The sequence below is a fragment of the Crocodylus siamensis genome, chromosome 3 (assembly GCF_052110815.1).
Source record: "Crocodylus siamensis isolate JL-2025a chromosome 3, ASM5211081v1, whole genome shotgun sequence".
Lineage (NCBI taxonomy): Eukaryota > Metazoa > Chordata > Crocodylia > Crocodylidae > Crocodylus > Crocodylus siamensis.
This window is the reverse complement of record NC_143397.1, coordinates 49,515,948-49,588,036: the sequence shown is the minus strand read 5'-3', so window position 1 is coordinate 49,588,036 and position 72,089 is coordinate 49,515,948. Positions and strand designations below refer to the sequence as shown.

Sequence of the window (72,089 nt, the reverse complement as noted above, 5' to 3'; positions counted from 1 at the left end):
AAAGAAAGATGAATCCAAACTAGAACAGGTACAGAGAAGATCTTTTATAATGATCAAGGGAATAGGCCCTGTTTTTTTTTAGAAGAAACTAAAAGAGATTGAATAGCCTGTTTGAAAATAGCGAACGTGACTTCTGCCTTTAAATATAATGGAGGGGTAAATAGCAGAGAGGGAGCAGATCTATTTAAGCTAAATGACAATGTTGGCCAAGAAAAATGGGCGCAAACTGCCCACAAATAAATTTAAGAGATTGAAAAAGGTTTTTAGCCATCAGCATAAGAAAGCTATAGAACAGCCTTTCATAGGGGTGGTGGAACAAGAAACCTAACTTGTATCAAGAAAGAGATTGGTACATTTGTGAAAGAGATCACATGGTGTTACGGGCACAGGAGAGGATGGGACATGCCTTACAATCTGTGGACATCTAAACATGTGTTCTGGGGTGTGGGGGAGAGCCACTCTAATTAAAACACCCTCAACATCTCATGTATTCAGCGTCCCATGCTTCAAAATGGCAGTGGGGGTGCTTTAACTAAAGCTGGTTCAACAAGCTTTAGTTAAAGTGCCCCTACCACCATTTTGAAACATGGGGACACTGAATCATCAGTTATTCCTTGATATAAGAATGATTTCTGCCAGAGGGGGTGGATTACCGGTGAGTACAAGACTCCAGACGACATAGCTCTGAGAATCACTGGAACACACAAGCCTCTCCACCATGACAAGGTTACGGTCTAAAGAGAGGGGACAGTGAGTACATGTGACAGCAAGGCTACTGGAGCACTAATTAGAATGCTCCAGGAGTTTTGAGTCTGCTTTGATTCATTATAATTAAAATGCATAAAAGCAGGCATCCCGCACATGTACAGGCACCCTATGTACCAATGCAAATCATATTTGTCAGTTTGTCAGACTTCACTCATATCTTAGATTCCATTTGCCTGAGACATAAAGATACTAAATAACCTCCCAAAAGTCAAACTCTTTTCAGTTTTGAACCCCAGATTGCACTTTCTAATTCTTAATTCTTCATTTATTGGCACATACATTCACATACCCTGCCTTTGCTACACCAAAGTAAAGCCCTTAAAATTATACAGTGATAAATGTTCTCTATAGAATCAATGAAAATTCAAAAACCAATTCTCTATCTCTTAAAGCAGAGGTTTCCAAACTTTTTTTAAATTGCATATTCTCTTCCAGCTTTACCAGCTGCCTGCATGCCCCTACAAGCATACATTTTATATTTTAACCCCTTAAATGCCAATTATTATTATTATAATGAAAAGTAAATCTACCATTACACAATTTCTTCTGCATGTCTCCAGAGGTCTTGCATACCCCCAGAAGTATGTACACCACCGTTTAGGAACCCGTCTCTTAAGGGAATCTTCAAGAAGAACAAGCATTTTCATATCTGTGTATTTACCTCCTCAGCTCTCTGTAGTGAATTTGTGTAAGCCTGTACTACTTCTGGAAGATAGCATTAGCAGGAAGAGAATTACACTTCAAAAAGAATTCATTCAGTAAATCTGTGATTTTTTTCTCAAAAGTAGTCTTGGAGGCTCTTCTACAAATCAAAACACACATTGACAAGTTTTGATGTGAGTGTAGCTAGTTTAATATCTACATATTTACATAAGTGTGTCTATCATTCATACTTTCTGCTGAAATTTTGTTGAGTTGCTTACATACTGGTATAAATACAACACAGTAGGATCTTTTTTAAAGGCACACTGGCAACTTGATTTTTTTTTAAGTGTCTAAACACCAAAAGCAATTTTATTGTAACACATACTTTTAAATAATATGTCCTGATTTTTTAAAAAGTTTTTTTAACTGTTTTTTTTAGTAATACATTCCTGGGTCTTTGGGGTGGGTATCAAGCAATAATAGCAATGCCAAGTATATCCCTCCTTTTTTCTATGCACCCATCTACCTGCTATTGCTTCAGTTTCACTTTTGAAGCTGCCCTTACTACTAAGTACCTTCTTTCTGGGCCTAAGGAGAGGGTTCTTCTTCTCATTTCTTTATACCACATTTGACCATTTTGCTACACATGCTTGTGCTCATTTATTGTAGTTTGCAAGGTCTTTCATTGTACATGTGCCTTCAAGGTGTTGCATAGTCTGAGGCTCTGTGCCACAGGCACAGGCGGTTGAACCAATGGTGTAGCCCCACTTCTTCACTGGCTTCTTGGAGTGTCCAACTCCAGTATATAGGCAGTTGAGACATTGCTGTCTTTGCCATGGTTTGTCAGAGGGAGAGGAGTGACTGATGTGATTCTGCTGTGTATGACAGGAAATGCAGCCCCACATTTCACTGTTCACAAAATCTTAATGTTTCTACAGTTAGTAGAGCTATTCCTTTAGTTAAAGCCCTTAATAAATAAAATTCCAACCTGAGGAAAAAAAATTCTTCTTTATTTCTTCAGTTGTAGTAAATCTATGCTATCTTTCCACTGGCAATTGGTATATCACTTTTAGGTGACACCACAATTTTCAAAATAATGTTTTACTTTATGTGACTACATACATTACAGAAATTGGTTGTTTAGTGGAAGGAGGCCTCTACTAAAGGCGCAGGACAGTATGATCACTATAATTGGGGATAGCCACTTAATCATGGAGATCATGAATGCTGCATGCCCCTGGAGGCTGAGGGGGCACAATGAGCTCCTGCAGGTGGCAGCAGCGCTGTCGGCGGTGGGAGCATGGTGGTGGTAAGTGGGAAGCTCCCACAGAAAAACGCAGTGCAGTCAATGGCAGGGTGGGAGTGGCAAGTGCCAACCAGTAGTTGGTGACCACCCTCAGATACCCCTGGCAGTGTTGGCAGCAGCCAACGGCAATCATGGACCACCTGTAAACGCCACTGGTGGTGTCAGCAGTGAGGTGGGGAGGTGGAAAGCGGCGACCGCCTGCAGTGTCAGCAGCACCTTTTTGCAGGGGGTGCATTGCCACATTCAGGTGGTGGGCATGCACCCATGTGCACTCCCTACATGTCGCCAATGATGGAGATAGCACATACAGGATTCACCACGGTGGTATATTTCACCCAAATAATGTAAACTTAGATGTATTATATAATGGAAATACCTGCAGAATATGATGTGTTGTAAATAATACCAAATAATACCAATTGCTATGCTTACATTCTAATAGGAGAAAGAGCCTTTAAAAACAGAGACAGAGAAAGTGAATGCTCACAGAAATTCAGAAATAGGCTGATGTGGCTTGACTTCTGTATTGATTTTTCTTTCTGCCTAGCAACATGACTTCATGCTGATTTTATACACACACACACCCCCCAAGGAACCTGCAAACCACTATATTGCTCTTATTGGCAAACAAAAACAAAAAACCCAAGAAAATTATTCAGGATGACCTGAGTGGAGATGTTGCCAATATAATTAAGATGAAAAGGTTGTCATTAAACTGGAAAATCTGGATATTAAACTGAAAAAACTAGACTCTGCAACCAGTAAGGGGCTGAGTAGAAGTACCTTCTTGTATTTGAAATCAGCTTCACTCTGAAATTTAACTAAATAAATCTGTATATGAAGCCTTGTTCAAACATGTGACACACAGCAAACATTCTCTTTTTGTTTAACAAAAGACAAAAGAGATGGTGGATGGAAATCAGCCTAGAAAAACACACTGTCCATAATAGCCTGTTTCAGAAAGGAAAGAGTTTATTAAACCGCTATATATTTATATACTTTGAAGGGAAAGGGGAAACTTTAAACATTTATGTCCAGACACTGCAGCAACATTATCATTATCATATCCTCTGGAAGAGACTAGTCCCTGGATAGTTACTAAGCATGATGACTGGCTATTGTTGACAGAATTCTAACAAGATTATTCATTCACTTTTATTTTAGATTTTAAATTTATTTGCCTTGTCTCTGTTTATTTGCCTTGTCTGATTTCCATGGATATTTCAGTTAACAAATTTCCTGGCAGGTATAATTTTGCCAAGGGTGATGCCTCATCATCCTGGAAGATGTTGAGTGCTTTCAGCTCCCACTGGAATTACAAAGATTGCGCCTGTAGGGAACTGTATTGAAACTTGTTCTATCTCAGAGGTTAAGTCCTTCAGAAAATTGTGCTCAGATTTGTTTTGCTTATCTCAGAAAAGATCATAGATAGATAAGATTGCTCTTTGGACCCCTTTCATAGATAAAGCTAGAGGCACTGTAGTGCTTTGCATATAGGAGAGAGAAATATCTTGGATAATTTAATATGAAAAAGAGGATTTAGAGGGAGCTTAATGGGGATACTTTATTTAATCTTATAAAGAAACTACTCCTTCTCTTTCATTCTTGGCTACCCCCTGATGCAGTATGAGAATGAGTCATTTGGTGACATTTAAAGCAGATACATTTATAACTAATAAAAGGAAATGCTTCTTCAAACCATCTGCAGTCACTGAGTAGAATTTATCTGAAGAAGTTATGGAGTTTAATGGTCGATTTTAAAACCAGCCCCTGCCTACATGGGGCATATACTTCCTCCTAGAGACTTCCTGAATCTATGCTATGGGTATCTCTTGCCACGCCAGCACCTGCATTGCAGGTGTTCTCTTCCATACCCAGTCAGCCCTTCTCCTGCACCTTTTTAGAGAACTAGTGCTTATGGAGCTACTTTCCCAGGAACAGAAGGTTCCTTGCATCATCTTTTAACCCACTTTGTGACTTTACACGTACCTGAGTTGAAGTAAGGCCAGGCATTTCAATGTAGAGAAAGGAATTTGGACGTGGCCTGTGCTTTATGACCAATGCTAATATTTTCAGAAATTCATGTTAATAATAATAAAATATTTAGACATCTATTTTACCAAGGATGAAGTCCTATCTCCATTGATATAAGTCAAGGACTTTCAAAACCTCTTAGTATTGCTTTAAATCTGCCCATATAAAAGTCAGTGGGAAGGTTAACGTTTGACTTCAGTGGGAGCACATTTAAGGCAATGCACAGAGCTTTTGCCCATAACCAGTTTCGGGGGAGGAATAGTCTTTTTATAATATATTTGTACAGCATCTAGCACACTGGGGAACAGATCCCTGACTGAGGTCTCTAGACAAAACTGTAACGCATATATTAAGCCACAGTGATTAAATACTTAAAAACATATATAACACCACTTCTCACAGGGGTGAGAGAGACCCTTGCACCTTCAGTATTTCACAATTGACTAGCTTCACTTCAGGATTTTTTCTTTTTTTTTGCCCCTGACATATCAGTTACAGGTCACTGCTGGAGACATCATACCAGTTTCAGTGTACTGTTCTTCTGATCTGCTATGGAAAATTCTGTAGTTGAATGCCATATCTAGGAAATGTATTCCACAATGTCAAAATACTCCTTATTCACTTTGGGTAATATGAAACAAACAAACCCCAGTAAAGATATTTCCTAGTCGCATAGATCATCAGAAGTCAGTGACGTAACTAAGGGGGTGATAGGAAGGGTGACCATATGGGACAATGTGAAATCCAAGACATTGTCCCCCTCCCTCCTCCTGGGCTGCTATAGGCAGAAGCAGAGGCAGAGCACCACTGGTATTACCATTACAGCAGTTAAGGAGTCAGTGGCCCGTTAATGACCCCTTGTTTTCTTCACAGGTGTTAACAATCCCCTTTTTAATGGTCATTCCATTAATCAAGCAAGCCTATTAGGGCAATTTTGCTGTCTGCTGGGGCTTGCTATTTCACAGCTCATGATGCTCTGCCTCCTTACTCCATGCCTGAGCTGCTCATTTTAATTTTCCCCAGCCAGCTGGGACCAGCCTCTGAAAACTAGGACTGTCCCGGCCAGTCCAAGACATATGGTTACCCTAGTGGTAGGGGCAGCTGTCCCAGATGCCAACTTGGAGGGGGAAAAAAAAAGCAGCTGTTGCTGGCAGCCACACTTTCATGTTTGCGATTGCAACAGCAGCCAGAAGTCACCACTTCCACTTTAGCCCAAGCACCTGGCTGTGTGCCTATGCTGCTACCAGAGGTGTTTGTGAAGAACTACATATGCACTGGGCTGGGATGTAAATAGCAAGCCTGGTTGTTGTAAATGCCTTCCTTAGTACTGTAATTGATTTTCTAATGCTGAACCTCATCTTCAAGAGTATTTAAAACCTGTGGTCTAGTTCAATCTTTTCATTTAAGATTTTAATAATTTGATATCAATCAACACTTGACTTACACTGTAGATAAAGGTATGCACGTCACCATTGAAAGGTTCAGAACACAGGATGTGGATTTCTAAGTGCTTCTTAATAATGCAGTTTGGATAATATGGGGAAGACTGAAGCTCCCATGCAGGCATATACACAAGCTGATGCTATTTTATTGTATTGGTACAAACTCCCATCTGGACATGCTTATTTCAGTTTGAGCAATTATTTTGGCTTCATTTAAATCTATGCCTAACTTAGGCTAAAGTTTGTTTTAAACCAAATGTGTTCCACAGTGGAATTTAATCTGGTTTAAGTTAATCTGTTTAAATTTACTCTTTTTAAATGCACAGTTAAATTGGTGCAACTTACCATGAACCTTAGAGACATTTAACTGGAGCCACCTGTGTAGCAGTTAGATCTCATGGTAATAGATATGATATAAGAGCGAGCTGGATGGACTGCACATCAACACCATTGAAAGTAGAAATGAAAAACACATGCCTGTATTTCAGTTTAGTGTAATGACAAAGTCTTAATGCATTGACAAATAAAACTTTCTGCTGTAGGAAAAAGAGTTCTCATACAACCTTAAATGCCCACAACTTCTAGGAGTCTTACACTAGTAAAAAAATTTGCACCAAATAATTTTATAGACTAGCAGACTGTTTTCAATCCTTGTGCCTTTTTCCTCAGACCTGAAGAAGAATGCACTGCATTCAAAAGCTTATCTAAGTCTATGCCAACCATTTATTTGGTCCAATAAAGTCTATCACCCACAAAAAGCTTTGCATAAGATAAGTCATTCAGATTCTATTAAAAGGTCACCTAAAACACTGTTTAATAAAATGTGTGATTATTGTATAATGCCCTTTTCTCCAAAATGAAAACTTTCAAGAAAATGGATTTTTTTAATTCTTTGCAAAATTTTCTCAAAATGTTATTGATTTTCTTTCATTTTTGTTGACAACATTCTTGAAAAGATTAATGATTGTTTTTTATTTCTGGGAAACTAGTAAATATATATATTTTTTCATTTCTTTCCACCTTTCTCACAAATGTGTAGTTTTCCCAGCTAATTCTGTTTTCTTCACCATTTTTGTCTTTCTCTTCCTTTCCTTTTCCCTCTCCATTACTGATTGACCACTCTGCATGTAGACTATGAAAAAATGTATCTACTAAATCTATGGATAAAAAGCACTATGTAAGAGGTATGTCTGTGTTTGGGTTTCTCAAAGCTTTTTGCATTGAATGTTCTTGTTTTAAATTAGATTAATCATGAAATGGTTGTTTTGATTTCATCTTTCTGCACCATTTAATCAAAGTTTAAAATGTTCAAGGCTGTTTACATTCTTACTAGAACCATTATGAGCTGTACTGAAATGCAACAATTTGAAACTGAGGTATATAAAAACTCATCGAGTTTTGATTAAAACTGTATAAAATATTAACAAAAAATGTAAGATCCTAAACTATTAATTTCAAATCTTGTCAGTGGAAACAACTTTTAAAAGTTCCCATATAATTATTTCACTATTTTTAACCGGTTATAACTACTGTTAATATTGTTACATTTTATATTAAGTGGCAGAAGACTAATCTTTTTTCTTACTTTTACCGAATGTCTAAAATTCAAATTGTACCATTTTTATGCTTTGCTCCCTTCTCACAATACCATTCCTCCTGTTTGTCAATTTCTTTTGCATTTTACATAGCCTTGCCTGTGCATTTTCCATGACTTTTGGTTGAATTAATTTGAGACTTTAAGTAAACAAAAGTAGACAGGTTGCTACGAATGGAAAGATTAAGTTTGTTCACCAACTGCTTCCTGCTCGCACACAGTGCGTGCAATGTGTAATGTGTGGTGTCATTAGGCCCATATTCAATTGCATGTATGACTGGGAGGGCATGTTTGTGTTTCATTTATTCAGATACTATTAGCTATTCTCAGTGTTCATCTGCAGTAAACCTGAAAATGTGTCATGCACTATTACACAAGCAAATTTAATGCCCCCAAAATAAACATGCGCTATTAGTTTGCAGGCAGTAATTGAAGTAAAAACAGGTGTTTCCTATATTCTTTGTGATTGCCTACACATATGGCTTCTTTTATATTATCTTTCAATTACTTTGTAGTGTCAGCTCCAGCAGAAAAAGAAACAGTGCTGGTAAAAAGAATGTTTTTTAGAAGTGTGCTTTGGTATAATGCCAAATTAAATCTAGGCAGGACAGCTCTTTTCGTATTTAAATAATTATGCCACATGGACCACTACAGACAACTTTTCAGTTACCAAATTAAATTTTTTGGCCACTGCATTTATTTAATCCCTTGATCTGATTTAGCAAATTAAGAGTAAATGTAACATTTAGTACAAAAAAAATTCTGCCATTTGTTAATTGGTATTAACTTATATTAAAGCTGTGACATAAAACTGATTCTGACACCAGTGAGCATGATCATTTTTAACCTTTACAACATAACATCTTGCTTTTAATTAGAAACCATTTAACTCCTCTAAATACTTCTTTTACAAAATCAGTGACTAAAACAGAGGTGAGGTGAACTTGGCAATAGTAGCTTTCACTTTCTATAACATTTTCACAGCAAATCCTTCATCTGTTCTAATACATTGAAATCAGACAGCTTGAGAGAAAAATAAAAAGGAGTTATTTTAAGGCTCTACCTTTATTGGACTACCCCCTCCCCACCCACACACATACATGCACCCTTTATGCTTTCAGAGTCCTCAGACTGAGTCGGAGGCATAGTGCAAAATTGATACAAGATTCCCTTGACCAACAGGTTGTACTTCTATGTATCATTTCCACTGTGTGCTGAGTTAGAACAGCATGCATGCTGCTGTAAATTAAGGGGAGGGATTTGATAACAGTGTTCAAATACCTGAATGCTAGTTATAAAGTGGAAGGAAATGGATTATTCTCTGGCGTCACAAGGGACAAGACAGTAGTCTTAAATTGCAGCAAGAGAAATTTAGGTTTGATATTAAGAAGATCTTTCTCACTGGGGTGGGGGTTAAGCATTGGAACAGGCTAGGCAGGGAGGATGTGTAATCTCCATCCTTGGACATTTTAAGAGCAGATTAGATGAGCACTTGCATAGGATTGTTTAGAAAAAGATGATCCTGCCTGGAGTAGGGTATTGGATTGGGTGGCTTCCTGAGGTCCCTTCTAGTCCTATTTTTTATGATTCTATGATTACGAGTGTGCAATGGCTACAGTGTTAGAAGCTCTTATATGAGGAGCTATGTAACATTTATCTTTGGACAAAAAGGGGGGGTTCTTAGCTCTGGCCCCACCCTGCTGCACTGAGAACAAGGCTTATAGTGTATAAACCTCTATATTGGCTGTATAACATGGCAGCTGCATGCTTGCAGTGACCCAGCTACTAGGCATTTGATACCAACAACAAAAAGCAAAAGAATACCAATTAACCTATCAATTTTTCTCCATTGTCCTTATAAATAAAGTTTTTCTTACTTATCACCTAAGCTAGTAGCAATTTGCCCACGAAGAAAGAAGACTATTTTAATCTTGTGAGCCTTTGTACATGCCACAAAATTGGGCTTTAAAGTGGCCTTAATGCCCTTTTGCACTGCTTTAATGGTGTTGCTGTTTATATTGTGGGTGCCATATTGCGCTTTAAATGACTTTGGGAAGTAGCAAAATAAAACACCTCCAAGGTGTTTTAGTTTGCTACCTAAAAAAGTGCAACAGCCACAGAGGGAAGCACCAGGCCCTGTGCAGCTTAGGGGCTATGCAGGCAGCTCATGCAGGCAACCCAGCGGCAGCCTGTGCAGGCAGGCTAGACTGAGGAAAAAAACCAAACCCATGAGCGTGATTTTTTTTTTTTTCCGTCCCCAGAGCCTGCCTGAGCTGCTTGGGGGCCCAGGGCTTACCTCCACAGCTGCAGGGGGGCTGGTGCTGCACTCCATGTCTCCAGTGCCCTGTAAGACCACCCAGGCCAGGAGCCTGCGGGCAGATGCCATCTGGGGAGCACTGCCACCACTGCTGTAGAGGGAAGCACCAGCTCCCCCAGCAGCTCAGGGACTGCTCAGCCTGCTGGCAGCTCCCACCTCCCAACCCCCCACCACCGCCAGAGAGGCAGGTAAGGATCTGGCCCAACCCTTGTGTACACACCATGGGGGTTTACTCCAGTTTAATACTCCCTAAATTGAAATGGTGTTTCTAAAAACCCACTGCTTCAATTTAGGGAGAATTAAACTGAAGTAAACTCCCGTGGCGTGTACAAGTAGCCATGGAGCCTAATTAATGAAAGAATGCCCACAGTAAGCAGGTAAAAATAAACAGTTTTGTTCCATGTGTGAAGTTACACCAATTAATTTGACCTGTGTGTTTCACTTTGTGATTGTTTCCCAGAGATGTCTTGGATACCTATAATTGTCGTTTATAAATAATATTTCTTTCACACAAAATGATGATAAAATGCTGGTGTTTGTGAACCTTTTGGCAAACCTGACTGGATTTTGAAGTTCTTATTGACATCAGAAATAAAGCAATTTTTTGCCTGCCCTTTGTCTTTATTATAAAAGTTTCTGTCATTGACCCACACTATATTCTTCTCCAAGATATGCAAAGATCAGGACATATTATTTTACCTTTGGAGCTTCTTTTGTAGTGTTTTGATTTTGATGATTTTGATGATTGAGGAACAGAACAGTGAGACCTCACTTTGCCAGGTCTCACTGTTCTATTCCTGTGCATTTTGATTATGTTCTTGTAACTAATACTTTTAAATTATAGGCTGCCATTCAGAGATGTTGGTAGGCTTCTCACTTTGCCAGATGTATTGCCTCTATCGGGTTGTAACTCATAGTGTATGTTGAGGGATACCTTGTATGGAAATCGTATGGATCAAATGTGTTGTTGGTGTAAATGGGCACAGTTCTTGGGATATCAATGGAATTGCACCTGATGATACCAGCAATGGATCTGGCCTTACAAGTTTACTGGGCTATAACAGTTTACTGGTCTATAACAGTCCATACCAAAAACAGAGAATAAAGTGCATCAATATATTAAATATATTACTGATCTTGTGTCAAATTCACCCCAGTACTGAGATTCTACAGAAGGTCAAAGCCAAATAACTCAGGTGTGTAAATTGTCCACGTGATGTCTTGTTTCGGCATCTGCAAAAAAGGGATGAGTTTCACCCACACAATATAAAGCTCATGTGTTTGGAGATGTGTTGGAGATTAACTCAATATAGCAGTTAATAATAAATTTCCTTTATAAAACAAATAGCAATTTCTTTTCTACTTCAGTTGGTTGAACTATGACTTTATCATTTAGTAAATTCATTTCTGTTCAAAGAGAGGCACAGAACCAATGACATCAGCTTTCATTCACTGTTTCAACATTTTATTTTTCCTCAGATAATACTCAGGAAAATATAACTTATTTCAAGCAACATATCCATGCATGAATGTTAGAGGTATAATTTATGCAGTGACGGAAAGTATAGCTGGTGAGGGGAGATTTTAGGTCTCTGGATACTGAGAAAGATATCAATACGTGTTTCCACTTCTAACTCTTAAGTTTTTGGAAGAAAAAAATCAATATAGAAAAAGACCGATCTACGTTCCTGTGAACTAGATTTAATATTTCACCATGGCAGCTTAGAATAATACTGTTTCTTCAGGTGATTGTGTTAAAGACATGTACTCCATTATAACATTAATCAAGTGCAATACATAGATCAGATCTTCTACATAAGGTCCTTAAGAATTAACAAATAAACTGACCTGATCCTGAGCAATGTTAAGCACCTGCAATTCTCAGTAAAGTCAATGGAAGCTGCAGATGTTTGGGAGGATCATGGCTACTATACAGTTATTAAAAATATCTAGGCCAGTTCACTCAGTCCTTAGTAGTATCAGTACTTACTGCATCTATTAGAAAATGATTTCTTCAGTTTCCCAGATGGCTATTTTGAAGTCTTTTTTCTTCACTTACAACTCAAACTGTCTGTATGTTTCTTGATTGTGATAGCTACCCAGAGTAATTCCTAAGACTATCCAGATATATATTGGTTGTTCCATATTTCTCAATATTACAGTATTTAAAGTTCACTCCTATTGCTCACCAATTTAAATGTTATTTAGGGCCAGTTTTTCATTCAATTTTTAAACAATTTGATAGAGGCAATTTCTGTTTATGATGGTTTAGTCAATCCTGCATGAGGATGATCCTAATTGATGATACAGTACCTCAGCTGCAGCTTGCATTTAAACCATAGAATCATGAATGGAGCTCTGAAAATCAAGCTGCTGATTTTAAAACAGTTAATATTATCTTTACCACAACTAATGTGCACGGACATATGACAGTGTGTTCTGGATTTCAAAATGGCCTCTTTCTTAAGGAGCATTTATTTTGTATCTTCAGAAATTAATGTGCAAAAATATAGCTCCAGCTGCAGATATATAGGCAAAGGCATGCAAAAAACAATAAAAATCAGCCAGGTATAATCCTGGCCCCATTGAAGTTAGTGGTAGTTGTCCCCATTACAGAAAATAGCAAAAAAATTCATCAACAGGGTATAATGACTTTTTTAAACATGGCATTCAGCTGAGGATCTTAGAGTAATTTAATAAATGTTAATGAAATATTTCTTTAAACATCCCTGTGAGGGAGGTATTCTACAGTAGGAATTCAAAAGGATAAGGAACTAACCAAGGTTGCTCAACTAATTAGCATGCAAAATGAGAAAAGGATATAGGCTCTTATAGCGAGGTATCTAATTTTGAACAGTTACTTTTGATTTGCACCAACATTAGACCAAAATCAGGATCCAAGAAATATAATGCTGGCCCCAATGAAGTCACTGGTAAAATTACCAATGACTTCAGTGGGTTAGGATTTCACCTTAAGTATTCAGATACTACAATGATAGACATATTACAAATGCACTGATAAACAGATTCCCCCTTGTGCACCTGCATGATAAAATCCATCTTCCCTTCAAGGGATATAATGATTTTTCTTTTCTTACTGACTAAAAAATAGTCTTTTCAGTAATATTTGTCTGCCAAGAGGTCCATATCTATGCACATCTACTTATGTCCTTCAAGAAGCAAATCTTTGTTGAAGACAAAAAATAGGATCTAAGACAATCAGTTTGTCTTTATGTTAAATTGAAGTGGTACATTAAGAAATTTTGTCTGTGATTTGTTGCAGTGTTTGTACACTGGCATATATTTAGCCACCTTACCCCTGGGTATCCATAAATAAATAAATCTGTCACTCGTAAACAACAGCACACGGCCAAGGTGTTTATGGAGCATGAAGCAATTATTCGTGAATTCACTTGATGCTGTCAGGCAGGCTGCTCCTTTCACATTGCAGTTTTATTAGATAGGAGTATAATGGGCTGAACAACATCCTTCCTTAGCTACATGGTCACATAACGGTGTGCACACAGTCCATTTGCTAGCACAGTTCAGGATTTCTTTTTCTACAGGGAATTTAATTGAAATCCCAAACAAAATTATATCCAGTAGGCTTAGCATATTCAAATATGTCAGTATTTTGCAAATCAGTGCAAACAATCCAGGAGATATAGCTATCCATCCCCATATTTTTCATGGAAGTTCTATCATTAATTTGAGTCACTCTTATCCAGCTTTGACTTAATATCTTATACATACGCACTCTCTATTGAGCTATTTAAATTTTGTATGAAAAAATATCTCAAGTTGCAGTCAAATTTGATGTGAATTCAGGAACAAAGAGCAATTTGGGTTTGCAATGTTTTAATATTGATACTAATAAAATAAGAAATATCTGGGTAAACCAAAGTGGTGACTGGGGTGATTACAACAATTAGGAAAGGCCTTAGCAATGTAGTAGAACAGAGCAAAGCAATCAGACAAAGAATCCTTGAAGAAGGATTCTTCAGTTCAGGAACCTGAAGAAATCCTATGCTTGGTTTAACTGGTGCTTCAAATGAATGCAAATTAATACATACATATATCCTACTCCCCTATTCAGCTTTGACAATCTCAGCCTACATTACCCTAATGAACAGGAGTATAAAAAATACCCCTTCCAAATATCAGTATGAATACCAATGTATTATTTGACTGGGTATTATAGTTTATTAATTGCATCATCTGCCTTGGCCCCTCTAAACCTCTTACAGCTTTCTTGTAAATATAACCCCCCTTACCAAAGTCTTTTTTTTTTTTTACTTTCACCAACCTCAATAGTTTTCCATTTCTTTGTGCCTTATTTGTTCAGCATGTCAACCTCAGTTCACCAGGCACTCCACATGTCTGGGCACCTGTGTTCAGGTGAAGGCCTGCTGAAATCACTGGGACCCTCCAAGCAAGGGATATCAGTTCCAGCATTGGGACCATAGATACCAAAGTAAATAAGCACTTTATATTTATTGTTTTTTCACTCCTCTTTTCATCTTTTGCTTTTCTTCCTCAGTACCATTCCCATGCTGAGGAGCTCAGTTGAATAACTAGAGGTATCACAAGCCATTCAAACATGGTGGTAGTTTAAGGAGCTTAGTTGAAGAATACAAAACCACTCTCCCAAGTTTCCTCTCTGAAATTTATAAGCTACTTTCTTTTCCTTTGAAAAGTGTTCTAGTAATTATAGGCTTGTCCAATATTACAAGTTGTTCCTCCACATAAGTGGATATATTACTATTGTCAGTTATATTTTATAATAAGCATCTAAGAACACAATTCTGTTTTTAGATACGTATGGCAAAATACCACTTCCAAGACTATCTGTATACTGCATATTATTCTAGCTACTCATTCTGAGCTCATTGCTGTGAATGCTGAGCACCTCAGTATCTGATTCATTAGGTAGTGGAAGAACCATATATCAAATGAGAGGTTTGCTTCTGGATCTGAGAGAGATTTTGCTGTAAGCTTGCTATTGCTGTCATGTTTCATGGTCCAATAAAATAGACAATAAATGCAATGATCAAGAGTAGTGCTAAGAAAACAGCCATTTTAACATTTAAGAGCAACTTTTTTTAGTTCTTGCACCATATTGCTTTGACAGTGACTCACTCACTTAACATCAGTGAGCTCACACAACTGTATTAGAGGGCAAAATTTGACCTTTCTACTGTAGCAGCTCTCTGACATTTCATAGGCCATGTGTGCTTCAACATGTAAGATAAACGTTTCTTATGACACTGTAGAACTTTCTAGTTATAAAGTTAATAAAATGTCTTTGAAAAGAATATCTATCATTTAATTTTGTGTAATAGCAGGTCTAGACTGAAACCTAATGGGTAGTGTGCTTTTGAGGTAGACAGATGGACAGTCAGTAAGTAAATGCGTGTACAAATGTCATATTCAGCTATATCCCTAAAGTACCCAGTTCTTCTGTCTGTATTTTGTGGCATTATACAAATAAATTGGGAGTGTGAAGCAGTCCTAAATGTAGTTGTTCACCTATAACATGGAGTTGACAGATGGTTCATGCTTGGTGGGTAAGGTGAGGGCAAAACAACTAGTTTTAGGGAAAGATTCTGAGCTGTGAAGAGAGGAAAGAAAATGACACCAGCAACAGGGGTAGGAGAGGGGAAATGATGAACAGAGAGTAAAAGGATGAAATTAAATTTACAGACAACAATTTTCAATATTTACCAAAGGAGCAGCATCATGTGGAGTATTTGATATGGTACAATCGCCATTCAATTATTTTAAAAATTAGCAATTGTCCCTTTAAAGATACCTTTATTTTAAAGATAAGCAGGCTGGGTAGGGGTGCAGATTAATGCATACCTATGGTGCGTTGGAGGTGTCAGGGGATGATGTGTATTAATCAAGCATTACTGCACAGTAGGTCCTGTCTTATTAGCTTAATTGAAAAATGTTTTGTTCTCCCAGCTTTTCTCTTTTATTGATGCTTTGATTTGAGCACAGCTCCTCCCAACGATGGCTGGGAGCTTAAAAAATAAAAATAAAACCATGCCGGGAAGATTTTGTTTCTAATGAGATGACAAAATCTTTACTCATTTCCAGTTTTTAGCACAGGATGACTCTTTAGGGTTTGCAAGACAAATAGCAGCCATATGTTCTCCTTGAGTAGGCGCTTGCTGGCGTCTGCCAACACACTCCCTCCCAGCTCGAGGACTGTTTTAGTATTTTAAAAAAATGCAACGAAAAGGAAAAGAAACCGGAAAAGACCCAAAGCAGCCCGCCTGGAGCCGGGATTCACCCGGCGGGGGCTGCGGCGCGCAGAGGTGCGGGGCTATGTGTCGCTGTCCAGCCTGGGGGTGCTGAAATGTGAGCCCCGCCTTGGGCTGCAGTGGAGTCAACCTGTGCTGAAGGCAGGTGGGATCCTGTAGTCTTCGGTGTCTTCCCCAACTAAGCCCGAGGGGGACTCTTCCTGACCCCGAATAAAATAGCAACAGAAACCCCCAAATAATCAGAGAGGAGTCGGGCTGGGAGGTACCTCCAGAGGCCAGCTGGTCCCTGAGGCAGGATCAGCCAAACCAGCTCATACAAACCCGTCATGTAAACTCTACCTACGTCCCTGAAGTCCCTGAAGATGTGGGTTTCTTTCTTTCCGGCTGCACTCTGTTCTTAGGAACTGCCCTTACCTCTTTAGTAGATATTAGCCGTGTATTAAAGATCAGGCTTTTTCCTATGTGATTGAAATGCCCCCTCCTCACCCTCAAGGAACAGCCACGGATGCCTAGGACGCCGGGCAAACTCATTGGGATGCCACGGGCTGCGAAGAGTTCTTCTTGGGAGGGAGAAAGCCTTCCAGCAGGTGCCTGGCGTCTGCTGGGTGCCCGGGACGATGTGGCACTAGCACAGGGACGCCCGGCCTGGCCCGCACCGCGCCGCTGCCTCCAGTGCAGCCGTGCGCGCGGGCTGTGCGCCGGGGCAGCGGGGAAGCGAACGAAGTTGGCGGGTTTGAAGCCTGGGGCTCTCCCGGTCGAGCTCCCCGCTGCCTTGTTTACCTCTGGGCTGCTGGCTCCTAGCAAGCGATCTGTGGCGGGGGCGGGGGGAGGCGCAGGCTGGGCTCTCCGGAGGGGAGATGAGATGGGATGAGAGCAAGGGGGAGCGGGCATCCACTTGGCCACAGCTTGTCCCCGCCGGGGCTGGGTTTGTGGGCGCGCGCAGGGCTCCAGCTCCCGGCAGCCGCCTGGGTGGGGACTGGCTGGTTGCCCCCGCCTTTCCCTCCCCCCCCCCTTCCCTTAGCACAGCCCCCGCTCCCCGGGGAGTAACCAGCCGGCTCGGGGCCAGGTAGGTCTGACGTCACGGTGGCTTTCGTAGTTTTGACGTGTCGGCGCTCCTTTTCCAGCCCGGCACTGGAGGCTCCGCTCAGCCCCGAGCCGGAGCCAGCGCCGCAGCCGCGTGTGTCCGCGCAGCCCCCGCCATGGCCCCGCCGCGCCCCGCCGCGATCGCCCCGCCGCTGCTGCCGCTGCTGCTCGTGCTGGCGCTGCCGGGCGCCGCCTGCCTGGCCGCGCGGGCCGGCGCCGACAAGCAGTTCCTCAATGAATGGGCGGCCGAGATCCCCGGGGGGCCCGAGGCGGCGCGGGCCATCGCCGAGGAGCTGGAGTACGAGCTGCTGGGGCAGGTAGGCGCCCGCCCCCCCGCCCGGGGGCTGCCGGCAACTTTCCGCGGGCGCGGGGCGGCCGCGGGAAACTCGTGCCCAGCGCCGTCCTCCGGGACGCGGCGGGACAGGGGCCGGCGCCCGCTCCCCTCCCGCCCTCCCTGCCCCGACAGCCGGCCCCGCGCTGCCCCGCCCCGCCCGCCAGTCACCGGCGTGCCCTGACGTCAACGTTGTCAGGGCTGAGTATGTGCCCTGACGTCATAGCCCCGCGGCGGGTCCTTCCCCAGGCAGCCGGGCGGGGGCTCCCCGCCCCGCGGGGGGCGGCCTGCCCATGACAGGCCTGGGGTCCCCGCTTGCCCGTGCCCAGAGTGGAGAGTCCCCACGCCCAACTGTGTGGGGTGGGTGCAGCAGGGGCTGTTGCAGCCTGCCTCAGGGGGCTTGGAGGCACCACACAATGTTGGTCCCGCCGGGCGGGCAAGCACCCGTGCGCCCTTCGCAAGGCGAACCCCAAGATGCCCAAGAGGAATCCATGGGGCCAAAGACCTCTTGACCTGTTGCAGCTTTTCTGAGGCCTTTGCCAGGAAAGACTTGCTCTAGTATTTTTCCATAGCCAGAAAAAAAAAAAGTGAAAGCTAAGAACTGGCATTTTCCAAGGGTGCCTTGAGTCTAACAAGATTAAGAGCCACTGGTGTATAAACCAGACACACAGGCACACATACATTTAATTTGTGTGTGTATACATATATGCATACACACACACACACATATACCTACACACATACCTACATATCTATATATACATACATCTATACCTACACACACACACACACACACACACACACACACACACACACACACACGTGCGCGCATTGTATAGCTAGACAGATCTTTGCTTATGACCTGATCTTGCTACCCTCAGCCTCAATGGCATCATTTCCACAGACTTTCCTGTCAGCAGCAGCAAGTGTGTAGGGGAGGAACGCACCATCTAAATGGAAACAGTTAGCCAACATGTTCAAAACCGTTTCTTTCTCTCAGACAAGGTTATTTGGGTAAATGTATTATCTTTTATTAGACCAACTAGATAGTTGGAAAAATTGTTCTTTGCAAGCTTTCAGGCATAGGCACCCTTCCTCTGGCATAGGGAGAGTCTGCTGGTTTTTGTCATCCCTCTAAAGTCTGAATCGAAGCAGTAAATTACTATATATGAAAATATACACCCAAGAGCTGTAAGTGGAGCTGAAACAGGCCAGTGAAACCCTATCAGTTTAGTCTGTCTGTGCAAAGCAATGAATGCGGCTGGTTATATATTTGCATATGGAAAGAAAATAGATCCAATTATTCAGTCCCTCTGCACTACAGAGAAAGGAGGCAATACTGAGTGCTGTGGTCAGAAATTAAGTCTAGTCTCTAAATGTGTTACAGTCTTAAGCTGTGCAATTAAAGGATCAGGTTTTCCTTTTGTGTATGTTGGTGTAAATCAAAGGCAACTATTTGAAGTTGAGTGGAATTAGATTGCATCCTTGTTTTCCCAACATTCCTCCTATTAGTACACAGTTTTTTTCCAGTGAACATCAGCTCTCCTCAGAGAATATTTGATCCTGAATTAAAATTCTGAAGGAATAAGCACATTCAAATTTTCAGTCTTCATGTATGCTTTCTGGCGTTTGTTTGTGTTGAGATATATTTCAATATTTAAAATACTCATCTGTATTATAGATTGGATCACTCAAAAATCACTACTTATTCAGACATAAAAGCCATCCAAGAAGGTCTCGAAGAAGTGCTGTTCGTATCTCTAAGAGGCTTTCTGATGATGAGCGGGTAAGTTTTGCATTTACTCTCTTTCATTTACACTGTCCATGTTATCTGTTCAGATTCCTCATAGGGTTACAGGCATACTTAACACATTTTGTAAGCCCCTAATCATGTTGAATAAAACCTTGTTCAATGAATGAATTCTGCCATTGACTGGCAGGATCTGGCTCTAAGCTAACAAGAATTTCTTCTACATGTTGATTTTTTTTATAATAATTCCAACACTGCAATAATTCTGAATGGAGGTATTTGTGTGTGGCAGGGGACCGTACATGCAAAGAATTTTAGGGCAGGATTCCAAATCCAGTGAAGTAAATAAGGGCCTCCTCAATTATATGAATTGGTTTTAATCAGACCCTTTCTGAAGTCAAGGCTAAGTTTAAAGTGCTTCAATATTACACAAATGTTAGAAAAATGTGCTGGGATTCTGCTGCAGTATGCTGCTTCAGTGACTAGCATTCTAGCCAACATTTCTCATTTCACAGACCTTATTACAGGACCCGGTATTGCAGTCTTTGGCTCCTCACAAGCTCCCACTGAAGTCAAATGCAGCCCTGGGTCCTAACTAATCAGGAGAAACAGACAATATTGATACAGATCCCACTTACTTAGTTTTGTTGAAGATAAAGGTGGTATCTGCTTTTTAAACATACTGTATCACTTCATAGATTTTCAGTAATTCAGCAGCATATGAATAGCCTTGCTTAAAAGTTATTTCTAATAAATTTAATTAAAAATTAAGCTAGTATCTAGTAAACCAGCAATATTCTAAATTTAAGACAGGCATAATATTTAGAAATCCACTTGTGAACAAAAGAATAGCTGTTTGAGAAAAAAAATATTTAAGTGATCATCTGCTACTGAGAGATTAAGATTTAGGGCATGGATATAGATTAGAAGGAAATTTTCAGTATGAGAAGATTGATAGAGACGAGCAAAATAGGCGAGGTGGTGTTCTGTTTGTTTGTTTTAGAAACCCTCTTCTCTATCTAGTTTACTGTAACTATTTCCTTTAATGAAGGTAACAGGTTCACTCTGCACAATGTGAACACAGTAAATTGCAGCTGTTCTTATCCAAGATTTTGATTTAGCTGCTGTAAACAAAGGGACTGTTTTCAAATTTTCAGCTCTCCTATAACACTGAGCTTGAGTTATGGTTCAGTTCCTCTTCTGTTTGGGCTAATTCTATGTAATGTATCCACTATTGCAGGAAAATATTGCTATTGTTATGTATAGTATATGTCTATATTAAGGCACAGATAATGGGGAATTTCCATTACGGATATTAATGACCATTATTGTACATTTATTTACTTACATACAGAATGATGCTGCAAGTGACATTCCCAAGTCATCTCTAATTTGCCTCTTATTCCCCCTCTAGTATTTAAATAAGCTATATTTGAGATCTAATTATATAAGCATATGAGCACAAAGCAATATTGTAAGGCTATGCAATTATACATTAACCTCTGCTCTAAAAATCTATATTAATTCAGTAGCAAAAAGGTTTAAAAATTTAATTTTGAAAAAGGCAATGGATAGAATCTTGATTTTAGCTATGCTTGTACAATTGTATGATTTTTAATAGATTTGTATGAGTGCACGTGAGGGCAAAATTTGGCCCAGGGTATTTAGACTATTAATCTGGTTTATCTAAATGCAATATGACAAGTCCTGGATCTATGCTGCTTTGCAGCAGCTAAGGATCTGGCCCATTGTTTGCTGTAAAATGTACCAGTATAATGTGTTTGGTTTTTTTTAATGTATTAAATTAATGGTTTTTAATGTCAGTTTTTAAAACATTAGAACCAGTTTTGTAATCCACTCTCTACCAATAGCATTATATGAAATTAAAGGGATAATTTTAATTATCTCCTATATCAATGAATGGTTGGGTCCCAGTGGGCTGATACAGAGCACTGAGCCTCTATAATAGATTGACAGTTTGAATCGAGACCAACTACAGAGTGACAAACATTTGGCTTGTTTCACTGGTCTGTGTGTTCAGTGGTCTCAGCTCTCGTCCCAGAGGACAGTTGTTCACACACAGAAATGATGAGCACAGCTGATGCCACTTTTTAATTAGTGCTGACTGACAGAGAGGCCAAGCATTGACTGGGCCTGGGCAAGAAATAATAACCCTTGCATATAAATGGTGCCAATAGTACCTAAGACATTTTTAGGTTATTTCTTGCTCTAATACTATCCATGCTGACCCCGTTGTGTGGATGAAAGGAGATCTACAGTATCCCTGGCTATCAGTCAGCAGTATTTTTCTACCACTGAATTTATACAAACAAGGAAAAGCAATTTTATGTAGATTGCTTTCAAATGACACATTTGTAGTGACCTCAACATTCACATGCTGTTTTCTTATGTGGAGTTTCCATTAACTTTCCACAATGGTATTAGTCATTTTTTTAGTCCCAGTTGTGACTGACTCCATTCTGTAACAGATGCATAAAGATCTGGGATTATGACACAGAGAAACAAATAATGATCACAAAACAACTCAGGAGATTAGAACAAGGATTTAGAATCCAAAAGCATCTGGAGCTTAAAACTTGAAAATTTTTGCTTTACCCAGCTGGAAATTGGGGCCAAAAGCTTGTCTGTATTGTATTGTATTGTATTGTATTGTATTGTATTGTATTGGATGCAAGTTATGGACAAGGTTGACACCCCTACTCATGCTGAGTATCAGCTTACTCCCATGAGCAAACCCAATGAAATAAATAGGACTACTTGTAAAGTATCACTAAGATTTAGGGTTTCAAAATCTGGTATAATCACAGCTGCATTGTCTTGAGTAAGTAGCTAAAGCAGAAAAAACACTGCCAAAGAAATGAAACATAGGTAGACATATCTGTAACAGGCATGCCATTAAATATGTAGACAGATACACAAACCTAGCAGACTGCATTAATTCTGGTATAACTTCTACTGCCTTTAACAGAGCCTCACTAGTGTTGAATCTGACCTATTTTTCACAGCTTTCTGATTGTTGTTACCTTAGAGTGGAATGTGACCATAGGTGCCATTTGGAATGGGGCGTTGAGGGACAGACAGATTGTGAGTAACAATATCCCTGTGACTATGGCACAAGTGGCTTTTTTCCCTCACTGAAAATTCACTGTACACACAGAGAGAGATTAAATTACAGGCCGGTGAGAGAAGCAAATGGTATTTTTGCTAGTTTGAGTCACCCCCTCAGATTAGACAATCTTCTTACTGCAATATACTTTCATCACAAAAATGTTCATTATGTGGCATTCACAGATAAAAGACTTTCACTTTAAATATACTCTAAATGATTTTATAGTATCATGTTTTCACCAAAACCTCCTCTTTAAGGTGCATTCTGCTCTAATGCAGATAATGCACATCTCTGGAAAGAGCCCTCCACTTTTTTCATTTGATAGAATTTGTCTTACAATGAAACGCTCAAAGCCAATTAACCTCTGGAGGCTTACTTGCTGGTTTTGATTTAAAAAAATACTTGTAGGTGTCATGGGCAGAGCAGCAATACGAAAAAAAGAGAACTAAGCGTGCAGCCCAGAGAGACTCTGCAGAAAATCTTTTCAATGATCCTATGTGGAATCAGCAGTGGTACCTGGTAAGAGTTTATTTTTAAGTAATAATAGTGGGTGAGGAATGTGAGTTTTATTGATCAGCTGTGTTATTTCACTGATGTCTGAGAGGTTGCACAGGAGGGAGCAGGTTGCAGCCACTTTCATTAGCGTAGCCTATGGAAACTACAGACCTCAGCACTTGATATCCCTGAGCAACATTCTGTATTTTTTAACCACAATGCATGCAAAGACTATGAAAGCCAGTTCGAATTTCTGGTGATTGAAATTATGGGAACATTGCAAGGCTTTTAAACAGTTAAGAGCCATGTTAACAATAACATAAGCATTTTCCTCTTTACATATAACATAGACATCTCCAGTTGTACCCTGTGACCAGAGGCATATTTCTTTGTTGAAATACTGCATATTCCAGCAGAGAATAAAGCTTTATCTATGTAAGGTGTTGAGCTCCTTCAGCTTCTGCTGACACTGATTGGAGTTGAAGATGCTGTTTCTGTTTCTCATCTGGTCAAATCCTTGAGGGGGCTGCCTGCCTTCTACAAGCTTCCTGTGATACTGAGCTAAATTCACCTTGAATGCACAATGTATCTACTCATGCCCGTCTCTTCAGGCAGTATTGTGTACACCCAGAGGAGGGGATAGCTGGAAGAGCGGATTCTCAGGTAACAGACATCTCCAAATACTAACACGGCCTAAATGATTTGAGTACTTGCATTTGTCCACATTGCAGGTCACAGAGTAACCTGAACTCTGACCTGCAGTCTCTTTGGCCCTTTCCTTCTCTTGTTCAAGTGCAGAGACTTTAATTTTAAGTTATACTAGGAAAATTATTCCAGTAGAGATTCCTAAAAACTCCCATCTAATAAGGCAATGGAAAATATTAAGAATCTTAAATTTCTAGGAAGCTAGATCCTAGACATTACTCTACTTACTTTTTAGACTAATTTCCAGTGGGGAGTACACACACACTTGGCCACAAATGCATGCAAGTGCACATGTGGGTGCACGCACCCACATACATGTATAGAAAGACAATTTGCTCTTATGGAAAATGCAATGGACTGCAGTCCAGGAAACCTAGTTTGCCTTCTAAGCTCAGGCACTAATTCTTTGCTGAGAAAGTCATTTCATGTCTTTGCACTTCATTTTCTCTATATGTAAAATACAGATGATGATATTTCCACTACTTTACAAAGCATTTTGAAATCCTCAGATTAAAAGAACTCTTTAAATAAGAAGAATTTTCTGCCAAAATACTTCCAGGTTCTTCTAATGTAGCAATTGTTTGCTGCTTTGATGACAAAATAGAGCCCCCCTTGTACTCTTGCCTCAAGTTATACTCAAGCATCATCGGAACAACAGTTATTTGATGAGTGCTATAGAAGATATCTGTGACCTAAAAGTAATTCTCTGAACTGCAGCAATCAGAAAATCAAGCTTTAAAATACAAGCTGTCTTGCTCCCATAATATACTGCATTGCCTGGGTCTTACATTCTGTTCAGTATTCTTTTGGATGCAAAGGTGTCAAAAAAATGACAATACATTAAGATGCTGAGAGATGCAAAGAAAACATTGACTATATCTATGCCTGGGATTTAATGGTAATCTTAATAAAGCTTTTATATATTAAAAATATAGAGACTTACCATTTAAAGAAAAATGATCCATTTCAAATTTAATTTTTGAAGACCAGCCTTTCAAAGAGTTGAGGAAATAAGTCACATTTCCAAGTGTATTGTTTCAGTGGAATAATAGTGAAAGTAATAAACCACACATTGTGATTCAGTACAGTCCTTCATATCTAGTCTACTACTAAATTGCTTTAGCTATTAATTGTTTTCCAATAGCTAATCTGGACATCAAAGGAAGAGGCACCATTTGAAAAAACAGCATTAGAATCCTGCATATTCCAGCAGAGAATAAAGCTTCAGTCCAACAAGGTCTTGAGTTTTTTCTATTTCTACTGATTTGGATAAGAATTAAAGATACTCTATTTTGATTCTAATGTATGGAAGAGGATTTCCAAAACCAGCAGATCATACTCCAACCCAGCCACAGACATACTAAACATAAGATCTTAGGAAAGTAGGGCTGGAAGGGACCCCACAATGTCACCTAGTCCAGCCCCCTTCTCAAGGCAGGATCATCCCTGAATCACAATCCCAGCCAAGTGTCTGTCTAACCTGCTCTTGAAAATATCTAAGGATGGACATTCCACAGTTTCTCTCGGTAGACTGTCCTATGGCTTGACCACCCTCATTGTCAGAAAAATTCCTTCTAATCTTCAACCTAAATGTCCTCTGCTGCAGCTTGAGGCTTTTGCTACTAGTCCTGTCCCCTACAGCCACATAGAAAAACCCATCTCTTTCCTCTATAACCAGGGTTGTCAATGTTTTTGGGCAGAGTGCCAAAAAAGCCCCACAACCTTGACTTGTAAGATGTTGGCATGCCAGAGGCTGATGGCAGGGGAGCTGTGAGGGGCCTGATCTTTGTTGTGGCAGTGCGGCCCCAGCCCCTTCCCCACTGTCAACCCATAGTCATGCATGCACCCACCACCAGCAACAAGCTGGGCCAGGGCTCCATGCACGCCAGTGCATCTGCTTGCAGCCTCCCTTTCACCTACTGCAGTGGTAGGGGGGCTGCCCAGAGCCTAGGCTGGCTGTGACATGCTGAGTAAAATGTTTCTCATGCCACATTCTGGCATGCATACTGAAGGATTGCCTCCCTGAAGAGCTCTATAATTGCTCTTCAGATATTTAAAGACAGTTATCAAATTCCCTCCCCACCCACTCAGTCTTCTCTTCTCACGCCTGAAAAACCCTAGTTCTTTTAGCCTTTCCTCATAAATAATGCTTCCCAGGTCCCTGATCATTTTTGTTGCTCTGCTTTAGACTCTTGCCAATCTGACCATTTTCTTCTTGAAGTATGGGGCCCAAAACTGGATGCAGTACTCCTTGTAAGGCCTCATCAGTACCAAAAAGAATGGAAGAATCGCTTCTCTTGATTTGCAAGTAACACTTCTGTTGATACAACCCAGTATGCTGTTGGCTTTTTTTAGCAACAAGAGCACACTGTTGGTTCATGTTCAGCTTATGGTCCATTCTCTGCCACCATACTACAGGACCTGCAGCTTACCCCGTCATTCCCCAGTCTGTATTTGTGCATGCAATTACTCCATCCCAAATACAGGACTTTATACTTGTCCTTGCTGAATCTCATATGATTGACTGTGGACCATTTCTCTAGTCTATCCAGGTCATTTGTGATCCTAGCCTGCTCTCAAGAGTATCTGAAATGCCACTCAGCTTGGTGTCATCTGCAAATTTGCTTAAGCATGCACTCAATCCCATCATCCAAATTCCCATCATCCAAATTATTAATGAAGATGTTAAACAATACCAGACTCAGGTGAGATCCCTGCAGAACCCCACTTGATACCTCCTCCCAACTGGACAATAAGCCACTGATGAATACCTGTTGAACATGATGATCCAGTCTGTTTTGTATTCACCTAACAGTACTTTTGTCCTTTGCTTATTAATAGGAATGTCATGGGATACAGTGCCAGAAGACTTGCTAAAATCAAAGTATATCACATCGACTGCTCCCCCCACTTTCACAAAGCCTCTAACCTTATTATGGCAACATATCAGTTTGGTCAGGCATGACTTGCTCTTGATGAATGTTGGCTGTTCCTTCTTCTCTAGGTGCTTCCCGGCAGATTTCTTGAGGACCTGCACCATGATCTTTCCAGGTATTGAGGTCAGACTGACTGGTCTATAATTTCCTGGAAACTCCTCATTGCCTTTCTTAAACATGGGCACTACATTTGTCCTTTTCCAATTATATGGGACCTCATCCAACCTTGAATAGGATAGCTAATGGCTCTGAAATTACCTCATCCCATTTCTTCAGTGCCCTAGGGTGCAACCAGTCCAGTCTTGCTAAAATACAGTCTTCTTACCTGAGATATCTTGAGGAAGAGTAATAAGTCTTCTTGTGGATGAAACAGGAAGGCTGGCTAGGGAAAAGAAGTTGTTTGAACAAGTTCATCCTTGTGAAAAACCTGGGTAAAAATTTGTGAATTCAGGACAGACATAACAATGTTGATTAAAGGTTCTTAGCAATTTGGCCTGGAAACTTTGGACATCTCTTGTATGAATTTATGCTTTTTTTTTGCTTTTTTTTTTTGTAGCAAGATACAAGGATTACTCCCTCTCTGCCTAAGCTAGATCTCCATGTTATACCTGTATGGCAAAAAGGGATTACAGGCAAAGGTGTTGTTATAACTGTCCTGGATGATGGCTTGGAGTGGAATCACACTGACATCTATGCTAACTATGTAAGTTTGTTCATTAGAGTGCTGCGAAGTCAGCAAATTACTTGCAGACCTTTATATAAAAACATTCTAGTCTAGTTTGCTGCATGATCAGAAAGGCTGCTCCGACATGACAGAGCCTGAAACACTTGCCTCAAGCATAATGCAGAGCCTGGGCTTTCTCACTGGGAGTTGAATAATACTGAGCTACTCAGTGTATATTAGTACCTAGGCATATTTAGACATAATAGTTTAATGCTGAACTATTAAAAACCTTTTAGCTATTTGTGAATTTTATATCTGTTAATAGCTATTAGATTTTAATAATTTAGTTTTTACCTCACACAAAAACACATATAAATAAATAGATGCAGATAAGAACTCCATTTCAAGACACATTTGAAAAAAAAAAACTGTCTGTGCCCCAGAAAATTAAAACAGCAAAGAAATATATTAAAAGCTGTGATGGAAAATCACTTGAAGACAGGATGGGAAAGTGGAAGCTCCTGAGGTCTGTTACAGTCATAGTACTGACTACTGTTTTGTAGCCTTGTGCAAGCCACTTAATCTGTGCCTCAGTCTTCCCATCTGTAAAATGGAGATAATTCACTTACTGTTCAGTGGTGTTATTAGCTGAGCTGTCTAAAAATTGGTTATATGAAAAAAAATCAATTTTCAAACACTTCTAAGATGTACCTTTCTTATGTCATGATTTTTTAAAATAATATATTGGATTCAGAAATATGTTATTGAAATGCCTATCATTCTTATTTTACCAAAAAGCATATTTTAGACAAAATAAACCACAATGCTTCATGAAAAAACTTGTTTGAAAAGAGCTTTTCCACTTTTCAATGGAAAAACCTTTTAGTGAAAAACATTCTGCCTAGCTTTAATTTTGCAGAATCAGTGAATTTTTGTTAAATTATCTGATAATCCCGTGCCCTTCAGCCAAATAACCCAACTCCTCCATTCCTTACCCTCAACAGGCATCCCAGTACAAACCTTCCAACAGCCAAAGCTGCCAAAGGTTTAGTAGTTTCAAAATAACAGTTTCCAAGTGCAGAGTAATCAATATCTATTCTAGAATATTAAATAAAGACTAAGCATCATATTATACATTTGTTTTAGAGGATCTTTTTTTCTTTTGGTAACTACAATATCTGTTTTTTAAATTTAGGATCCACAGGCAAGTTACGATTTCAATGACAATGATCATGATCCCTTTCCTAGATATGATCCAACAAATGAAAACAAGTAAGTAGTCTTTCATGTTATGGAAAGAAAAAGCAGTAAATTAGTATCCTTTGCTTTAGAACAGACAAAGGCAGAGCTTTTTGCCATTTACCCTGAAAAGGCTCTGTGCCCAAAAGGATTACTGTATGTGCTAAAGGGAAAAAATGATACTATTTTGATGTAAATTCTATATGGAAATTGATTAAATTTCCAAATAAGTATGAGCTTTTTTAGTTTAATTATTACATTTGATAAATCACACACAGTATGTATCGGGGTTGTTGGGTGTACCCGTGTTAGTCTAAGGACATAGGCAGACAAGGTTCTTTGGGTAAATGTGACACCTTTTATTAGACTAACTAAATAGTTGGAAAAATTGTTCTTTGCAAGCTTTTGAGTGCAAACACCCTTCTTCAGGCATAGGGGAGTCATCCCTATGCCTGGAGAAGGGTGTTTGTGCCTGAAAGCTTGCAAAGAACAATTTTCCAACTATTTAGTTGGTCTAATAAAAGATATCACTATGTAAGAATTATTACATTCTGAAACCTTCTTCTTCCTATATTTGTGTGTGTAAAATACTAATAGCACTTCTACAGACTTCAAAGGAAAAAAAACCCTTTGGGGTAAGTGCTCCTGTATTATAGGGCACACCATCTGACTAAGTACCTCATGGCTGCAGTTAGGCTTTTAATCCTGGTTAAGCATTAGGGACAATGAAGAGCCACCTATTGGCAGTAAAGTTTGGTGTCAGAGGAATATGTCCACTGAATATTCTGTTACAGGGATCCAGCAGGCTCCTTCCCTACCTGTGGGCAGTTTCTTCAGGGGCATTTTATAGCATTTTGTGGCAAGAAACAAGTGAGGAGCCTTGTCTCATGACCTCTTCTTTGGTCATACAACACCATGGGTGTTCTACTGAAGTTAGGTTCTTTCATGTTGGGTTTTGTCCACATAGAAGAGAACCTCCTTCTAACAGCTGTAGCACAGAATGAATGAGTCGATTCCCTCAACCAATTAAAATGCCACTGCTAAAAAAGATACAAGGAGGAACTGACACTGGTTCCCTTTTGTCTATTAGGCACTACCCAAATCATGAATCAATAGCTGCAAAGGAAATAAAGTCATCACTCAAAGGATAAATGTCCCATGATTTTTAAAAAATGAATATCTCTACTTTATTACAGCATTTAGCTATCTGTGGGTGGCCACTGTTCTCTGATACTAATGGCATTATCTCTGAAATCTACCTTCATTAGCTCCAATCTTTATTAATATATACATGGAATTCAGCCCACAAGCATCCAAACACCATACTGTGTACCAAGCAGTAGTATTAAATAAAGTAAAATCTCTTACAAGTAAGTTGTTTTTATCTACTGAGGGGTAGGATTATTTTGTGACAAAAGAATTTGAATACAAAATACCTCACTGAAGGCATAATTTAGCCTTGTTGAGGGTATTTGATTATTTTAAATGCTACCTAGTTTAGTATCAAAATAAATTCAAGCATTTTTAAAAGACTATCCAAATATTTGTTTAAAACTAGTTTTTTTTTAGTTATTTTTAAGGATTATCATCTTAGTTTTCCAAATTTTCCTTGCTCTTGTAATCTGCTTCAGCAGCCATGTTATATCTCATGGTAGACATTTTAACAACAGTTAGGGCCTGGCCAAAGCTACTGAAGCTACTGGGAATCTAAGGAACATCATTGCAGATTGTTAGGCCCATATTATCTCTGCCTAATAATCCATTGAAAATTGAGTGGATCAAAATCAGAGGATAAATATGCCATTTTTTTTTCAAATAGACCTATTCCAAAGCTATTTAATATTCAAAAAGCTGTCTTAGATCTAGGTGGAGAAAAGCCTCTACCAAGTCAACCATGTAAGTGGTGAAACTCTGTAGCTTAAGCAAATGCATTTAGTTACGGTTCAATTTTAAAGTCTTTTAAAAAATTTATTTCATTCAGGCATGGGACACGATGTGCAGGAGAAATTGCCATGCAAGCCAATAACAAGAAGTGTGGAGTTGGAGTAGCATATAATTCCAAAGTGGGAGGTAAGAAAACAAGCAATACTTTGCCCTCAACTTTACTATTTCTCACGTGAATGAAAACAAAGTGAAACAGGGAACTGGCCATCCCAAGGTACTGAGTGCCCTACTGGACTTTCTCAGCCATCATCCATTCATGTTCAAAACTCTCAGCATTTCTCAGGAGTTACTCAGCACTCCACAGCATTGGGATTTTTGAGAGTGTGTTGAAATAGTGTAAGCAGTTACTTTTATCTCGAGTCTTAAGCAGCCATCAATTTCTCAGGGTTCAATCTATAAGTTAACTGTTCATTCTAACCAAATCTATGAGTCTGTTTTTAAATAACGAAATGGTTGGTTGTTACCTTATCCATTCTACACAAAATTAAATGAAGAGTAAAAGGAAGAGAACTCAATTTCCTGTCTTTTCTTGTTTAGAGTGTCTATACAGTTAAATTGAAAGGTCACGGCAGTAGAGAAATTCACATTTCTGTGATTTTGATTTCAATTGCTTGTTTCTCCATGTCAATTATATGTTAATTTTGAAAAGAAGTAGAGGCTTGTTTATCCATCAATCAATATTGCCCTTTTTTTAAAAAAAAATGACTGGAAGTCTAGTCTATTATAGGTTTGTGAAATAGACATGATCAAAATATCAGTTGCAAATGGTTATTTAGCACAAAAGGAGATAGACTTGTAGATTTGTAGTTTTTCAATTTCACATTTTTTCTTGCTCTTTTATGAAATGGGACAGCTTAGATGAGATTGACAGCTGAGATTACTATTCTTGCCACTTCAGTCTGGTGTTTATGAGCTCCTATTTTCTCTTCTGGGTTTTGAGCTGTCACAAATGTCACTTTCCAGCCCACCTTTGCCCTTCTGCATTATACTTTTGTACTCTGCTTAAATAAAATACCCCACTCATTAGATGAAGATGCCAGATTTTAAGAGCAGGGTGGAATAGCAGAAATTTTAAAAATATACCCGCTGTACTGCCCACTTATCTGTGTGAACAATTGCCTAATTTGTAAATGCAGATATATCCCTGCTGCTTCCTATGTCCAGGAAAGGGAAGTAATGGAGGAAAGACAATGAAAAATTATTGAAAAATTATCCAGAAAGGTGATTATCTTTCAAAAAAAAAGCGGAAGAAAATTCAGGGAGGCATAAAGTTGAAGGGAATGGGAAGCAAAATCTGGCCAAATCTCCAGAGATAAGGATGTGACAAGAATCACACTTGAAGAAAGATTTACCGTACACCATAAACACCTAAACCTAGGAAGCTTATTTTCCAGCTTTTCTTTGTAGGTAATTCTATATCTATGACCTAGTATAAGGTGTATGACACAATAAGAGCTCCAAATACTTCAGGATTATTTCAAGCTGTTATTTGAACCTAGGAATTATCATACCAGAAAAAGTCTAGTGGTCCATCAAGTCCAGTAATGTGTCAGACAAAGTCTGTACCACCTGCCCAAGATGAAGTAACTCTGAAGCAAGCTATTTTGAAGTAACATATTTTCAGGGTATGCCCTGAGGTTTTATGAGATTTTATATTCCTTCCAAAAACTCTTGTTCCTTTACCATTATAACTATAAATGCTCTCATTATCTATCTAAATTCTCAGTCTTTTAATGCCTGCTAATTTTTGGTCCTATTCATATCTTGTGCCCTTAAGTCATGCATCATGTGGGAAGAAAAACTCATCCTTATTTCATCTTTAAATGTATTGCCTTTCAGTTTAATTTACTGTCCACTTGTACATAGTCTTTATAATGTTGTATCATAGAAAAAATGTGCTGTATGCCATGTTTTGTTTATTAGATTTATATCCTACCCTGTCCAAAAGGCTCAGAGCAGCTATTGTTATATGTCATCCAATAAATGGAACATGTTTATTCACACATGCCCAACCACAGCACTGAGCTATTTTCCTGATGCTGCCATGGAAATCAAATGATGAAGAAGCTGCATTTTATGAAGGACTGGGTTGAGAGTTCTAGCACCGTGCATGTGCTACTAAAAATAGCCTTCGGCTAAGCAGATACATGGATCTGCCTGAAAATTTCTTTTGCTTTTGCTTGCTTTTGAATTCATGAGGCTGAGGATAGGAAATAAACAGACAAAAAGGAAAAGTGTGGATAAATAATAGGACACTACCCAAAAACTAATTGAAAAAATATCCACTGAAGTAATTGCATTCTTAGGTTTACTTAAATGATACAGGTTTTTGCAGAGTAGAACTGAAACAACAGTCTTGCTTGAATTGCTTTTCATGGGTGTCCTGAGAATAATATTGTTTTTTCTTATATTAAAATATGCTTGGCTGGCTGTATCACATTGGCCACATCTTTAGATTATTTATGCTGGCTCCTGAATGCTAAATATTTCGTTACAGACTATTGCTAATAGCCCTGGTCTTGCAGACAGTTCCACCCAAACAGATCTTCGACCTTTGTACAAAGCCCATCATTGACTTGAGTTCTTTTCAACATTAGTGAAAGGAACCGGCCATGGTGAACTGATTTCAGGAACAGAGTTTAATTTGATGTGTGCTAATACATAATAAGTATAATATATACATGCTTATACATAATGTATGCTTTCTCATGGTTGCAGCCTCGGCCCGGATGTCAGGATTCCTAAATGTAGTCTCAGTTTTACCATTGATTTAGAGTGACATTGGTTGAGTCATTTTGTGCCTCACTTACCAATAAGTAATAGGGGCAATACCAGGGCGACCATACATCCCAGTTTGGCAAGGACAGTGCTGGATTTCCTAGGCTGTCACAGCATCCTTGCTACTTGGTGGAAATGGAAGCAAAAACCCCATATTGGCCAGGGATCACATGGGGCAGGGCAGGGCAGGGGGAAAGCACTGCTGTGAGTGTGGGCTGCTCACATTGTATATGTGTGTGTCTGGAGGGGTATGCTGGGGGGTGGGTCAGACCTCTGCCTGAGCAGGGGTCCCTCTCCCACTCCTGCCCACCCAGCTGCCGATAGGGATCCGTGTCTGGAAGGGGCAGCTCCAGGGTCTGGGTTCTGTCCAGGACTACAGCCCTGCCCAGGGTGGGCCAAGCAGCAGCAGCAGTAGCAGCAACAGGCCACCTGGTTGCAACCAGCGTTGTACCAGGTGCTTGCATGTGCTGCCTGTGCAGGGGGATGGCAGAGCCATGGGTCTGGCTATGCTGGCTGTGGGGGTGCTGTGCACCTGGGTTTGCACAGAGCCTGGTGCCCCCTGCTCACCAGTCTGCACCTCCTTCCAGGCGCAGCAGCTGGGAGCCAGTGGGGTGCCAGGTGAGAGGGTACAGACACTGGGTTGGGGGGCTAGGAATCACAGGGGCACAGGGCACAGTCCAGCAGGGAATAAAAATAGCATGATGCACCAGACAGGTGGGCAGGCAGGCACTGCTGTTGCCTCCCTGCCTGGCACACCATGCTCTACCGCCTCTGCCTGCAGCAGTGCTGCTGGCTTGGGAGAGTGGTGGGGAAAGGGAGGGGGGAAGAAAGATGGAGGAAAGCAGTGTCTTGTACTTCCTATGGTCCCATATGGTCACCCTTATAATAGTTAACTTTTTTTTGAGGCATCAGGAGTGTTAAAGGCCATCTGCAAAGGGCAAACAGTTAACTTCTGTCCTTTTTTCCATTTTAACAATAAAAAAGCTCAAGAAATTGAGAGACTCAGATCTTGTTGATCTTATTTGGAAAACTATGTGAACATCTACAATAAAAATGATTGACCATTGTTCATCCCCTGTCCTCTTGTGGAGCAACTATTATGGTGCTCAGTTGCCAGTGTAGACAGAGCCCAGGCATTTTAATTGTGATGCCAGGAAAACCTGTTTGGAACCTGGACTACACTAATAGTTGTATTGTCACTACCACTGGTAGAGCTGCACCATCATTACTGGATTTTGCAAAATTCCCTACCATTTTTCAGATTGGCAGGGAAGAGCATTAGCAATTTGAGGAGCTCTAGTGCACCTGAGCCACTGGCTGCCACTGGAATTTTAAGCATACAGAAATTAGAGTTGCTCTGAACTAGATTAGATTGTGCAGTTCCTATTAAAATGTTAAAGGCTTGCTTCCACTGGGCTTTCAGCATCGCTAGTAGTAGTGCAAACAAGCAATATTAATGACAGTGGGAAAACTGTGCAATACTCCTTGTCTTGTGAAGATTGAAGAGCTACTGAAATAATACCATACATGACAAAACAATGAAAATTTAATCTCATCAAGAGGGGATGAGATTTTCTTCAGACTGTTTAAAATTCTTTGTTTAAACACAACTCTCAGAGTTAGTCAAAATTTGTAGAGAAAAAAGGTTTTTGAAAAGGGTGGTTTTGAAATCATATATTCAGCTTTAATGCTGGACTGACTTTTAGAAGAAAGGAAGCCTATGATAAAGATCTAATGCTGAAAGAGAGATGAAGAATTTCAAATAAGTGTGTAAAATGTACCTGCACTGAGAAATTCAGAGATCTGCAAAGAAAACAGTATAGACTAGACTTGCTTTTTCCTAAAATTTCAGAGATGGAAACCAAGCATCTGGGGGGGGGAGGGGGAGAGGGGGGGAGGGAATCGGGGGCAAACCTCATACATTCTTTCAAAAACTTGCTAACAGAAAAAAAAGAAAAAGGCACAACCCAATTTTTAGATCTCTCTTAATGTTTGCAAAGCACACTGAGGCCCTAAGTGGACTGGTGTTGTGAAAGGCAAATAATGATGATTATTATGGCAGAATTTAGGGGTTATAATCCTAGATCAGGGCAGGCAATGAAAAAGCTGGGCCCTGATGACAATAATGTACAATGAACTTGTTTTACCTTTTCTACCTGCACTTTCGATATTCAGGTATACGGATGCTGGATGGAATAGTCACTGATGCCATTGAAGCCAGTTCAATCGGTTTCAATCCAGAACATGTGGATATTTACAGTGCAAGCTGGGGTCCAAATGATGATGGTAAAACTGTAGAGGGACCTGGCAGACTAGCACAGAAGGCTTTTGAATATGGGATCAACCAGGTAAGATATCTGACAGACAGTTGAGTTGAAATGTTCTCAAGCTTGTAGGCAAAGACCAGATTTTAAAATGGTTCTTAGAGAGAAAATGGAATGCTCTTTGTTTCATCCTTTCAGAAGTGCTTTCTTCATCCAAACCCATTTCAAAAACAGAGTCATTCTTTGGAGAAATATGACTAGTAAGGCTTAGTGAAATTTACCTTCCAGGCCCTGACTTTCATGAACGTGCTGTTTCAATATTCTGCTTTTAAGCCATTTCTCTGCAGTCTAGATCTCCTCCTTCATCTTTCCCTTCAGTGCTTCCTTCCCCCACCCTCCTCTGTTGGCTTGTTTTGTTCTGAATAGTAATTGGATTTCTGTACCGAGCTCCTATAAAAAATTAATATGAAGTTTACTGCTTTTTGAATATTTCACTTTGTAAAATTGTGCTGTATTTTAGCACCATGTGGATGGGCTTTGTCTTCCTGTTACTTGCACTGGGTTAATTGCATTAGTTCATAAGCTGAGGCATAACATGATCCAGTTAAAACGAAGATAGTAGGAATGCATGTTGGAGAATACTGAAATGGTGGCTTTTAAGTTCTCTTTTATGGTATCCCTTTAGATCTGATTAGAGGATGAGGAATTTATTGAATGAGAGCTGCTGTGTATATGCATAAACACGGTTCCTACATTTAGTCAGGAGAAAGTGAAAAGGTACCACATCATGGCATAGCCATAATAAAGAAGAGAACTGCAGCACAGAGGTGAATGAAGAAAGGAAGAGAGGCTGAAGCATGAGGGACTGCAGCAAAAGAGAGAGAGGAGTCTGGAGAAAAGAAAAAGCTAAATGCATCAGAAACAGGGAGAGACATTGAGGGCACTGACAGTGAAGAAAAAATTGACAGATAATTAAAGTGCTGGTAAGGGACAGAAGGAGACTAAAAAGAGAAGGTTGCAGGTAGATAGAGGCTTGGAACAGGAAAGACAAAAATTACCAGGTGGGTGGCAAGAGAAAGTCGGTCCTAAAAAGCAAGGCATGGTGACCCAGTACCACAAAGGTCCCTCTGTACACACCTGGAAAATCTGCTTCATAAGGAGTGCAAAACTATTTCCATTTCAGTTTCCATGTTGGTTTTATTTTGCGTCAAAGAAAGCAAATTAATCCATTACTTCAGGCATCTTGCAGGGGCTGGATATGCCCTCACCTCCCACCAGTTAACTGCAGGTGGAGATTCTCCTCTAGTTTTATGATTGGCCCCTTACATATTGATCCAGTACAGCACTCAAGAATATGCTTAACTTTAAGCATGTAAGTAGCCTATGTATAGTACTTCCAGAGGCAATGGGGTTGTTCAAATTCTCCAGTATTTTGGCGGATTGGGACATTACTTGCTAAAAGATATCATTCCTTTTATTGTCATCTCTGTGGGAAGCCCCCAGTAATGTTTATGGAAAAAATGTAGCTTATTTATCTATCCCTGGTTTTTTGTACAGGTTTTTTTTTTTATTATTTTGAGAGTGCTGCAATGGTCCCTCTGCCCCTGAGCTGGCAACTTCAAAGATCATCAGCAGAGATTAATTGATGATCTGCATTTCTGATTGCTCTTGGTACTGAATATGCATACATTAGTACTGAATTAAAATACAGGCTTCTGCTTTTCACATTAAGCAGAACTTTTCCACTAAAAGGCTATCAGATTTTACGATATAATGGCAAATATTTGTTCAATCCAGAAGAAGCATGATGGTTTTCATGCTCTTCTGGCACCCCATGACCTGAGCTACCAGCATGTGTATAGCTGCTACTAATTCACTATACACTGGAGACCAGAATAGGAAATGGAGTTGGTTGTGCCCTGAGACTGTCTGGGGCCTTAGAGATTTGGAAGTGAGGGGAGATTTTGCAATAAAATGAGCTTATTGGTTTGCTGGTTTTCATCAAGTAAATGTCAAACTATGAAAGGTTTAATTAAAAGGGACTTATATGAGAATTTCATATCACACATCATTCATGCTACTCACCAGTGCTACTGTGATCATAACAAACATGAATGGGATTAACTCTTGATGAAATTTCCATTTATTAAAAAATACTGATTGTTGTCACTTGCTCTACATCGAATATGCTCATGTGAAAATATATTCTATTGATACCACTTTTAATTTGAGCTGAAACTTATTTCCAGTATAGTGATAGATGACACCATTAGCTAGAATATTTATAACTACAAAAGACAAATCACAAGGAGGTGTACTATAGGAAGCAAGTCTGTCTGCACGGGAATCTAACACAGAGGTGGCTATGCTACAAGTAGCACGGGCAGATTTTCTATGTGGCATGTGACAGATCAGGGAGGGGACAAGCAATACAACAGCAGATAGGGCAGGAAGCAGAAAGCAGAGCAGGAGCTTGGGGTGGGAGCACAGAGCAGCTAGGAGAAAGCAAAGCAGCAGATTGGGTAGTAGAAGGGGATTAGAGTGGTGTTCAGAGAGAGTGCAGGGCTAATTTGTGGCATAACTGCCAAAAAGTCTGGGCCCCACTGACCTAATAGGTCTCTTCTGGCCTAACTTCTATGTGTCTTATGAAAAGTTACCTTTTCCTGGTCCTATGGTCTAAGTACAGATATTCGAAAAGCCTGAGGCGGAATCAATCTGTGTTACGCAGTTTTCTGTAGGTGACGTGGTTTAGATTGGTAGCAAACACAACACATGGTCATCATCTGCAGGGAGGTGCAAGTCTTAGACTGGGTTCCACCATTTTTAAACCAGCCTATATGTGCCGAACTTCTGTTCTGAGTATAGACAGGTTTTGTATGCCAAACTTCTGTTATGCTTATAAACTGGCTTTTGGTCCCTTATTCTGGTAAAAGTGTAATGTCTCTACCTGGCCTTACTAGCGCGAATAAGATTTTTGGTAGGAACGTGTTGGAGAATGTAGACTGTAACTGTTCCTTTCATTTCTTCCAGGGCCGAAATGGAAAAGGTTCCATTTTTGTATGGGCTTCTGGGAATGGTGGTCGTCAGGGTGATAACTGTGACTGTGATGGCTACACAGATAGTATCTACACTATCTCCATTAGCAGTGCTTCCCAACAAGGCCTTTCTCCTTGGTATGCAGAGAAGTGCTCCTCAACTCTGGCCACAGCATACAGCAGTGGGGATTATACTGACCAGAGAATTGTAGGTTGTTTTTACCAGATTTAACAAACATCTTGAGGAATACACATAGAACCATTCATATATGAAAACTGAAGCAGAAACAACTTTAAATGGCTGACTTTAAGTGCCTACTTTATTTATGCTTTATATAGCACTAATATTTTCATTCTGGAACCCTGGACAATGAGGATTACAAAGTCATTTGTACTCCTAAAATACTTTACACTAAAGCAGTACATGCATGATATCATTAAATCTGCATTGTTGGTCTCGGAAATGTTTTGTTGTTTTTGTGTGATGAATGTCTCTGCATCTGCCCGTTCTGCAGAAAGGGCAGAACTTCAGAATGATTCTCAGCCATCTCTGTGTTGGGACAGTTCCCAAACAGGAATGTGAGCTGATACAAATCATAAAAATACTAAACAAATTGGTTTTACATGATAGAACAAAAGAACATCTAAAGGAATTGTAAATTCTTGCTGACCTCAGGTGGAATAGCACATGTTCTTCAGAATGTAAGCATCTGACAGCAAGAGGTATGATCCATTAGTATTAGAACTAAGTCCAAACCGACTTAGAAATCCTATAATTGGGGGAAGTTTGAGTTCAAATCTGCTAACAGATCTTACATTTCTCAATCCCATTTCTAATTGGGACTTTGAATTTTTTAATACAAAAATAAATACTTCAAAAATTATCTCATACTGCGAGGATCATGTAGTTTTAGGAATGAAAATGGCTTTATATTCATATTCTTTGAGACTAGAGTTAAGCATTTGAAGGTAGCCCTAGATTTTACTTTTTTCACACTATCTCCTAAGGTTGAACTTCCAGATGCCCTAAGAATTTTATCTCTACTGCTTATCATTAACATTCAGTTAGCCTAAGTGCTTATCATTATCACTAAAACCAGCTGAAAATTTTGGATGCAGATTTTTCACCCCAAAAATACAGTTTAGTGAAAGCCAAAATTTCCAGTAACATCATCCAAAATATCAATCCCACTGACAAAGTTTGGGTGTTTTTGATAAAAAAAATCAACATTAAATGGAAATTCACATTTAAATTTCACTTTAAAATGTCATTCAAGTCATTTCTTTGGTTGATAGGGACATTCAAGTTGATTTATTTCCTTATAGCAGAAAAGGAAATAGCTGGCAGTGCATGCTCTGTGGCTCCAGGACCAAATAACTTGCTTCCATCACCCTCCAAGCTGAAATTGTCTGAATTTGAGGACTCTGGAAAGAGGGCTGAGGCTCTAGTTCCTAGGACAATGGAGGGATGGAAAGGAGTTTAATAGGTGTCTGGTTGGCTGAGTTCCTGTTGAGATGATTATTTAAATGCCTTTGAGATGTGGCTGCAGCATTAATGGTAAGTAAATGCACTCACAGCCCTGAATTGGTATTCCAAGGGAGCTATATAAGTCAGTAAATTTCAGGTTTTCAGTTTTAAAGAAATAAAATGGCCTTTTCAGTAAAAATAACAAATTGAAACAAAATTTTAGTTCAGAAAGCAGAACTTTCCACAGGAAAATAAAAAAAAGGGTTTTTTGGTCCAAAATTTTTGGAGTGAAAAAATGTGGTTTCCCAGCTAATTATCGCAAATGTTGAGCTTGATTTTGCTAACTCTGGGCACTGACTACAGCAGTAGTAGAGGGGCTCAGCACCTTGCAACAGGTGCTCATCAAGTGGCAGAGTCACACAAGAGGTGTCTGACAAGGTTCTTTGGGTAGATGTGATATCTTTTATTGGACCAACTAAGTATTTGGAAAAAAGTTATTAGCAAGCTTTTGGATGCAGTCACCCTTTGTCAGACACAGGGAGTCTCTGTTGGTCTGAGAGGTGGTTACTATCTATGCCTCCTTCATAATTATCCTTCTTAATTATCTACATTGTGGGAATGGCTTAAAAGCCCCAGTCAAGGACTGGGAACCCACTCTGTTAGGCACCCTACCTATGTATACCAAAACAACGAGCCTTATCTTAAAGAGGATCCCTGTGATAAGCTGTTATTTGAGGAGCTGTTCCTGCCATTCTTATCAAGCTGAAGATTATCTCTCAGTGAACTGTATGGGTAGAGATTAAAATAACTTCATTTCAGATTTAGCCCAGTAGGTCAAAACATGTGCCCTTGCAAAGTGGCTTCTCTTGTAGCTCAGATGTAAAGCTCTCAGTGCACCCACTTTCTTATGTTGCAGGTACATGGGCAGATAAGTTAGGTTCTTAATTTTCTAATAAAATGCATGTTTCATTTGCAAATTATAATGTTTTTGCTGAAGAGGGAATAGAACACTAATACTAATCCTGTGAGCAATTTTCAATCCTGTGAGCAGGCAGTAATTTTAAATGTTCTAGACCAAACACAATGATGTGTTTTTATGATTCACCAGTGAGTTTGAAACACTTATTCTTATTGTTGAAATGTTAGAATAAGGCAAGGTATTCAGTGTGGGAGTATTTTGTTCCAACACAAGGGATTTTGATACAAAAATTATAGTTGAAGCAAATGTAATAAATGAAATAGACTGAAGTATCAGCAGATTTAAGCATCCATTCTTTTGTTTGTTGGGGGAGGGGCTTTCTGAGGTGTATGAAACTGTGCAGGAGAGACTATGGAGAGCTGTGTTTTTATGTGAGGATACAATAATGTTTATGGAGGTGCCTTTTCATGGCCTCTGTGGTTGCAATGTTTGTATTTCAGACAAGTGCTGATCTTCATGATGAATGTACAGAGACTCACACTGGAACCTCTGCATCTGCTCCATTGGCAGCGGGGATTTTTGCTCTAGCCCTTGAAGCAAAGTAAGACTTCCTCAACTTTTCCGGTTTTGCCCTACCCTTATAATCAGACCACCTCTCTCAGGATGTCCAGTTCCTGTCAAGAATCAGGTCTGCTAACTTTACTAACTTTAACAAAAGGATTGGTTAATACCAGCCTTCACACCTGCTAGCCAGGCAGAGCCAACACAAGAAAAAGACAGTGAGCTGGTGATTCTACTTTGTTCTGTGCAGCAGCAACAGTTTGCTTACTGAGGAATGGTCAGCTGGACCTGAAAGTAATGAAACAACACACGTATTTGTGAGACCATAATTTGAAGGCAATACGGCTGTACAGGTTTCAGTGAGGTATCACTTCAGTCTGCAGAACCTTTAACACTCGTAATGATGCATGAAATGTAAAGTACCCAGGTATGACTGTCAAAGCAAGTAGTTCAAAAATATGTCCTTGTTAAAGACACAGAGACTTACAATGGCATATTCATAAAAATATTCTCAGAGAAGACGTGCACTTTATGGGAGGAAGCATACTAACATGAGACTTGGGAGACCCTGTCCCAACACAGACATTTAGATCCAGATTGCTGAAGTGTAAACACACCCAAAGATGAAGTTAAGTGCCTACTACAATTTTCAACAGTTCCCAGGTGTCTAAGTCTCAGTGAAATCAATAGGAGGTACGAACCTTTTAAACTCCTAATAAGCCTCAAGTTTTGGTGCCTAAATACCTTTGAGGAACTGGGTGTAAGTCCTTCTGTGCATCAATTTGCTACCTGTATAATGGAGATAACGGTGTCTCCCTACTTCGGAGAAGTATTAAACAGATTACAGATTGTATGCATGGTTCTTAAGTATTACAATAAATGGAGCATCAGTTAGATTTTACTTTTTTCAACAACTTTTAATGTGCAGGGCAACAGTGCATCATTATGACAAAGTCAATAGACACTTGTATAGAAATTTAACCAATCTTTTCTCAATAGCCCTAATCTAACATGGAGGGATATGCAACATTTGGTAGTCTGGACATCAGAATATGACCCACTGGCTGGTAATCCAGGATGGAAGAAAAATGGAGCAGGGTTGATGGTGAATAGCCGATTTGGATTTGGATTACTTAATGCCAAGGCACTGGTGGATTTAGCTGATCCTAAAGTGTGGAAAAGCATACCTGAAAAGAAAGAGTGCATAGTCAAGGACAACAGTTTTGAACCAAGGTAAGACTTTGCAGTGACAATTCATATCTAGTATCAGTCTCTATCTCCCAGAGCTAATGCTGTAAGATAATATCTTGCACTAAATTGTTCAAATAGTTGTAAATTGAGACTGAGATATTTGCCTTGTCATCTTTCTCAGGAATCTACGAGTAACAAACAATGCCCCATCTCTTACTTTGTGCAATTCACTGTAAGGCTAATAAAAAAACACTATCACTCAAAACTTAATCAGGGAAGAGGACTATTTGCATATGCTTGCATGTAACTAGTATGTGGGTACTCGCAGTTGCAGGATTATTAACACGGGAACACTAAATCCAACCAGCTGAAGCATAAAGATATTATATTAAGTCTTATGCTGCTATTATGTAAGAGACAAAAAAAGAGATACCAAAAAAGGACCAGTGGACTTTAAAATAAAATCTCTAAATTGTTCCTAAAATAAAGTTTATCTAATGTGTGGCATACATTGAATACCTGGTATTCAATATACATGGTAAAAAGCTGATATCCATATGTATTTGTATAACTCACATGCATAACATCACTTTTGTATAATGCACTTTTACAAATGCACTCAGATAAAACCCTCTATGCCAGACATGCAAAAATTCTCTATCTGCTGCACATAAACAGACAAACTGCAATGAATTTCTTAATAATTAACATGTTTAATCAATAAGGATCTTTAGACCCCCTTTTTGTCTCCTCTTGTTAGTATATGGCTTTGCTTTCTAGAATAAACAGTTTTCACAGATCTACAAATTACATAATCTCCAGGGCCTTGGTACAGCTATACAGTGTGTCACCACTTGGTAACCTGCTTATTTGGGCTATTTTTATTAGAGCTCTATTTTTATTCTTCCTCTCTATATGACAATATGCAGCTATGTTTTCCTTTTACGTTTTGAATTTAATACAGAGAACTGAGGTATAAAAAACTTATTATTTTGATATGATTTTAATCCTCTTATGTTCCATTATAAATACAATGCTCATAAAGCCCTACATTTTTAATGCATTGCGTGGGGATGGAAGCAATTACTGGAAACTGTGAAGAGAAAGCAGTACACAATGCTCTGTAAATCTAGGGAAGGTATAGGCTCTAAATTAGAATGTGCTACAAATGATTAAAGGAGCTACAGCTGCTGCTGTTTTTTCCAGCCATTTTACTACACGGTGGTACATATGCCTGCTGGTGATTTTACTGAGGCACATAACCTATAAATCTGATACACTCATGTGACATGGTTGTTTGCAGAGAATGCTTTTAAGGGGGTCTCTTGTGGGACAATGCAACCTTGAAAGAAATTATCAATCATCAAGCTTACAATATAGCCGTGACACAAACTATCAATTATCAAGCTTGCTCTCTTCCATGGTTGTAGAAAAAAACAGGCTCCATACATTTAAACTATCCATGCTTGGGTGATTTCTGAATCCCTTGGGTTCTCAGAACCTGCCTGGGTTTCACTGGGTGTTTTGGATAAGTCAGGAATACAGTCTCAGTTTGATTTGTTCATGATACTACATAAAACACATCAGAGGGACTAGTGTTGTAGGGTACTAAGCAATATAATCATGTATTTCCCCTAACTTTGATAGGTTATTAAGAGCAAATGGTGAAGTAACCATCGAGATTCCCACAAAAGCTTGTGAAGGGCAAGAGAATTCTGTTGCATCTTTGGAACATGTGCAGTTTGAGGCAACGATTGAATATTCCCGCAGAGGCGATCTGCACGTCACTCTCACTTCCCCATCAGGTATGGAAGGCCAAGAAATGTATTCAGAGAAATGACTTGTTGGTGCTCTTGTAATGTACAAGTTTCACCTTATTAATATTTATGTAAACAGTGCTTATTCCCTCCCAAAGTAGAAATGGCTGACTACACTCTAGGGAATATCTCATTCCCTCCTAAGCAGCTCTAGCTTGGAGGATGCATGTGGCAAAGCAAGGGTTTAGATGCCTATGTCCCACTATCTCCGTTCATTTCTTCCTGTCTCCCTCCAACCCTACTTCCATAGTGCATCTTATATTCAATATGATTTCATCTTATTATTCATACTTCCTATGGGACAGCCTGTGCTACAGTGAGCCAAAAAAATCTGTGCAGGGGCAGAAGCTGAATTATCTGGATGGTTTGAATAGATACATCATGCATGTACCAAACACACAGGTAAAATGATGGATGCATTAAAATTATTTAGAACAACCAAGTAGCCTTAACTCTGCCCTTTAACAAGGCCACAAAGTGGGGGGGGGGTCCCACAATCTGGGACCACGAATACTAAACTTCCCCAACCTTTGTCATGTGATTACTCCATCATGTCTCAAGAAGGCAGAGCTAAAGTTGTCTGAAGGCCTTAGCTGTACATTTCCATACCTTGTCCAGATGTCTTTTAACTGGAATTCTGAATTTCCAGGGGTAGATTTGGGGATAGATTTGGGCACTTCAAATGATGAGGGAAGATTTTATAAAGGGATAGCCTGCATTCCCTGGCTGATGTGTACTGGGAGAGAGGTTACAGTATCTTGCTAAGCCTCCAGAGTTTTGAGTTTGAGCCCTGCTTTGGACTTATGCTGAAGACTGTCAACAGCTGAACCAGCTGTGAATGGATACCTGATCATTTAGGGCAGTGGTCTCCAAACTTTTTTGTTCGTGCACCCCTATCAGTAAAAAATTTTTGAGCATGCACCCCCAATATATGTATATTTATATAAATATACTAAATAGAAGTTCTAATATTTTCTTCCCGCACCCCAATGGATTGTCTTGCGTACCCCACTTTGGAGACCACTGATTTAGGGGAGTCAAAGATAGCTGTCCTCATCACTCCCTGGTGTGTCTTTGGCTACAGAACCTATGCTGGTTACCTTTGACCTGCGCACAACTGCACAAATATTGTTCTGCTGCTAGTTAATGGGGAAAATGGCATCATGGCCACAACTGCCTGAAATACACCCTCTTTAGAACAGCAATACCCAGAGAGAAGGGCTGTCTGACCCCATGTGCTACCCAGTACTTTATTACCTCCTCTATGATTTTGTATTGATATCTAGATGATGCTATTCTTTTCCTAGGTTCATGCCTTTGCTCACTGTCCTATAAATTATGCCCACCAAATACATAAGCCATTCCTTTCCCAATATTTATGTTGTTTACTTATTGGTATTTACAGCTTATGATTGCACACTCCCTTCCCCCACAGCTTTGCTTCTCTAGACTATGTAAATATAGTTCCCCTGGTATCTCCTCATATTCAAATGAGCACAAACAAGCCTCCTACTTTGCATCAGAATCCCTTCTGCTGCAGAAATGCTTTTTTAGACTGCAGTAGTCTTTTTTCAGGCCAGTCATACAGCAGTGAGAATGTTTTCTCCCATATGAGGCTGTAAGAAAACACACTCGCTAAGATTACAGTAACAAATTCTGCTCACATTTACAGCCAGGCAAACCCCAGAGCAGAACTGTGAGTAGAATTTGAACCATGGAGATTAAAGTGGTGAAGCTTTCCCCAGTTCAATTTGCTAGTACTGAACAACATGAAAAGAAGGCATGACGGGCTCTTTCTAATTATTTATTGCTGCATGTCGCTCTCTGCTGTCATGCGTGTTCCTTGCTGGTTTGACACTAATACTCCATGACAACTGGATTTATGGCAATCCTGGTTAACACATTCTTCTTGGAAAGGGATTTGGATAGCTATGAGCTAGAAGCAACATATTGCTATCCCTTAAACAAACCAAAAGCCAGTATAAAATAGTACCTTCTCCAGGTTATAGTGGAATGCAATTGGTACTTTGATTGTGTGAAAGATGGGGGAAAAGAGCCCTGGATCAATAAGCATTAATGTTTGCTTGTTTGTTTGCACAAATACAGGCACCAGCACTGTTCTACTGGCTGAAAGGGAGAGAGATAAGTCTCCCAATGGCTTTAAAAATTGGGACTTCATGTCTGTTCACACATGGGGAGAGAACCCAGCAGGTACTTGGGTTTTAAGAATTACTGATGTGGTAAGTAACCGTGCCAATGATACATATGTATAGACCACTGGATTGTAAACTGCTATCAGTCATGTAGAAAAGATTTTATTTTGTGAAAAACTAGCCGTGTCATTTATTGTTAACATAAAATTTGAATAAGAGAGAGTCCAAATGATGCAAACTCAAAAGATAAGACCAAATTCTATTGTCACTTAAATCAATGCAAAACCAGGATAACTTCCTAGAAGTGTAACTATCAGCAGAATGTAGCTGTTATATAGTCTCTTTCATGGTACATACGCCTCTTCCCACTAAAGAGAAACCTATTAATGCAATCTTATATCGTTTTGGAATTGAATAATTAATGGAATTTATAGATGATTAGCTGCAAATTAGGTTTTTTTCTGTGAAGGCAAACATGAGGCAAGTTCTGTTCTCTTTTTTTGGTACATGTGCATAATTTTCATTGATTCAAAAGCTTTTGAATTAATTAATTTCCAGAGAGTTTAGAGACCTATTCTGATGTATATCTTCCCCTATATTCTCTCTCAAAGTAATTACCACTGAATGACCAGCAAGGATTATAATGAAGAAATCTAGAGATATAAAATAAGTATGTTTACTAAAACCAGACGGGAATATGGATTATAACCATGAGAGCTTTCAGAAGAAGCTGCTTGGTAGGCAACTGAGAAATCACTGCCTTCAAAGGGAGAGGGATCAATCCATGCTGGCTCACTCTGGAGAATTTCACTGAAGTTGTTTGTTAATTAGCTTGTCACTAAGGATCAGATCCTGTCAGGGGGTGAATGTTAACTTTGTGATACTGAGTGTCAAACCTCTGCTGGCCTCTGCAGAAATCAGTAGGCATTAAAAGTGCTCAGGTACTTTCAGGATCTGGCCTTTAGATCACAGGGCTGGAAATGAAGCATTGATTTTGCTCTTCTCTGGGAATATCTTTAATTGGTAGATCAGGATGCAGAGAAATAAATGGCATGGTTTGGAAGCAGAGGGCATTATAAACAGTAAGGTAAGGCCAAGCACCCAGCAGGTGGACAAGGTGACAGAAATAAGTTATTCTCCACATGGTGCCTAGGAGCAGAATTAACACCACTTGTAGAATTGTAAGCCTGTCAGATAACCTGGCAGCTATAGACACCCTAGTTTGCAGCTCATAGGAAGGCACCACATTTTTTTGGAATGCAAAGGTTTTCCTTTAATTGATGGCTAGTCTGTTTTCTGTGCAAATAAGAGGTACCTGAAATCTAAATCAAACCCAGCTCTCCCCCTGCCAGTTCCTGGCAGTTTGTTACTTCACACTAACGAATCCTTATATTAATTACACCTACCTAACGAGGGCCTCACTTAGACTTACTGCTAATTTAGTTGTCTTTCAATCTGTATTCGTAATCTTCATCTGCAAAGTAGGCTTTTTATTATAAGACAGGACTCTTCAGCAACCACCTCAGTGGAGGCAGATGGCAGAGCAAGTGCTCTGATAATGAAGCCTGTTAAAAATAAACATCAGGCAACTCCCTACCTGTCTCTTCCCTTTATTACATTTTAGCAATACTATTCTAAAACTCCACAGCTCACAGTAGAGAGTAGTGATTTAAGCTGTACTGTACAACACTAGCATAACTAAAACTGGGTGACCAGGACAGCTGCCACACCACTGCTGCCACAGGCACACAACCATGCCAGCTGCACAGCAACAGCCAGAAGTCACTGCTGGCCCCATGTTTCACAGCTGCCCCAGGTGCCCAGCTGCATTGTTACACCTCTGCTGTACAGCATGAGAGGACATTATTAAAAAAGGCTGTTACAACAATTGTGCAGAACTTCTTGTGCAAAACTTGCTGTACAGCAGCTTAGCAGACAGTAACAACAAGAAACATCATGTGGTTTAATAATGTTTGACATCCTATAAAATAATGGAATTTGACCTATGGTAACACAGTTAATTATCAATGATACTGTGTTATAATAGCCATGTACTTGTAGCATATCTGGTCTGGTTTAGAGTCTTTGTAATAAATCTCCCCTTCTGTTATGCATTTTACCCAATAATGTATCTTTCATTGCTCATACATCAACATCTAAATTTACATTTGTTAAAAGCACTAACCTCTTTAACTGGCTTGGGGCTTTGTTAACATCAGCTATCTTTTCTTTCATCTTCCTTCATCCAGTACTAATATGATGCTAATGTCTGTCTTTTAGTCCAGGAGAATCCAAAATGAAGGGAGGATTGTGAACTGGAAACTGATTTTGCATGGCACTTCTGTCCAACCTGAACATATGAAACAGCCTCGTGTATATACAAACTACAATGCTGTGCAAAATGACAGAAGGGGAGCGGAGAAGATGACAGACTTTGTAGAGGTATCAGTTACTTTATGTTTTCCTCCATATATGTCATATTGTTATAACAGCATAAAAGAAATATACCATTTGGGGTTTTCTGAATTCATTTACCTGCATGTACTCATTTCACCACACCTTTACTCATTTGTTAGCTGTGTGCATACTGTGATGTGATCCATGCCCGTAAGTAAATGTTTTCAGTTACTCACCCATTTAACAAGGCATGATCTGAGGGACCTAAAAATGATTTTATGACATGAGTTCTAAAAAAGTCAAATGGTTGTTGAGGGAACTTCTCCAAACAATCTGAGTTTAGAGCTCTGATCACTTCTAATGTTTTCTGTGGAAGTAACTGTCAGGGCCCAAAATTGTTGACCCAGGTCCAATAGATGCAAGGACTGTTGGAGTGAAGCATACTACCAAATGATTCTGCATGGGTTTAGAGACTCTGCAGACCTAGACATTATCCTGGTAACCAGAGCTCCAACTGCATTGTATTCTATTTCTTCACCTTCAAGAGGAATTGATAATTATTTATGGAAAACAAATAAAAAATGTTAGGCATCTCCACTTTAAAGCAAAACCACGCACAACTCCCATTAGTAGGTAGGTATGTTCATAAGGGTACATCAGTAACAGAGGTACAGGTGACTCTGGGATGAAATGCAGCAGCTATGTAAGAACACAGAAGTGAAAGTGAAGTAAACCTGTATTTAATAGATACTGCAGGAGGGGAAATGATGGGCAAAATGTAGCTTCCAACATGAAATTTGGGATACACTTTCCTATTCTTGTTGGAAGAGATACGATGAACACTCATAATCCAGCCACCACTTCCATGTCTCATCTGAAAGACAGCACCTCCAGCAGAATTGTATTCATTATGCTGGGGAATCAGTTTGTTCCTGCATGAGAGAGGAAAATACCTGTTGAGTCACCCTCACCCTCCCATAACCAGTCTTTATAAAAGTCTCTCATCTAAGTTCTCTTCAGTCCAGTCAGGCTTAACTTTCTTATAATCTGCTGGTTTCACACAATTATAATATGCTGTGATTGAGACCTGTACAGTTAAGTAATCAGCTAATATACTATACTATACTATACTATAATATGTTACTTGTATACTATACATTAAATAAGACATTTTTAGGTTTTTTTTTCCCCTGGAGCCACATACATTCCTATTGTTAACAAGGCCAATTTCAGAGAAAGCTTCACTGATCCCTAATGCTTTTGATCCTATTCTGTATTTTAGGACCATACCACGCAGGAGAACCTAAAGGAAAAATCCAAAGTCACAGGAGGTACCAGCAGTAGCACTGATAAAATGGGAGACAAAATCCCATCGGAGGCGATGCTTCACCTATTACAAAGTGCTTTCAGCAGGCAGATGTCCCAGAATCGAGCACCAAAGAAGACTCCAAGTGAAAAGTTAAATATTCCATACGAACATTTCTATCAAGCCCTTGAAAAATTAAACAAGCCCTCTCAGTTAAGAGACTCAGAGGAAAGTCTATACAGTGACTACGTTGACCTTTTTTACAACACCAAATCATACAAGCATAGAGATGATAGACTGCTGCAGGCCTTGGTTGATATTTTGAATGAAGAAAACTAGAATGTATGATACAGCACTGGAGTTGGAAATATTCATGCCCCTCCTCCCCCACCTACTCTTCCCTTGTCAGCCCTGTATTTTACACGCTAGTTATACAATTACTCTTTTGAACACTTCATGCTTAACAAGGATGCCAAGAAAGGAAAAGCAGCAGAAAGTGTGAGGTACTAAGCTTATGGGTGTTTATGATCACTCTATTCAAGGTCTTTCTTCATTAATATCAAAGTAGATGGTTTCTTTCCTGTGGCATGAAATACAACTGTAGTCCTCTGAAAATGCAGCCCTCAAATTCAAACCCTTTTTCTTTTACTTATTTTTCCACACTTTATTCTCTGAGCAAGCATTGAGCTTGAAAATCAGGGTTGTCAAGCCGTTCTCAACTGAACTGCCAAAGCTATGGGGAGATACTGCCTTCTCTAGGCCTGTAATAAATCTATCAATCCTTATCACACGTGGCATCCACTCAAGATTTAACACTAGCTACAAATACTATCACAAATACAGATTCCCTGGCCATTTTCCAGATGACAACCAACCCAAAGATCTCTATTCTATAGGAAAGAAATCTAGAATGGCTGGAAAACTTGCAGTGCATTTGAGCTTTGCAGACAGCTATAAATCAGAAGATTCCATTATCCACAGTTGAAAAAAAAAAAAAGGATTGGACTTTATTCTGATCTCATATCAGCAGAGTTTAAACTAAAATGAAAGTTAAAATGAAATAAAAAATGCAGACAGAATCAAGCCAATGATCCCCATCACCAGTGGTATTGTAGAAACTACTGCAGCAACATCTGTAATCAATTTGTTTTCTCAGTGATGTTTCAGGAATCTTTGGTGAATCTTTTAGTCCTACAAGGGGTTGAGGGCTTGAGGCCAGGTGCTGGGGACAAGTCTAGAGCAATTTCACCAGCAAAATTCTGGCTCTGGACCTCATCAATGGAGTTGGGTGGGCAGGTCCTGTTCTCCCAGAGACCTGCAGCAGATGCGGTATAGGCAAGGTTGAAGTAGGCATAAGGAAGAGATTTCCATAAGAGAATTCTATAAAATGGGATGACAATGTCAGAGGTTGATTGCAACAATCTTAAATCCTTTGGTGGGTTGAGAGGAAAATGGAGAGAGAGTAAAAAAGATGGAAGAAGTTATCACGGACAAAGGAACCGAAGAAAGGAGGAAAAGAATAGGTGAATGGGGAAAAGGTTGAAACAAAATAGAGAAGGAAGAGAAATATGGAGAGAATCCACTTGAATGACAGCAGGTAAACTGCTAGTCTGACTCGGATGGTGGGGGGCTTGCTGGATGAAGAGAGCTGGAACAGAATGATCTGAAAGGGCAGCACACATCACAGCAACTATACTTCAGACACACATTTGTATTGGGAATATGAGTTGGCATATATTTTGTTACTCATAAATTTGACAAGAGAGTATGTAGTTGTGTAAGCAGGTAAAAATTGGAGGAACCTAGGGCAGGGGAATACAGAAATTTCAAGTGGTAGAATAAATGCAGTGATTAATTACAATGCCAAAGCTGTCTAAATAAGCGCTGACTAGAATTTACCTCCTTTTCTCTAATGTCTCTAAATGTCTTTTCCAAATAGATTTTAGAAATACTTATCACTGTTCCAGTATCTCCATTTCATGAGTGGTACTGGTGTCTCTCAAACTGGGAACTTTGCCTGGCATGGATGCAGATTTTCAAAACCACTGTTAAATCCTCATATTTAAAATAAAAACCTAGGTACTCAAACAATAGTTAATCCCACTGAAAAAGTAACCAATTAAAAAACAACAACAGGACCTCTTTTATAAGTTTTTTTAAAAACCTCGGATTTTTCATTCATTCAAATGGTATCATGTAGTTCTTAGATCTAATTCTGCACTATGCCACTTTTAATTGGATTTAACTTAGTCGGCTTAAGGAGTCCTAAAGTACATCTTCAGACTCTCAAGGCAGTGACTTCTTGTTTGAAGTGTATGTTATTACTAAATTTCCTCTTCCTTCTTTCCCTCTCTTTCTTTTTTCCTCTTCGCTCTCTGTTATATTGGAAGTTTTTCTTGGAGGTAGGAAGTGGTCAAAAAATGGAAGTGGTTGAAACCAGAAAGCTTTCTTGTGTTTCGTATGATGTCCCTTAACACTAAGACTTAGAAAGGCAGTTTAGAGAGGTGCTGAACAGGAAAACATGACTAATTTCATAGCCAGGAGTGGACGGCAGGGTACACTAGCTAATTTCCACCCCTGCTTTAGATTTGAGTACTGGGAGCTAATTGTTTTGTTATGAGCCTTAACAGCGGCTGTCTTCAGGGAGCAGCAGTAAGAGCAAACCCCCATTGCTGTATGATTACTTCACGTTTTAATAACAGCAGATTCAATAATGGACCATAAACAGTGTACTCATGTTAAATACGTTATATGTATATAAGTTATATACATGACTTTTCCTTTGTTTTAAGCCCAATTCCAATGTTATGGCCAAAGTTTCATCAGAGAACAGCTTTAAAATTAATCTGATGAAAGTCTGTCTCTTGAATGTTTCCAACCCAGAGTATATTGTACAAACTTAAATTATTTTTATTGTTAGTCTTCTCTTGGTGCCTGTGTGGGTTTTGTGAAAACTGTAAACGGGAAAAAAAAGATGTTTTCTCTCAGAATTTTAAATTATATTTTCTTTACAGGTATTTATAATATATCAAAGATTTTATCAAACAGACAGAATTTTAAAAGGCATAATAAATTATATTAAGGAACCAATTTTTTCTTGAGAAAGAGAAAATTTCATCCAATAAAGGTATTTTTAAAAGGCATGTTCCAACAGTAACTACAACATGTATGTGATGTGCTGTTAAAATTACATTTGTCTAATAATAGCATAATACAGTATGTTAGCAGAGCGCAGAGTGTGTGGTCTTAACATTTGTAAAGAAAACAAAAGCTGAAGTCAAACCATGGATTCAGTTATCTGGGAAATATAACATTTCATTAGACTTAAGAAGAATGAATGGTCTCATCACTGAGAAAATCTGGTGGGGGGCACAAAATATGTAGTTTATTATGATCAGAAAATTTTAGAATATGTATTTGCAATGAAGAAAAAGAAATACAGGGTGGATCTTTCATGACTGGAGCCACATGATGATTCTCTATTGGTTTCAATGAGAGAAAAATTGGTTCCTGAAGATCTGAAATGTAACATCCTTCTTTCTGTCTCATATAAAAGCATGTGTCTGCAGTACCCTTGCAGTCGCACAGAACTTATAATGAAGAGGTAGACAATAATAAGATAAGGGGAATTTTACTGAAAAAAAATCCTTGATTTTCCACTGTCTTGCATCTGCATAAAAGCTTTCAACTTCTGCTTTGCAAGGTATTAAAATAAATACACAGAGTGCAAGGCAGTGAAGTAAATAGTTCCTTATATTCTCATGGTAAATGGCTTGTGGAGTGCTTCCTTTGAAGAGGACAACTGTGTGCTAGGGTAAATCTGATAGAAGTGGTTCCAGTTTCAAATACTGGCTCATATCCTCGGGCAGGGATGCATCAGGGAAAGGAAATAACATGTTGGCGTACACCAGGGTTAAGGAACATACTATAACGCAGAGGCATTAAACCAGTCTCTCACTGCCATGTTGTTCTTTAGGACCTGGTTACCAATTGTGTAAGTTAGAGCTGCTTTTGACTTAAGCAGGTACTAGTACAGAATCAGGAAAACAACTGGGAGCATCTACATGAGTTGTCTAATTAGATCTGCAGTAAAGTCTCAGCATCTACATGTGTGGTCCTATTAGGAAACTAATAAATGCCACTGTATGTTAGTACTTGTCAGCACAAGTGCTATTCTATGATGGCATAATTTAGTGTGCTGCAACACACATGTAGACACTAACAGGGCTAGCTGGGGCATAAGGGTGCTTCAGTGCAGGGGCTACTTGCTGGCTAGCCCCACACTGGAGCACCCTCATGCCTCTCCACACAATGTTCAGCTGGGTAAGAGCAGGCCCGGGCTGTCAGGCTGACCCCCTGAGCTCCTTGCCAGCCAGGTCTGCTCTTCCCCAGCTCAGTGTGTTGCAGTCCTGGGCACATGAGTAAACACAGAATCTGGGAGCAATAAACTCTGGCATGAACTGCACCAGAGTTTATTCAGTCACACTAATAGCACCTGTAGATACACCCACCACTTCCCAAACAGTCCCATCTACCCTTGAACTAAGTAGGCCTTAGCCTTGAATGAAAAAGCTTGAACTTCCAAAATCTAAACTTTCTAACTCAAAAACCTAAAAACACTTTTCAAAAAATCAACTCTGTTTTGCTTTTTAAAGTCTCAGTTACCTACCTTACCAACCAGCTTTGAAGAGAACTGGCTCAATGGTGGTAAAGTTATTAATGTGTTAAGATGACAATATGTTCATAGCTAAAGTACTTTTTAACAAATATGTGCTGCTTTTAACAAATATGCATTTCCAACAATAGATAACTAATGTGCACAAACAACATTAATTATCTATAACTTTCTAATAATGCCAATTTTCTCTAAAATTGGCTTGATTATTAAATGTCAATGAAATCTATAAAATATACCAAGCTTGAGCTATCCAGTTTTGGCCTTTTGCATTATCCAAGTGCAAAGTATTTCCTTTGAGGCACATATTCTAACTGAAAACTAATGGAACCACTTTTCTCAAACTCTGTCACCCTTCAAAAAATTCTTTTGAACTGAAAAAAAGCCTGGACATTTCCAGCCCAAGAAGGTTTTTTTGTTTTTAATGGAAAACCTAAAAATGATATATAGACTAGAAGATAGGACTATATTAGGCACATCAGAATCTCTAAAATTAGGAGTGAAGAGATTTTGTATGAGTAGAGAGTGTGATCATGGAAAGTAGAAATTATTAAAATTCACCCTGACTATGGTTCCTGGTGCTACAGGTGGCCAATTCCATATGAATAGGAACAGAAGCAGTAACTGAGGGAATAATGTTGGAAAGTTCCACTTTCTCAGAGAGGTAAGGATTTCTTAGGCTTGAGACAGACATTGAAAAAGCCAGAGCCTGAATTGATTCAATCTTTGCAGGTTAGTTGAACCTGGCTAGGCTAAATCAGTTTTGTAACCAGACAGACATCCCAGAAATGCAGGCACATGCCTGCAGTGGCTCAGGCTAGAAGCTGGGGGGAGCTAAAGCATCCCTCAAGTCCTTTCACAGCATGGAGCTGAGTGGGGTGAGGCCAGGCTCTGGCAGGAGCTCTGATTAGCCCAGCAGGAAATTGATAACAGTGTTTATCACCCAAATAAGAAAACAACACAGGGACATTACCAGCTACCTGTTGATTCTACCTGTTGATTCAGCAGGGACCATAGCCAGCATGTGGTCTGGTAGGTAATACACAGACGCCTCCTCAGCAAGGCAGAGGGGAGGGGAAAATTCCTGCTTAGTAGGGAGTGGTGAGGGGAGTGGGGAAGCAGCCTGCAGTCTTTGAAGCTCTAGCCAGGGAGCTGAGGGAGGGGCCAGGCCTGCTATGGAACAGAGAGCCCTGCCCAGCCCAGAGAGCATGTTGGGATCTTAAACCAGCAAGGGGTCTGGGACAGACATTGCATAAACTGGTTTGAGCCAAATTAGTTATGTGCTTGAGAAAGCAACAGGCTACTAAAGTCTTCAGGCATTCTGCTTTGAAAGTATATTTATATTTAAAATGTAGGATAACCATTATTATGATTGAAGGCTAAACCTACCATATCCTTAGCTATATTGTTATACAGCATACTTTCACATCTGAAATATTACTAAGCAGTCAGAGGTCTCCTTTCATAACAACCATTCTTTTTTTTCTTAAGAGAATTGTGCTTAATGTGTAACCTCAGACAAGAAGAAATCATCAGGCACTTTCAAACACACAGCATTACAGAGAGCTCCTGCCTGAGAAAATGTCTATTTTTCCTTCATTCCACTCCTGACCTATTAAAAGGTGGAAAGGCTTGGGCTTCAGTCTCATTCGCCATATATACAAATAATTTAAGTAAATATTTTGCTACTTAATGACCAAGGTGCTCATTAAAAATACTGTTTATTTCAACATTCAGTTTATGAGAAAAATGTGACCTGTTGACAAATGGAAAATTGTCTCAAATGCAGCAAATACCAAACAAAAAACAAGTAAGCCATGTAGGGTTGAGTTCCATCAGAAACATAATGATGTGGCCAGGTGCCTAGGGCAGCTGCCACACACAGGGGCAGTGGCAACTTCCAGTTCCTGCTGCACCCCTGGTGTGGTTGTGCAGCTGCAAAAGCAGCTGCTTTTTTCTAACCTCCCCCATGCACAGCCTCAAGCCAGCGCCTGGGCAACTGCCCTGCTTTAGTTATGACACTGAGTTCCATTCAGATACCAGAAAAGAATCAAAAGACACAATAAAAAATAATACAGTTGTCAGGAAAATAGCTCATAATGATTACATTATTTCGGCTATTTAGATATCTCTGCACAAATGTAGTTTAGTACATAGCTTTTCTTCTACTATGGCAGGAACCCTGGGGCTCAGACACAGCTCTTCTGGATGAAGGCCTATGCTGCAGGTGAACCACATGAATCAGGGGAACCAATGGAAGTCGCGAGCCCTTGATGGATAGTGTATAAGAACCCTGACACTTGTCTTGGCAACAGCGTTTATAGCCTTGTATTTGGGACTCTTCTGCAGTGCTTCTGTCATTGTCTCTGCCCTAGACCATCCTGCCTTGCCTCTTGCCCTGCTCCAGCCATTGACCCTTGACCATGGGTGACTGGTGCCTCCCGAGTCTGGGGGGCCACCAGATCAGACATGGGGGGGAGATCCCCCAGTGGCCAATTGCTGAGTCAGCAGCAAAACCAGAAGTGTACTTTCCTTCCAGTGGCACTTCCAGTTTTGCAGCTGGCACTTCCAGCGGGTGCACAGCTGATCTCAGCGGGTGCACATACATTCACGTACACCACCTACACATCACCAATGCCCTCGACCCTTGTTCCTGCCTCATCCCCTGCCTTAGACTTCAGTACCTTCTTCCCGCTTGCTCTAAAGAGTTCTGACTTCTCCAGCTCCTGATTTCTAGCCCGGCCTCAAACATGGATCCATCTCAACCCAAGGCAGCATGACACCTTGGACTTAAACTGACACCTAGTGTTGTGACCCTCAGCTTCTGAACCCTGACCCCTCCCCCCATGGCAGGGCATACCTGTGACACACTGTGACATTCTTCACCAGAAATAAATGGGTTGGCTGCTATCTCACAGCTACTTGCTGTTTAACTATGTACAAACGACAAACACTATCCGTTGATGCTCCAAATCATAAGTAATCAATATCATGGTCTGCTACATATTCTGATAAGGAGGTGCACTTAGAACTAAGGGCCCAGTTTTCCTCATGCTAGTTCTCAAAGTGCTGTATGAAATAAAACAATAAAGGGTAGGCATAGAGTAAAGCCATATGTCAACTCCATTAAAGGCAGTGAATTAGTGCAGAAGTCCTAGATTTTCAGACCAACAAGGGTAGAGTGCATAGAATTGCAAACACTGAGGAACCAAAGGGCATGTTCATGTTCAGTGTCACACATCAATAACTACGTCAAATACCCTCTGGCTCATATTTAGAAACTAGGATATTAAAATATATTCTTTTAAAACCAGCTGTCAATTTCTCTATTTCATTACATAGTGTTTCATTTATTGTTTTTCTGACTGCTATGGCAAGCCTGGGATATGTATTTTTAAAGAACAGTTAGAAACATAGAAAACAGACGTTGATTAAATATATATGTAACCAGCCATTTATATCAGTACCTGTAAAGTCAATGCAGTTTATTAGCCACGTATAATATGCTCTTAGAAGTAAATTTAAATATGCATTTATGTGAACTTAATATGTTCACACCAATGGCAGATCTTGGTTATACTGAGAAAGACCAAGAGTGGAAGAGAAGGGGTAGCAGTGTGACTGGAATTGTTCCAAGCTGAGCTTTGTTTTCTTGCTTTTCCTGCTTTTGTGTCAGGCGTTAATACTGACAATATGTGGCAGTTGTTTTCTGAAATATGTTAATCTGCAAACCGATTGAAATACTGCCATATAGTTGTCTTGGTAGAAAAATAAGTTTTATTCCTCACAAAATATTTGTCTTTCTAAATTGGCAAAAAATTACTTTGGGGAGTGTCAGGATGGAGAGGATAAAATATTTTTAATGAAATATCTGTGTGACAAGGGCTTTTTTTGGCTAAGTGTTGCATCTTGGATTATTCATTAAATCACTACAGTTATTTTTTTTAAGTAGCATTCATTGATTTTTTAATTGTTTGATATTTTAGGTTTTGTAAGCCAAGCTGAGCCAGCTGGGGTCAAATTTTCAGTGGTGTCAAATGTTCTTATCTCCACCAGGTGGCGTTGCTGGTTTTTGCTATCTCTGAATATCAAGCATGAACTGTATCAGGATGAGTATGTACTCAAAAGTTGGATCCAGACCATGCCAGGACAAAAAATGTAAAACATGCCAACACATCTCCACCACTCCCACTATAACTACACCTCACAACAGAACCATCACCATTCCTGGATGTTAAATCTGCACCTCCAGAAATGTAATATATCTTGTCCAGTGCACTAAATGCCCTGATGGAAAATATGTAGGAGAAACCAAACAACAACTGTGTACCAGAATGAATGCACACTGAAAATCTATCAAAGACAAGAATACCCAGTCACCTGTGGGTGCACACTTCTCACAAGACAACCACTCTTTCTCCAATCCTCACTTCTAATCCTCACAGGGAATTTACACAAGACCTTTTGTAGACAAGCCTACAAACTTCACTTCATAAATCTACTGCAAAGAAAAAATCATGGACTAAGTATAGACATTGGATTTATGGCACATTATAACTTATCTGCCATCTGATAACGCTAGGTAACCTCTCTACATTTTACCAGCTATGTACTATAAACAGATCAGCATTCTCTCCTTTCCCTCACCCCCCAACTACCGGTCTCATACCTATTACTCATCCCCTCTGATCTTTTCTGCCACACATTTGCATTTTGGCTTAAGTTTCTATTCCACTCAGGACAGCACACAAACACCAGCAGATTCTCCCTATAACTAAAGAAGGGCATTTGTGCCTGAAAGCTTGTAAAAAAAACAATTTTCCAACTATTTAGTTGGTCTAATAAAAGATATCAAATTTACCCCAAGAACCTTGTCTTCAAAAACTGAGGCACTTCAAATCAGTGCCTGGTTCTGAAAATGTTCACCTGGGCCTAGTCAGTGAGCCAAAGGCTGCACTATCAGTTGCTCAAATACAGCCTCACTTCAGGCAAAATTTCCTTTGACAACAGTGTGGACCCTAGTAACAATAAACTGAGTACTACAGTACATTCCTCTGAAGCACAGGAGAATGCTTACATCCAGCTTAAGCACCTGAGTATAAGGGCAAATTTAAAGACTAGGGACAGATATTAAAAAAGCCTGAGCCTGAATTGGTTTGATCTTTGCAGTTTAGTCTAATCTGGCTAGGCTAAATCAGTGTGTAACTGTACAGACATCCCAGACATGCAGCCAGATGCCTGCAGTGGCTCAGGCTAGAAGACCAGGGGCGGGTGGGGAGCGCTAAAGCAGCCTTCCCTTCCATTCCACAGGGCTGAGCTGAGGGGCATGTGGCCAGATCTCAGCAGGATTAGGGAGGAGTTACCCCACCTCCTTGATAACAGAGCATTTATCAGCTCTGTTATCAGCATTTATCATCCCATCAGAAAACAAACTGCCTTTCATCAATTTGAGCTCTCTTAAACAAAAAAGGAACAGAGGGACATTATGAGCTGACTTGTTGATTGGCTCCAAAAAGCCATAAACTGACGCTGCTGTCTGGCACAGCACAGATGGTAGCCAGTATGTGGTCTGCTAGGTAATGTTGTGTGTCTGTGTAAGGCAGAGGGGAATGAGAGATACCTACTTAGCAGGGAGTGGTGAAGTGAGGGGAGGAGCAGGAGGAAGCCAGGCTGATGCTGCTGTGCCTGCAAGTCTCTGCCAGAGCTGCAGCCAGGGAGCAGAGGGGAGGGGCCAGCCCTGCTGTGGAGCAGATAGCCCTGCCCAGGCCAGAGAGCATGCCGGGATGCTGGGGGAGTCTGATTTAACTTAAACCAGCAAGAAGACTAGGACAGACATCGCATAAACCATTTTGACCCAAATCAGCTAAGTGTGATATTACATTCAACCACGTTTATCTCACACCAGTTCAGCCATTTTCAAACTGGTTTATGTGCACTGAACATCTGTTCTGTTGCAGGTTTAAGCCAGTTTCTGATCACTTAAACTGGTCTATATGTAATGTCTATCCCTAGCCAAATTGTTTACTGAATAGGAAAGGACCTTGCTAAAGGGCCTTTATATATTGAATAAGGGATACATGATTTAAAAGTTCTTCCTAGTTATTTTGAGGGTGGGTCTATCCCATCTCTGAAATTAGCTCTGGATCCTCTACTCTCACTTCACATGCATCAAATCCTGGAAATGTGCCAGTGTAGGCAGCATAGAACAACTTTGAACATGCACTCAAACTCCTCCCTGACCCTTGTCTTGGTGAACTTCTTGGCACTTACTCAGGGCTGCCTTAAACTAGCTATGCTGCCTCATTTCCAAGATTTGGTACACAAGGAAAATGGGAGGAAAATGCTTCTAAGTAGTACTCATTGGGCTCAACACAGGAGTGCTGGAGACATGTGGTGATATGTCCCATTTGTCTCTCTACAATTCTGTATCCAATATCATGAATTGTGCTTAGGTTTCATCCTGTGAGCAATTGCTCCTCATGAGATGCTTTCTTTCCACTGTACTGGAGTTCAATGCTCCACAATGTAGTGCATCACTTTCTTTTTACTTCAGAAGAAAAGTAATTGTCAGTGCACAAGAACATTTCTTTTAGCAGTGGGACAATGAAGCAGAAGCTTAGCGGACATGCTATGGATCTAACAGCATGTCCATTAAGCTTGTGAGTTATACCATCTGCACAATTTTACTTTATTTTAAAATTTAAAGTTATTTTATTACGCATTTTTTTATTCCTTCAGGATACTCCTCTGAAATAATTCTCTTTTTAAGATCAGGAGAATTGTATCCATGTGGCACTAAGAAGCTGGACAATATTATTTATATCATCATATTTTCTTCATGTAATCACATGCTATGCAGTGCTTTAAAAATACATAGTGACAAAAGACTGCCTGAAAGAACATATAATCATGGGGACAAATTTTGCACTGCCCTGATGTCAGTTCTGAGTGAGTTCACTGTCTTTAAAGGACTTCTGGGAAACAGTGTACTTGGCTCTAAGATACATATGAGTCACAACAGGAATCACCATTGTGTAGGAGGGGAAGAGATCATGGAGACAGGAAATCATAGACTTGAGACACTGTTTTCTATGTTATTCTCTCTTTGATAAGTGGAACAATTTGCTGTTGAAACTGTCCTACTTTTGACTTTTCCTTATATATATTCTCAAGGAGATTCAGGATGGTAGTATCATAAAGACCTTTTGTTAGCTCATACTGATGAATCATATATCCTTTATTTTGTTTTAAAATAATATATTTACTTGCTTCCAGGTACCTCCTGATCATGAGAATGTCTTTTATCCTGAACCCACAAAGTCAAAGGCAAATATTTTCAAATATCTAAGGTCAGGCATCTTAGGTCAGCTCTTCAGGTGCTGTTAATCAACATAGTTCCTTTTGACTTCTATGGAGTGCTATCAGTTTACTCCAACTGAGGATATGGTTATTAGGGCTGTGCAAATCTTTAGTCCCTGATTCAATTTGGCAGAGATTCCACCCGATTCGGTGGCTAAGTCTTTGAATCCAAATCAAATCAGGAGACCCTTTAATCTTTCCAAATCAAATCAGAACCTTCCAAATTGATTCAGAAAGATTTGGTGATTGTGAGGAGAGAGAAGAGCCCCAGAGAAGTAAAATGGCCCCACCTGTATTGCAAAGAACTCTGCAGGGCTCCTTCTTCACCTGGTGTTTCAGGAGGGGAGGGGGAGTCAGCTGGAATTCCAGGATAAAAGGAGACACAGGGCAGGCAAAAGAGAGACACAGGAAACCAGAAGTGACTGACTGAAGCAGCGAGATGGCAGGGAGAGCCAGAGGCACTGAGGAAACAAGGGAGACCGGGCTTAAGGGAAGCAACTCTGTGGAGGGAGTTGCTGGGGGAGAGAACCCTGAAGGAAACACCCGGAGAGAAACAGAAACTGCGGCAAGGCAGTTAGAAGGTACTGTAAAGACCCTAATAGCAGGGATGAAGAAAAAGGAACTATAAGGGCAGAAGAAGTGCCAGTTTGTTTTTTTGTTCTCCTTTTCATTAGGGTGAAAGGAAAGTCACCCCAGATAGTACGTTTACAACTATCAGGACAATACGCCAGGAAAAACACTGGCTAGGATTACTGGCAGGTCTGTGCCAGGTTCCAGCTGAGTGAAGTACAACCAGGCCCACTGGGGATACTGATTGGCCAGACCTAGAGACCAAAGGAGCATTTTTTTTTGTATTGCTCAAAAGGCGATCGCGGAGACAACTGAATTACCACCCAGTGGAACGGGCAAGGGTGTAGGGGTTGGTGGAGCTCTCACTACACTAAGACAAATTGCAAGAGCCAAAACATCGAGACCCACAAGCCCCAGTGTAGCAGGGCACTAGGGGGCCTGCTCCTGACGTTAGGAATAAGGGCTGCTGAAGCTCCCTAAGGCAGCACAGGTGTTGGTTGCTGGAGCAACCAGGCTGGTCATATGACCGGAAAGGGGCAGGGCTAGGCCTTTATAAACAGCCCAGGCCAAAGCCTAGCAGCAGTTCCCTTCTGGCAGCCTGAGGTGCAGGAGCTCTGCAGAAGAGCCCAGCAGAGCAGAGACGAGCGGTGCTGCCTGAACACCTAAGGGACCGCACCATGGTGAGGGTAAAGAGAACCCTGATTGAGACGCCTTTGCAAGAGGGCCAGTTTGGGCCTGGACCCTTATGTTATAGCTGGTAGGCTTATTTTCAGTTAGAGCTGGTGGGCTGGTAGCTTTGCTTTGCAGTAGGGCTGTTTGTGTGAATACCGGAGGACCGGGTGAGGCTGTAGGGGTGCAAGGAGGCCTCACAGGAGCTCCCCAATAATCCAGGGGTTCCTGGTGCCCAGAGGGCACAGCGAGTGGTGCCGGGCGGGCACAGCTGTTTGCGCCAGTGGGGCGCGTGTTGGGGGTGTTGACCCTGACCGGAGGACCAGGTGAGGCTGTAGGGGTGTGAGGAGGCCTCATGGGAGCTCCCCAATAATCCGGGGGTTCCTGGTGCCCAGTAAGGGCACAGCAAGCGGTGCCAGGGTGGCACGGTGATTGGCGCCCTAGCTGGCACAGCAGATGAGCGCCGGAGAGGCACGGTGTGTGGGGTGTTGAGACCCCAGTCCGTGAGGGCGGTGTTTGCCCAGTAGGGTGTATGACCCAGAAAAGGGTTAGGGGGCCAGGCATGGCCACGGGCCACCTGAGCCCCAAGCGCGGGAGGCGCGCGAGCTAGGCCCGAGAAGGCGGGTCTGGGGGCCAGGCAGGGCTAGGGCCACCTGAGCCCAAACTTGGGAAGCCCCAGAGAGGGCAGGGAAGCGCGAGAAGCGCGGCACAGGCCCCAGAGAGGGCAGGGAAGCGCGAGAAGCGCGGCACAGGCCCCAGAGAGGGCAGACCAGGACAAGAGGGTCCAGAGTGAGATTGGTCTCCTACCGGCACAAAGTCCCGGAGAAGGGCGGGTGCGCGGTAGAAGTCGCAGAGAGGGGCAGGCACACAAGAGTAAGCCTGGAGAGGGGCGGATGTGCAGATAGGGACCCGACGGAGACGAACGCGTGACTAGGAGCCCGGATAGGGCTGAACGCGCAGTTAGAAGACGTACAGGGCTGAGCGCGTGGGCAGGAGCCCAGGCAGGGCTGTGTGTATGGTTGACTGGCCCAGAGAGGGGCGCATATATCGGAGAGGCCCTGGGAGATGGGTGCTTGTATTGGGAAAAACTCCGAGAGGGAGTTTAGAGGAGAGAGGCCCAGGAAGGGTGAGAGGGGAACAGAAGCCCGGGAGGGGCGAGTACACGACACAAGAACATCCGGTACAGCTCCGAGGCTTGAGGCGTGCTAAAGGGGAGGTTGGAGGCACGCGTGGCCCATAAGGCTGGGGCACACCAAGGCGGTACACCCAGGACAGGGGATGGGAGACACTTGGGCACCGTGTCCAAGAGGACAATTAGGCAGCCTCCCATAGAGAACCATTTAAGATCAAAGACGTGGCGGACGAGATAGAGGGTGCTGAGTTGCCCTACTTGGCATGGTAGGGGCGCCAGAGGGATCACGGCCGCCCCTGCGCCCCGCCCCGTGACACCCAGCATTCTATTTTCTCCTGTAACAACAAGTTGTGGCAGGAGAGATTGTGGATGTGTGGGAGGGGCCAGCAAGACTTGTGGTGGACTTCGTCTTGTAAGCTGAAATGATAAAGCTGTCTTAGTGTAGAAGATAGAGTAAGAAAGGAAGAAAAAGAGAAAAAAGCCGCTCAGACAGGTGATGAGCTCCAAAGATTGATGATACCTAGATCGATAGAGACAAGCCTCTACCACAGATAGGGGCAGGACATTTGGGGTGAAAGCCCACCGTTGGACAGTGATTTGGACATAGACACAGCTTTCAATGTTTTTTCTACATACCTCAAGGTACCAGGTGCCTCATGAATGCTGCAATGCTAGGGCAGATGGAGCATCCCATGGGAATGGGGGGGAGGGTGTCCCCAACACGCTTGGCAGCAGACCCAGAAGTGCTTCTAGTCCAATTCTAGGTCCTCTAGGGAGCACACTAGCCCCCCCGCCATACCCTTCCGGCTCAGCGACTGGTGTCTCTTGGGTCTGGGGAGACACCCGGGGGCTGACTGCCAAGCTGGGGAGACATGGGGGGCTCCCACACTCCCCAGCGGACCTGGAAGTGGACCAGAAGCACTTCTGGTCTACTTCCAGGTTCACCATCGAGCACACAGCCGGCATCCCCTGCTACGCTCCCGTAGGACGGACCTTCTGTCCCAGCATTGCAGCATTCACGAGCTGCGCCTGGTACCTTGAGGTATGTAGAAAAAAACATTTAAAGCTGTGTATTTGGCTGAATCACTGATTCTCTGCATCAGCATTGAATCTTCAGATTCACATTTGGCAGAATCAAATCAAGGACAGTGATCCAAATCAATGAATTGAATCACTGTCCCCAGTTCGGGATGAATCTGAACTGAATATGAACTATTTCACATACCCCTAATGGTTATATAGTCTATATTGAGATGTATGATTGAAAAGACGCGATTTGCTTTGAAGCTGTGCTCCCAATTTCTAGGGGAGCCAGTGCAGTCATGTCAGCTCAGTGACATGCAAGAGTGGAACATTAGACATGGTGCATGTATTATCTCTGAAATATAGCAACAAAGCAGTTTTCTTGCAGAGTTTATATGACCAACAAAGTATTTTATAGATGAGATGTTCAAAGGAACCTAAAAGAGTAAGATGCCCTAAAAGAACCTAAAAGAATAAGATCCTTTGAATTTTAGTGGTACTTTGGTATGTCGCTTCTTTAGACTTCTTGCCTTTAGTGCAAAGGTTTGTGACAAAATGTAAAGCTAGTAGATTACTATATGTGAGCGGAGATTCTTTGTTTTCTTTGCCTATCAAGATAAGTACAATTTTTTTTTTCTGTTTAAACAGATTAAACTCCGAATGCAAACATTTCCCATTGCTCTGCAGTAGGTGAAGTCACACAATCAGTTCCTCTGTGTGGGTGGGAGCAATGGTTGCACAGGAAGACATTTTATTTACTATATTGCACCTAGAATGAGTAGATATTGCCTCCATCTAGTGCATGACCAGTCTACTCTTTTCTAGATCACAAATGTGGTTGATCTTCCAGCTCAATTACTGTTAATATAGCATCATTACTGTTATTCCTACATTTTAAATACCTTTGCTTCTGGGGGAAAGTTTCTCACTTTGGACCTTCAAAGAATGATAGAAGGTAAGTTGAAGAAGTATTTTTCTTTCTAGAAGCTATCATGCAGAAGAACAAAGCAACAGGTCTGCTCTCAAAGCTTCAATCATTTTAATTGTGTAGATAAAATAAAATTGGAGTTTAACTCTGTTCACAAACTATGCTACTTGCCAGCCTGAGCACTATCCCAGCTCAACTCTCCATCCCTAGGAACCTGCCAGGATTAGCAATTAAGAAGACATTTGCTGTGAGTTAAGCCCCATGCTACCCACTAAAAATAAACCAGACTAAATATTGGCTACAAAAGTGATTCTCAAACAGGGTTTTACGGCACCCTTGCAATGCCTTGTGATCCTTTTAAGAGTGCCAACGTGTGACACATAATATTAACACGCAGAGGTATGCAAACACCTACACATGATTCACAAGATAAACCCACTCCCCCAACCCCCCGACCTCCCCCCCAGCCCAGCTCCTGGTCCTTTAAAGAAAAGCCCCGGTGCTAGCCAGGTGCTGCCAGCTGGAGGGGCCAATCCTGCTGCCCCCCACTGCATGGGAGGGCTCTGCATGGGAGCTGGGGCAGGCGGAGCAGCCATTGCTGGGCTGGGGGGGGATGGGCCAAATCAGATTCGGCCAAATCGATTCAGGACAGTGATTCGAATCACTGAATCAAATCACTGTCCCCCGAATCAGCTGAATCCGAATCCAAAGTGAATATTACCCACTTCACACAGGCCTATCAAAAACCAAGTGCAAGTAAGAGCTATCACTTTTTGAGGGATGTCTTGTGTCTAACGGGGGCATTTTAAGTATAAAAAAGTTGTGATCCACTGGTCTACACTAAATAGACAGTTTGCTAATGTAATTAGATTATATGGGAAGTTTTTTGAGATTAGAAGCAAGGAAGAAGAAGAAGAAAAGAAAAAGGTCCTGACTGACATTGCTGTGCTGGCAAGTTTCCAGTGGAGACTATACTTAATTTCTCTGTACCATTTGGAAAAGAAAAGATACTTAATCAGCTTCAATATTGTGGGTGCATCCATACCAAGCACCCCAAGCATAGGTACCACAAGCACCTACACACACACACACACACACACACACACACACACACACACACACACACTGTCACCAAGTCACTGTTTAACCTGTGTGTATATTGTGTATGATTTCCTGTCACTATCATTAGAGCATATGTGCTTGAATTGGTGATAGATGTGCATGTACCTAGGCTGGTAATTTTGGATATGTATGTGCCTGAGTTGGTAGTGTGTGTGTGCATGCCTGGTGGGGTTGTATGCACCTAGAGTGTGTGCACGCCTAATTGATTTTTGTGTGTGTGCATGTGCAATTGTACACCAAGCCCTTTTGTCTAACAGCACAATATTGAGATCCTGAGCATTGGCCTGACCCCACATGGCAACACATTAAATTTTAATGCCGCACACCCACCCAGACAGGAGCTGGGCTATGGCTTCCTGGAAACTCAGAGCGTGGCAGAGGCACCGGGGCCAGCGTGGGACACTTAGCAGAGGTAAGTTACTGCTCGGCTTCACTCCACTCCTCACTGCACTGCACTGGCATCCCAGCAGGGAGAGAGAGTGGTGCAGGGCAGGCAGCGGCTCCTCCCTGATGCAAGGTGGGGGTGGGGGCAGAGCCAGGCACTGTGCAGGTTCCACTGGCTCTGGAGAACTACTCCACTCCCCAGCACCTTTGGGTGATACCATGTGCCTCCTTGCTGGCTGGTTTCAAAGGCTGCAGTGAAGCATGGAGGCAGGGAACAGTCAGAGCGCAGCCCTGTGCAAAGATCGGGGGCCACTTGCCAGATGCTTATGAGCTGGGCAGCATGGCTGCTCCACTTGGTGAAAATGCACTGTGTAAATGTAATTAAAGTGGAAAAAATCAAGTTCTTTCTTTACAAGGCTATATAATTGTATTTAGTGTTTGGTGATTTTTTTATATTAAACTGTTATATGGATATTTGTAATAAAGACAATGAAGAATGAGAAAATGAAGTACATTTATTTATATATACATATACATGTATATGTATAAAACTTGAAATATAAAAATGTTAATTTTTATATGTAGTTTAGTATTTTATTTATATAGTTTAGTATTTCAAGACTCTTTTCTCCCAAATAATTCAGTTTTCTAGTATTTCCAAGAATGCATATGTCAAGGTTTTTATATAACTGGGTGAGATTATACTGTGGGGCGGACCGAAGCAGTGCACATCGAAAGGGGGAGGCACGATCAATTCGGGAATGGACTGAAGCAACACACTCATGGACCAACGCGGTGCACTCTCAGATCACGACACCTCAGAGGGAACGTTGGTTAGTGCTGGGTCGCATCTACAGGTGTGTTAATGTACATTAACTAATAGCACCTAAATTTGATACCTGCATCAAATTTAGGTGCAATTAGCCTAAGTTAATGTGCATTAAGGGAGTGCACGTATAGACACACACCCATAATGCACATTAACTTAGGCTAATGTGCTTTAATGTGTCTCGTGTAGATGTGCCCTGTGTCTTTCAATTGGGAGAGTAATATATGGTTACATGACTATAGGGACCAAACCTTTATCAATTATTGAAGCCTGTCTGGAATCTCTGGGACAGATACTTCAGCTTTGTGAACAAACTGATGTGAAACCACAATGCATATGCCACTCGAGTACAGTAATTTACAGTTATGGTAGTGCCAGTTGCTGAGGGGAAAAAAAAAACTGGATCCTTGCACTAATTTTATAGGCAAAGGGTTTGCCCTATAACAGTATGCCCACTAAGAAAGACACTGCTTCTGTATTCACCTAATATTTATAAGAATTTTTTTTTCCATTGCACAATAAGGTAACTCAAACTCCCCAAATACAAACTGCAAAATCATGTCTTAGCTCAGTCAGAGTGTGTTGCTAATAACACCAATATTAAATTGTAATATATTCAAAATTCTGGATATCTGTGGGACAGACTAGTACATCTGAGAGTGGATCAGACTAGACAGCCTGGCACATCACCTAGATATATCAGTTTTCAAGTAGTCACCTTCTTGACCAAAGTCATAGATTTGATCCCAGGTTGGACTAGATGATCTCCTGAGACCCCTTACAGCCTTACTTTTCTCTGATACTGAAAATCTTCAATCCCAGTATATTTTCAGTGTTGTAAAATTAACTACAAATAACAATAAAACATTCATGTAACACCAATAGTGTGAACTCAGGCTGTGAATACTGAGACAGAGTGGCATAACTGATATGTGCACAACCAAGGCAGCACCCCTAGGTACCTTTACTGGGGGAAGAAGGGATGCAAAAGTAGTCATTGTAGCAGCAGACGATTCATAAAATCACAGAAAGTTAGGGTTGAAAGGGACCACAAGAGGTCATCTAGTCCAGTCCTTTGCTCAAAGCAGGACCATTCAACTAGATCATCCCAGCTCGGTCTAGCTCAGTCTTGAAAACCTCCAAGGATAGAGCTTCCACCACCTCTCTGGGTAACCTGTTTCAGTGTTTTACTACCCTCCTAGTGAGAAAATTCTTTCTAATATCTAAACTCAACTTCCCTTGCTGCATCCCAAGACGATTGCTCCTTGTTTTGTCATCTGCCACCACTGAGAACAGTCTAGCTCTGTTCTCTTTCAAACCCCCCTTCATATAGTTGAAGGCTGCTATTAAATCCTCCCTCAGTCACCATAAGCAACACAGTAGGAGCTGGCACCGCCCTCATCTCAGAGCTGGGGTATGATATAGCTATATAAGGCCCCTATCAAGGCCTTATGCATCAAGACCTCCTCTGAACTTCAAAATTGCTTCCCGATCTCAATCAGCTTAAAATGAGGGCCGGCTCAACATATAAATGTGCAAAGTGGCTTGAATGCTATCTTTGTAGGGCAGCCTTGTAAAACAAAATTACTCATCCTCAAGGCACGGGTACTGAGTACATGGAGGCCCAAGGGCCCTGCCTGAACCTCCCCACCCCCCAGAAAAGGGCTGTCACTTGAAATGCATAAAACTTGCCATATGTCCATCATCCTAGTCCCTCCCTGGCAAAAATAAAAGTTGGTGCTTATGCCTCAAGGTACTAATGATACTTCTCGGTTTATAGCTTGATAAAGGTATTTACAAGGATAAGTGTCATTTTAACTTTTATCACAGGCAGTGTTAATTATTTCTTAGAGTGATAAGGTTTTCTAATAAGTTGTAAGCAACAGCTTGAATATACAGCATCACAACAATAGCACTCCACTGCTTAGGCATTATTTTTATTCAAACTACAGATGGCCAGGTGAGTAAAACTAACACTAGCAGCACAGGTAAGAGACAAATGACCAAAGTCACATTTCCTTTACTCTGTAGCTGTGGAAAGCCAAGTTATCTTCAGATAGATTTCATGTTCAGGTACATGGAGTGCCATCTGTATACGAACAGAAACAACCCTCAAGTTTGGAAATTTCTTTACTGTCCTGATACAGGAATTTTTCCACCAGATTCTAGTGGGTACAGGATAGTTTTTAGGTGTAGAACCTAGACACTTGGGATGGATTACTGAATCCACAATGGCATTCATAGAATCACTTGAATCACAGAATCAGAAAAATAGGCCTGGAATGGGCCCCAGGAAATTATCTAATGATCATCCTTGTGTTAGTGCTCATCCCTTTGTAAATGACCCCAGACAACATTTGTTTAATCTACACTTAAAAACTTCAATAACAGTGATTTCACACTCTAAGTAATTTGTTCCAACACTTAACCACCCTCATAATTAGAAAGCTCTTCCTGACACCCAGTCTCAATCCCCATGTGCTATAATTTAAGGCCATGACTTGCTGTCCTGTTTTCTCTTTATATTTGAAGATTGTTATCAAATCTTCCCATAGCCTTCTCTTCTTCAACCTTAAATACTCCCAGTTCTTCCAGCCTTTCCACATAAGTCTTATTTTTAGGCCTTCAATTATTTTGTTGTTCTTCTCTGGATTCTTTCCAGTTTGTCCAGATTTTGCTAAAAATGGGATACCACAAACTAGACTTAGTACTCCAGATGAGGCCTCATTAGTGTTGAAGAGAGTGGAAGAATCTTTTCCCATGATTTACTAACAACACTTCTGTTCATACAGCCCAGTATGCTACTATTTATATTTACACTGATATCACCCTGTTGACTCATATTTTGCTCATAGCC

General features: G+C 40.6%; 1 protein-coding gene across 1 annotated transcript; it reads left to right on the top strand.

Annotated features, from left to right (window-relative positions):
* Positions 1–17,506: 17,506 nt before the first annotated feature.
* Positions 17,507–53,932, top strand: PCSK1 (proprotein convertase subtilisin/kexin type 1). The gene is made up of 14 exons (XM_090038306.1): positions 17,507–17,775; positions 19,471–19,575; positions 23,078–23,188; positions 27,362–27,508; positions 28,665–28,741; positions 30,690–30,778; positions 35,606–35,778; positions 38,725–38,937; positions 41,617–41,717; positions 42,677–42,910; positions 44,516–44,673; positions 46,792–46,925; positions 49,119–49,280; positions 50,518–53,932. The coding sequence occupies exons 1-14, from the start codon at positions 17,575–17,577 to the stop codon at positions 50,878–50,880; spliced, it is 2,268 nt and encodes a 755-aa protein (XP_089894432.1). The 5' UTR covers positions 17,507–17,574; the 3' UTR covers positions 50,881–53,932.
* Positions 53,933–72,089: the final 18,157 nt, after the last annotated feature.

Bases quoted from the DNA above. Each gene is read 5' to 3' on its own strand.
- PCSK1 (XM_090038306.1), top strand. From the start codon at position 17,575: ATGGCCCCGCCGCGCCCCGCCGCGATCGCCCCGCCGCTGCTGCCGCTG. The intron at 17,776-19,470 runs GTAGGCGCCCGC...TCTGTATTATAG, and splicing joins AGTACGAGCTGCTGGGGCAG to ATTGGATCACTCAAAAATCA. The intron at 27,509-28,664 runs GTAAGTTTGTTC...TTTTAAATTTAG, and splicing joins CTGACATCTATGCTAACTAT to GATCCACAGGCAAGTTACGA.